At 33.5% G+C, this 72,089-nt stretch overlaps 2 protein-coding genes across 2 annotated transcripts; one reads left to right on the top strand and one right to left on the bottom strand.

The window, feature by feature from the left end:
- The first annotated feature begins 16,893 nt into the window (after nt 1-16,893).
- Nucleotides 16,894-19,932, top strand: LOC131159582 (ras-related protein Rab11D). The gene is made up of 2 exons (XM_058114605.1): nt 16,894-17,631; nt 19,235-19,932. The coding sequence occupies exons 1-2, from the start codon at nt 17,402-17,404 to the stop codon at nt 19,680-19,682; spliced, it is 678 nt and encodes a 225-aa protein (XP_057970588.1). The 5' UTR covers nt 16,894-17,401; the 3' UTR covers nt 19,683-19,932.
- A 2,825-nt stretch (nt 19,933-22,757) lies between these two features.
- Nucleotides 22,758-45,468, bottom strand: LOC131159581 (uncharacterized). The gene is made up of 15 exons (XM_058114604.1): nt 45,173-45,468; nt 44,992-45,080; nt 36,973-37,039; nt 36,719-36,834; nt 34,733-34,799; nt 34,553-34,601; nt 34,067-34,152; nt 33,643-33,908; nt 33,430-33,485; nt 31,104-31,189; nt 28,238-28,330; nt 25,033-25,369; nt 23,998-24,581; nt 23,344-23,578; nt 22,758-23,264 (listed from the first exon to the last, which is right to left on the bottom strand). Exons 1-15 carry the CDS (start codon nt 45,317-45,319, stop codon nt 23,047-23,049), a joined length of 2,496 nt encoding a protein of 831 aa, XP_057970587.1. The 5' UTR covers nt 45,320-45,468; the 3' UTR covers nt 22,758-23,046.
- Between the last annotated feature and the right edge of the window lie 26,621 nt (nt 45,469-72,089).

Raw genomic sequence — 72,089 nt, 5'->3', positions numbered from 1 at the left:
GCACCCAGGTAGTTGAAAAGGAACCCGACACAGGTTAGTGCCCGAGGGAGATACGCTCAAAATATGTTTGGTCGCCCGAAGCATGGTCAAACTGTTGACTTCTCAATAGTTCGGGCACCTTAGGTGATTTGTTCACCTAGGGTTCGGTCGCCTGAGCTCTCTCATACTTTCCCAATTTTTTCCAATTTTATTTCAATTATTTCCCTTGATAATGTAAGTGATTATGGGGACTTTGTGCACAATGTGTAGGAACCTAGGGTCTTTTCAAGTATGCCCAAAACCTGGCGTCGGTCGACTGAAGGGTGACCTAAAGTCATTCGGTCCCTATGGTCACTCTACAGTCATTTTGAGCTTACAAATCCTACATGCATGACATGCAGAGATTATTACAGACCTTTGAAATGAAATTTGTTAGCCCTATCAGCTACACTATCTTGGTTTATATGTTTTGATGATATTAACCTATTTGTTGTTTCTAGTATTTTCCATCCTTGCAGATCTTATCTAGTATAGGTACAAAGTGTCAGATACATAGAGGTACCAAATCAGAAGCAAAGATCGGACCTAGTAGACATCAAATAGAAAATATCGGAAGGACACTGACTCAGCAGCACCAAAGCACATCCCGGAGTTTTTATTGTGTATAAATTAATTGTAATAAGGGTTGTGTGAGTGAGTGCGTATTATAACTCTTGTGATGTGTATCTTGCATGATTTCTGAGTAAGAGTTGAGCCATTGCATAAGCATACTAGGACACATGAGTTTATAGGATTGCACTAAAGACATAAACACAAACTCACCTTTCATGGCTTTCTAAGTTAAAATAAGAGTTTGCCAAATGAATCCTAAAACTCAAATATGTTTTCAAAGGGACAAGTTTTTAACATCCTAGTTTTAAGAACATTTTTATACTTAGTCCCGATTGTGTTAAAACAAGTTTAATGTCCTAAAGGTTTAAAGAAAGTCAAGTATATTTACAAAAGGACATACTAAGCATATAAGATATCAAAATGGGTTTTCAAACGTATTTTATTAATTAAAATATCTTATATTCAAAAGTAAACTCATTTGGACAAATTTTAATCTTCATTAGACTTAATATATTTCATATAATTTTTTCCAAGAATGTTTTGAGTCATTAAAATACTTTTTGACAAGGAAAATCAAAGTAATCGTCACTGCCGTAGTGCAGTCTTGAGTCCTGAACACCTTATGGTATTTTGGGCATAACTTTTTTTAAAAAAGTTCAAATGGGACGATCTTGGTGTTCTTGGAAAGCTAAGAAAAAATTCCACAACTTCAATTTTGGTAACCTTTTCTGATTCAGGGACCTCATCAACGAAATTCAGAGAATTTCATCGACGAATTCAACGGGCGGAAAACTGCTAGTTTGCCAAATTAAATATTTTTTCTTCCCCCCAACGGCTAGTTAATGGCTCCTAAGGTTCTTGGGCTATAAATACAAGCTTTTAGACTTTATTAACATGGTTTGAGCATTGTTGATCATATTTGTGAAAAATATCATTTTATCCAAAACCTAAGCACTTTGCACTTTACATTTTAGTTATTCTTCACAAGTGCTCAATCCTCTCTTGCTCACTTATCTTGTAAGATTCATTCCTTGAGAGAATAGAGTGAGGATTTGGTCATGTTTCATATTGGCTTATTTAAGGAGCATTAAATTGTATTTCCAATCCCTTGTAAGGTTGTTTGTGAACCATTGTTATAAGGTTCTTTGTGAACTGAAGCGAAGGCTCTTGGTGAGCGCGGTAGGGGTTTGTTCCCAAGTGTAGGGATTTGTTCTCGAGTTGTAAGGCTTCTCCGCCGGTGAAGGAGTATCTTTAGTGGATTGTGGAATTCTTGGCTTGGTGCTAAGGCGTGGACGTAAGCTTGGTGCCAAACCACGTAAAAATACCGGTGTTGTTCTTTCTCTCCCTTATACTCTTTATTTTATATCTTGTGCATGATTTATATTTATATTGCGATATAATTTCTTGTATCTTGCCAAAAGTTTTTATTTTGTAGAAAAATACATATTCCGTGAAAAGATTCTATTCACCCCCCCTCTAGACTATATACTCCGGGTTGGGACTTCTAAAAAAATTATTTCAGACCCAAAATATAACATGAATTGCAATATAAAATAGATCTTCTAGGTCTTCAGTCTTCAAGTTTTCACGTGTCATCAAATGATCAAGTTAATATGAACCTGCATACAAACTTGAAAGCTATCAAATACAACAAGTATTTGTCATTATCAAAACCGGGTGTGACCTATCAGGTCAACATTGTCCCCCTTTTTTATAATGACAAATACTTTATACAAAAGTGGGTATAGCCAAGAAAGGCTCCCCCTAACTTCATGCATAAAGACAATTTAAGTTCAAATTAAATGATTTATTAGGGGATAATTAAATTTAGATTTTAGCAAAGTATCCAGTTTTGCCTTTTCTTCCCCTTTTGGTGACAGCAAAAAGGGCTATAAATATAAAACATGTAAGTAAGACATTTGAGTATGAATCATTTAAATACACAATAAGATTAAGAAAATTTTTAGAAATTTCGGCAGCATGCCGTTTGAAAATAGAGCATTTTCCCAAAAATACTTGTATAGAAATGACCTGATTGAGTTTTAAGTTTATAACATATCCACAATAATCAACTTAAACAGGTCAGTATTATTAAAACATAAATATAACTATCAACATGCAAAATATATTATAGTTATGCATCTCATATGACAAACAAATTCATAGAGTATAAAGCAAGGATAAGTTTAACAATTAAGCACACAAACTCTATAACTAGTCATTTGAAGATTTAAATGACACGAAAACTAAATTAAACCATAAATATGCACAAACCATGGAAATTGAAACATATCATAGGACCCATGAAAATTTTGAGTTTAAAACACACGGCATATGATATCAAATAGAAGGTTTGAACATAAAAACGATCTAACTAGTTTACATGCATTTCATGTATAGTTACTGAACCAGTTATGCGACTTAAAAAATATATATGTATATCCTTTCACGAGGTCAGGTATTCAAACCCTCCCGGACTCGTTTCCACCCCTGGACTCCTGAATTTACCCTCCCTTTGGAGTTGTGGGGTCAACTTCAAGGGGCGCAGGATTAGTCACGTAGACCGTAAAATGAACGCGTGGATACCCGGTGCGTATTCCAAAAATATATATATATCCCCCTTAGGATGTTGTCAAGAGATACTAGGGGTGATGCTTGCAAAACAAACTTCAAAGATCAAGTAAGCAAGCAACATTTTTCTGGTTTTAGCATTTAAGTACATTCATAACATAACCAGAAAACCAAAACCATAATGATCTTAAAAATTCAACAATCACATGCAAGATCATATGGCAAACACAAACAACATGTGGCAAGAAAATATATATCAACTTAAGATTTTTACAAAGATCATTTCGGTTAAGCACATGTCACGGTGAGTTCACAATAGATCTAAGTTAGAAATATTTGTGAGCAAAATAAGATAGGAATTTAATTTCAGATGTTCCCCCTATCAATTTGATTACGTGCTTAGATTCTTTAACCACTTATACTAACCAAATATTAATTTCATTTTGCTCAGTAGTATAAGCCATTCATTTTGACACTTTAAAATCAACTATACTGAATATTAATCAACTCTATTTACCCTTATCAGTATAGTTGTCCCTATAGATCATAGATGCATCAAAGAATATATATTAAGGCATGTTATGTAGTTCATGACCCAAGAACATTCCATATCAAATCATAGAACTTCAAGTGTAGGATATAATGATCAGGGATACTAGAAAAGCCTTAATATTTTAAAAGGTGAAGTGATGTCTATGAATCATTTATGCGCTTCCTATAGGAATGGAGCTGAGCTCCCCTAAGTATGTGATGATTATGCAAGGATGAAAGTGTGATATTTCTATTTAAATTTTCACTCATCCTTTCAAAAACATTTTAACATTTTTATTATTATAATCATTTTTAACACAAGGTTTTGGTTTGAGAAAAATCTTATCGAAGTTTTGGCAGCATGCCGTCTGTAAATCGAACATTTTCCAAATTTTCATGCACCAAAACGTGATAGATTCAAGCAATCAATTCAAATAGAATTCAATTTGAGCATGTGAGAACCTATAATCCACTACCAGCATGCAATTCTCATCAACTGCATCCGCCATGCAGGAGGCATTCTAAACTAAGCATGCATTCTAGTAGTATAATCAACACAAGATATTCAAAGAGTATTTATTTATCTTCCCTTCACAAGCTCTCAAATCATTAAGTCATATCCTTTAGAGCTTTATATCCTTTGAAATGAGTTAAATGGCTAAGTTGGTTGCACTAGGTCTTAATCTAGATGAATGCATAAACTTCAAGGAGACCTATGCACATGTGTTTGAAATTCATAACCATTCGAACTCATGCCTCTCACACATATTGAAATTCATATCAATAGAGGCAATATTGGCTTAGCTCACTTAAAGAAATATCTATTGTGACTTTTTGGTCCTCTAAGCCTATTCATCCAAAGTCAAGTATATATTATCAAAAATCTTAAAACACTTGGCTAAAGAACTAGAAAATGAAAGACATTCTTAATAAAATCTTAAAACACTTGGCTAAAAAACTATACTCAATATTGGTCGACCCATATTAATCTCACTGTCAACGTATAATAAAATCATAATTTTGTTAGCAAACGAACTTGATGTCATTCTTAATTTTCAATACAAATTAAGATATTTAAAATTTCCAACTTAACTAATTTTTTTTCTCAATTTGAAACAAATATGTGAATAAAAAAATTTCTCAACAAATATTAATTCCTATTCGCTTCAAATAAACATTATTTCAAAAAAAAATATCAACAAATAATTAGTTCCAAATCAGTAAGAACTATTATTTTCACAATAAGAATCCAGATTAAAAAAAAAACTTCATGTGTAATGATATTAAAAAATTCCAACACAGCAACAAATATTATGATTAAATTACAATAATATCAAATAAATCTTATTTCATATAAATAAATAAATATATATATATATTTATATAAACCATCATCTTACAAAAATATACTAATATAAATACACCATAATCATAAACGTACCTGAATATCGAATGAAAAGAATGTTTGAAATTAAAGCAAAAATTCTAAACTAGTGAAAACGTTTATTGACAGTGTATTCACTAACCCTTGAAAGATAGTAGTTGGAAGGGTAAAAGAGTGAAAGTGCTGAGGGAAGTTGGAGGAAAAAGGAAAAAGAAGGAAAATGAAGAAGAAAGGAGAAGATACGGATGGCAAGAGGGAGGGTGAAGGAAAGGAAAGAAGAAGAAGAAAAAGTTATAGGCTAGGGGGTGGGGGGCGAGAGGACAACCTCGGGGGGGGGGGGGGGAGGGCAAGAAACTGTTTATTGTTATTTTCCTATTTTCTATAAATATTGTAAATAGAAAAATTAATTCAACTTTTTTAATTTCCTTTCAACCTTTTTACAATATTTTTAAAATTTATTTATTAATAAATAACAACTACAACAAAATTTAAACCACATGTAAGTCACATGCATGAGGGAATAATCGACTTTCCATTTGTTGATTTTCTATATTCTACCTTCCAACAAAGAACCGACTTTTGGAAAGTTGGTTCTGAGTTTTGTTTGTTTTTTTGTTTTTTGTTTTTTTACTCCTTGGGAAGGGAATGCCGGGGGAGATGTGGCGTAAAATCACAAAAGTTAAAACTGCATGTCAGAACCAACTTTCCACAAGTTGGTTTTGACTTATTTTTTGTTTTTATTTGCCTTGAGAAGGGAGTGCGCTAGGGGGAGGGGTGCATATAAGAACTGACTTTCCAAAAGTCGATTTTGATTTTTTATTTTTTATTTTTGTTCACCTCCAGAAGGGAGTGTGTAGGGCAGGGGGGGTAGGCGAAGCATACAAGAATTGACTTTTGAATACTCAGTTCTTGTACATTTCAATTTTAAAAAAAAATATAAGAACCAACTTTTAGAAAGTCGTTTGTGTCGATTTTTTGAAAATATTATCCCACTTAGCCTACAATTGTGTTTATTTCATTTTAGACTAAATATTTTCATAAAAAAACTCAAAAAATATCTTGTAACCATGGTATTCCTCCGCCATAAATGAGGATTTATCAATAAATAAATGGAGGTCCCCCCCTTCTTAAAAAAATAAAAAATAAAAAAAAATAACAGAACTCAAAAATATTAGATACATCAGCTAAATACATTGGATCTAGAATGATTGTATTGCGCATAGAAAAAAAATTATTTAAATTAAGCCTTAAGGCTAGATATCCATTTTTTAAATCATGAATTTAAGGCTTTTGTTTTGTTTTGTTTTGTTTTTTTTTTTTTTTGAGGAAAAAAAAAGCCTTAAGTTTGTGTGGGGGCATTGGGCAAATTTAGAGGCACAAATTGTAAATTAAGAGTTGAGAGTGTGAGATTGGACTTTAACCAATTGAGCATGTGCTGGTTGAGTTAATGCTTGATAAACATGTGCATATGAAGTTGTTTATAAATTTGGGCATTAGTTGTTAATGAGTTGGCAGATATTTGTTCTCAAAAATCCAATATCTGCCATTAGACTTATTTAGGGGCAGATAAAAAAAAATTGGATAAAAGATATTGACCTCCTCTGAGGGTTGGCAAAAAGATACTAATCTCCTTTGAAGTTTAAAAACTCTAACGACCTCCACGAAGGTTTTAAAAATTCTACATACCTCTCTTAAAGCATGCCAAAAAAACACAAACATCTCTTTATATTTTACAACAACAACAACAACAAAAACAATAATAATAATAATAATAATAATAATAATAATAATAATAATAATAATAATAATAATAATAATATGTCTTTTAAGGATTGTAACTATCCCAAAAAATCAAATGTTAGGAAAGGTCTATGGTATTTTTAAAACTTCAAGAGAAGTTCATGAGAGTTTTAAAATTTCAAGGAAGGTCTTGTTTGTTTTATCAAATCTTAACACTTGGTTTCGTACTTGAAAAATATTAGGAAAATGAAAAGAAAATATTGAGGAATTCATGCTTTCATGTTTGGTTGTCAAGGTAAATAAGAGAGAAAATGAAAAATATATCAAATTCATGAACAAAAATTTGATTTTACACATTATTAATATTTATTTTTTCTCAATTTTAATCATATAAAATAATGTTTTATTTTTAATAAAATTTAATATAGAAGGAAAATATAATGGAAAATGAGTTTCCTCCTTACTTTCCTTTCCCTTCCTTTTCTCAAATAAAATCTTTGATCCAAAAAAACCATAAGAGAGGTTAGTGTTGTCTAATGTGCATAACTGTTAATTATAATTTAATTTAATTAATCAAATCGAATTTAGTTTGAATTAACGAATTTTTATCTATTCCATCAAATCTAATTTTGTGTGCTAGTCATTGATCCCTAATCAAGGAAAAATTATTTGATACATTGAATATAAATATATATATATATATATATATATATCAAATTTATTATAATTTCGTTGTGTGTATATATTGAATTAATTTAAATAATTTTCTTCTATACATAATACAATCATTTTAGATTAAATTTCATTTTAAATTTCAACGTAGTAACAAATATTATGATTAAATCACAATAATATCAAATAAATCTTATTTCATTATAAACCATAATCTTACAAAAATATACTAATATAAATAGGCCATAATCATATACCAAAAGTTGGTTTTGACTTTTATTTTTTATTTTTATTTGCCTTGGAAAGGGAGTGTGGGGGGAGGGGGTGCATATAAGAACCGACTTTCCAAAAGTCGATTTTGACTTTTTATTTTTTGTTTTTGTTCACCTCCAGAAGGGAGTGCGGAGCGCATGGAGGTAAGGGAAGCATATAAGATTTGACTTTTGGATAGTCAGTTCTTATACATTTCAATTTCTTTTTTAAATATAAGAACCAACTTTTAGAAAGTCGTTTGAGTCGATTTTTTGTAAATATTATTTCACTTAGCCTACAATTGTGTTTATTTCATTTTAGATTAAATATTTCCATAACAAAACTAAAAAATATTAAATACATCAGCTAAATACATTGGATCTAAAATGATTGTATTATGTATTGAAAAAAAAATTATTTAAATTAAGCCTTAAGGCTAGATATCCATTTGTTGGTTCTCTGTCCTTTAACGCCCCCACACAAATTTAAGGTTAGATATCCAATTCTCATGATTAAAACAAAAACCCTAAATTCATGATTTTAAAAATTAGAAAAAATTATAATTTTGTGATTGGTTAGTAAATGTTTAATAATTTGTCATAGTTATTTGGTAATATAAGTTTATATTTTGCAATTGGTTAAAAAAAATTAGCAATTTATTAAATTAAAAAATAAAAATTAATTTTCAGCTATTATTATCAAATAAATTGTTCATAACTAGGATAGTAAAAATAAAATTACACTTAGGGTGTGAATTAATGACAAGTTATTTGCCACCCGTCACAAATTATCTAATTTCGACTACTATAAATTCATCATTTAATTAAATAAGATATAAATTGTAATTTTCTCACAAGTTATTCAATGTAATTTACTTTCAATACAAATTAAGATACTTAAAATTTCAACTTAATTAATTTTTTTTTCTTAATTTGAAATAATTATCTGAATAAAAAATTTCTCAACAAATATTAATTCCTATTTGCTTCAAATAGACATTATTTCAAAAAAATATCAATAAATAATTATTTTCAAATCAGTAAGAACTATTATTTTTACAATAAGAATCAAGATTAAAAAAAATAATTCATGTGTAATAATATTTAAAAATTTTAGCACAATAACAAATATTATGATTAAATCACAGCAATATCAAATAATTCTTATTTCATATATATAAACCATCATCTCACAAAAATATACTAATATAAATACATCATAATCATAAACATACCTTAATATCAAATGAAATGAATGTACAAAATTAAAACAAAAATTGCAAATAAGTGAAAAACGATAGTGTATTTACTAACCATTGAAAAAGAGCAGTTGAAACGATAAAAGGGTGAAAGTGTCAAGGGAAGTTGGAGGAGAAAAGAAAAAGAAGGAAAAGGAAGAAGAAAAGAGAATGGACTAATGGCAAGAGGGAGGGTGAAGGAGAGGGAAGAAGAAGATATAGGCTAGGGAGTGGGGGGAAAGGGGACACGCGGGCCGGAGGGCAGAAAATTATTTTCCTATTTTTCTATAAATATTATAAATATAAAAATTTGATTCAATTTTGTAACTTCCTTTCAATCTTTTTACAATATTTTAAAATTTATTTATTTATTTATTAATAAATAACAACTAAAACAAAATTTAAACCACATATAAGTTACATGCATGGGGGAATAACTGACTTTCCATTTGTTGGTTTTCTATCCTTTAATTCCTAACAAAGAACTGACTTTTGGAAAGTTGGTTCTGATTTTTTTTTTTAAACACCTCGGGAAGGGAATGCCAGGTGGGGGGGGGGGCAGGTAAGGAGTGTGTAGGGAGGTTGGGGTGGGGGTAAGGGGGGGGAGGGAGGGGAATGTGTGGCATAAAACCACAAAATTAAAGTTACATGCCAAAATCGATTTTTAAAAGTTAATTTTGATTTTTATTTTGCCTAATGAAGGGAGTGCGGGGGTAGGGGTGCATACAGGAACTGACTTTTCAAAAGTTGGTTTTGACTTTTTATTTTTTGTTTTTATTAGATACCTTAATATCAAATGAAATGAATCTACAAAATTAAAACAAAAATTGCAAATAAATGAAAAACGATAGTGTATTCACTAACCATTGAAAGAGAGCAGTTGAAACGGTACAAGGGTGAAGGTGTCTAGGGAGTTTGGAGGAGAAAAGAAAAAGAAGGAAAAGGAAGAAGAAAGGAGAAATGACAAATGGCAAGAGGGAGGGTGAACAAGAGGGAAGAAGAAGATATAGGCTAGGGAGTGGGGGGGGAGAGGGGACACGCGGGGCGGAGGGCAGAAAATTATTTTCCTATTTTTTTTATAAATATTATAAATATAAAAATTTGATTCAATTTTGTAACTTCCTTTCAACCTTTTTACAATATTTTTAAATTTATTTATTTATTAATAAATAACAACTAAAACAAAATTTAAACCACATGTAAGTTGCATGCATGGGGGAATAACTGACTTTCCATTTGTTAGTTCTCTATCCTTTAACTCCTAACAAGGAACTGACTTTTGAAAAGTTGGTTCTGATTTTTTTTTTAAAAACACCTCGGGAAGGGAATACGGGGGGGTAGGTAAGGAGTGTGTGGGGTTGGGGTTGGGGTGGGGGTAAGGGGGGGGAGGGGGAGGGGAATTGGGGTTGGGGTGGGGGTAAGGGGGGGGAGGGAGGGGAATGTGTGGCATAAAGCCACGAAAATTGAAGTTACATGCCAAAATCGACTTTCCAAAAGTTAGCTTTGATTTTTATTTTGCCTAATGAAGGGAGTGCGGGGGTAGGGGTGCATACAGGAACTGACTTTCCAAAAGTTGGTTTTGACTTTTTATTTTTTATTTTTATTCATCTCGAGAAGGGAATGCGGGGGACAGGGGGTAAAGGGGGAGCATACAAGAACTGACTTTTGGACTCAATTTTTACACATTTCAATTTATTTTTTTTAATATAAGAACCAACTTTTAGAAAGTCGGTTGAGTCGATTTTTGTAAATATTAACCCAATTAGCCTACAATCGTGTTTATTCTATTTTAGATTAAATATTTCCATAAAAAAAACTAAAAAATATTATATGTATAAGCTAAATACATTGGATCTAAAATGATTTTATTATGTACATATATAAAAAAATATTTAAATTAATTAAATATATACACAAGATGAAAGTTGTAGACACCCCAATTTTACCCCAGACCATTCTGAGAAGAACCGACATGCTAAAAAGTTTACCTTGTATTCTCGAGAATGGAAAGATCCGATTGAGTTGCAGTTATTTTCAAAATTAAGGTCTTTTATTTTTAAAAGGTGTCCCAGTTATTTTAAATTGAGTCATTTTGATTTTTAAAATGAGTCTCAATTATTTTTATATAATTTTTTTTTAAAATTAAGTCTTTAATTTTTAAATTTTGAGTCTTTTACATTTTAAAATTGAGTTCTTTCAATTAAGTATATTATTGAGTCCCTAAAAATCGAGTTCTTTTTTTATTTTTTGAGTCGTTTTTATTTTAACTTAAGTTCGGGTCCTCTTTTCCGGGAATTTAAGTTCACTTTTTTACCGGTCTTTTCCTTTATTTTTGGAGGAATAAAATGATAAAAAAAATATTTTTTTTGCATGGGCCATGCAGCCCATGTAAGTTAAATATAAGGGTTGCCGCATACCCATGGGGATTAAGGTTTCTCTTAGGATTTTTGGATTTGTGACTTATAAAAACAAAGCCAAAGGAAGCAAAGAGAGGAGGTGGGAATACGGAGGCTGAACATAGCAAGGGGACACAGCCATAGGAAGAAGAAGAAGAAAAAGAAGAAGAAGAAGAAGAAGAAGAAGAAGAGGAGCAGCAGCAATACAACATCATCGGTGTCTGCGCGATCAATTTGATGAAGCCAATCAAACGGTAGTTTCTCATCCGATCAAATTGAAATTTTACAAGGTTGTTCCTGACTCACTAATTTTAATTTTCACCGATTGAATTTTAATTTAGAGCTTTGAAGCTTTGATTTTTATTTCTTGGACTGCCAACTTACTGCAGCAGCAACAGCAGGTTCGCCGATGCTGCGTGGTCGATTTAATGAAGTCAATCAACCAGTGGTTTCTCATTTGATCGAATTGAAATTTTATCAAGTTGTTCCTAAATAATTTTAATTTTAACCAATTGGATTTTTATTTAGAGTTCTGAAACTTCTATTTTTATTTCTTGGACAGCCAACTTACCACAGCAACAGCAGGTTCGCCGGTGCTGCATGGTTGACTTAATGAAGCCAATTGAACAATGATTCCTTATCCGATCCAATTGAATTTTTACCAGACTTTTTCTAACTCACTAATTTTAATTTTTCACCATTTGGATTTTTATTCAGTGCTTTGAAGCTTCTATTTTTATTTCTTGGACAGCCAACTTACCGCAACAGCAGCTATACGGTCAACTTGATGAAGCCAATTAAACAACGATTCCTTATCCAATCGAGCTAAAATTTTGTCAGGTTGTTTCTAACCCTTTTCTATTAATTTTTACTGGTCTGATTAACTTTTTGAGCTTTATAACTTTATTTGTATTTCTTGGACAGCCGACTCACTGTAGCAGTGGCAGGTTCATTAGCACCTACGTAGTCCACGTGATGTAGATGATCAGATGGCGATTACTCATCCGCTGAAAATGAAATTTTTGCAGGTATTATGTTCACATGTCTTTTATCAGGTATGTGTTGTTTGGACAGGTGAGTGCTTGGGTGTGTATTTTATTTTGCTTGTTCCTTTTTGTATTTCATGTTTATTGTAGTTGTATTATTTGAAGTTTTAAAGTTATTGTAGTATTATTTAGGTTGCATTTGTATTATTTAGTCTTTGTAGTCTCTATTTAGTTTTTTTTATATATTGTTCTTGTATTATTATCATTGTGATATTGTACATAATTAGGGTCTTGATCATTTAATGTTTACATTTAATATGGTTTAATTATTTCACTTTATTACGGTTTAGGTATTTTCAGGGTTTGGATTATGTCATGTTCACATTTATTAGGATTTTGATCACTTCATAGTATTTTTGTATACTTGTAGGGTTTAAATTGCTTCCATATAAATTATGTATTATATATAGGGTTTTTAATTGATTTCCATGTTTAGGATTCAATTACTTACATATAACTTGTATACTAATTTTAGGGATTTCATATCATTGTATAGTGATCTTAAGGGTTTCCATATGATGTATATTAATTTTTAGGCTTCTATATTATTTAATATTGTTAGGCAGAATTAAATTTATTTCCATATCTAGTTTTAAGGCTCCTATTGCATATTGGTTTCTCTTGAGATTATGTATATTTCATATTAGATTCATGACTTGAATTATTTCCATAATTTTTTTTTTCATGTTTATATATTGTATATAATTTCTTGGATTTAATTATTTTCATACTAGGGTATATCATTAGGGTTGGATGGATTGTTAATATCTGGGTTTTATGATTGAGATTTTGACTATTATGATATATAATATTTACGAGTTATGATTTATAGTATTAGTAATATATTATTTTCTTTACTAGCTATTTGAAATTTCGGTAAACTACAGAAAAATCATAAAAAATAGAAAATTAGGAGAAAATTCTAAAAATATTTTTGACTTGACTTCCACTGTTTTCTTTAATTATTTTTTTTTTTATTTCAAATTTCAGAAAAATGTGGAAAATATTTTATAAAATCATAAAAATAGAAAAAAATCAAGAAAAATATTTTTTTTGAGACTTGTAAATCATTTTTTTTACACCATTTGAAAAATCCTATATGATTTCCAAAATTTGGGAGTGTATTTTGTAAAGTATTTTCTCGATTTTCTTCCCAATGATTGCAACAAAAAAGGTATGAGCTTTTCAAACTTCACGTACCCTGATTCTTAGGGAATATATATATTTATATTATATATTATGTGTGGTCCATTTCTTTGCATTTTGTAAATTCATAAGGGGAGTAAAATAAAAGATTTTTCAAATTTATTTTGGGATAATTTCATAATTAATTAGGTACCGTTCATAAGAACGGGCGCGTGTGGGGTGCTAGTGCCTTCCCCTCGCGTAACCAAACTCTCAATCCCGGTTTTGGTAACGTAGACTGATTCTACCCTTAATTAGATAGTAATCAAGTGTTTTAATCATACTAAAAGATTAGTGGCGACTTCATTCCTACTATTTTCCCAAAAATTTAAATCACAATTTTTATTTCGCCACCTCGAGGCACCTGCACTCCGTGACGCCCCAAAAAAAGTATAATAAATTAGATATATATATTCAATGTATTAAATAATTTCTCCTTAATTAGGCATCAATGACTAGCACACAAAATTAGACTTGATGAAATAAATAAAAATTCATTAATTCAAACTGAATTCGATTTGATTAATTAAATTGAATTATAATTAAGAGTTTTACACATTAGATGACACCAACATTTCTTATAGCTCGTTTAGATCAAAAATTTTATTTGGGAAAATGAAGGAAAAGGAAAATGAGGAAACTCATTTTCCATTATATTTTCTTTCTATATTAAATTTTATTAAAAATTAAAGTTTGTTTTATATGATTAAAATTAAGAAAAATTAAATATTAATAATGTGTAAAATCAAAATTTTGTTCATGAATTTAGTATATTTTTCATTTTCTCTCTTATTTACCTTGACAACCAAACATGAAAGTATGAATTTCTTAATATTTTCCTTTCATTTTCCAAATATTTTCAAGTTCCAAACGAAGTCTTAAGGTTTGATAAAAAAACAAGGACCTCCCTTGAAATTTTAAAAATCTCATAAACTTTTCTTGAGGTTTTAAAAATACCATAAACCTTTCTTGACATTTAATTTTTTGGGACACTTACACTCCTTAAAAGACATATTATTGTTGTTGTTGTTGTTGCTATTGTTGTTGTTGTTGTTTTAAAATATAAGGAGATGTTTGTGTTTTTTAGGCATGCCTTAAGAAAGGTATGTGAAAATTTTAAAACCTTAGTGGAGGTCGTTAGAGTTTTTGAAACTTCAAAGGAGGTTAGTGTTTTTTTGCCAGCCCTTAAAAGAGGTCAATATCTTTTATCCAATTTTTTTTTTTTATTTGCCCCTAAATAAGTCCGATTGATGGATATTGGATTTTTGACAATAAATATCTGCCAACTCGCTAACAACTAATGCCCAAGTTTATAAACAATTTCATATGCACATGTTTATCAAGTACTAGCCAAACCAGCACATGCTTAATTGGTTAAGGGTCAGTCTCACACTCTCAACTCTTACATTACAATTTATGCCTCTAAGTTTGCCCAACACCCCTAAAGAAAAACTTAAACAAGAAGAACCAATGGTATTTTTATTGCAATAACTGAATCGTGAACATTAAGTACTTAAGGAGGATACAAGAAGAGGTATTTAAATAAGGTTTCCATGATATAGGAGATATCTTAAATTCCATGAAATATGAGATAATATGATTCCATAGAATCTGAAATATTCACATATTTTATTAGGAGTCCATAAAATATGTTTTGTTGACATATATGCTCCCTAGATATTGTTTGAATCAATAGACTATGATTTATTAACATATATGGTACTCGGGCTTTTATTGTGACAATTGACTTTGGGTCTTTGACAGTCCTTAGACTTTATTGTGATGATTTGCCTCGGAACTTTGATATTTAAATCTTCAGTAGACAAAATCATCGACAGTTTGGTGAAACCGTTGATGATTTGATGGAAATAGTCAACAATTTGATGGAAACAATCGATGATTTCCTTCTAAATTTGTTTCTGTCTGAAACCATCGATACAATCATCGACGACATCACTCTCATTTTTCTTTTTTTTGATTACATAGGAACTCCAGCCACCAACAAGCCCTTTGAACCCTGTAGTGCGGCACCAAACCTACAGATCAACGTCCTTTCCCTAGGTCTCGCTGATCATGTAAAGTCCGGAATGCGGACACGGCTTCCGTGCATTAGTTGGACGTTCGGCTAACCCAACCCTCGGGACACATTTCCATTACCATCCACGATCCCCGCTGGCTCACAGAACGAATTCTTACCATCCACGGTCTCCACTGGCTCATAAAGTAAATTCTCACCATCCACAGGTACCGCTAGCTCCGTGAGTGTATCTACTTGGAATTGAACCCCCGATGCTCCTTACGTGTTGATGCCTTTCCACCACTCCATGCCCGTGAGGGCAACATCACTCTCATTGAGTGTACCGAGCTGTGATGCATTGTCGACAACCTCCCATGCAAACTTAAGGCTAGATATCGAATTCTCACTATTAAAACAAAAGTCCTAAATTCATGATTTTAAAAAATAAAAAAATTATAATTTCATTATTGGTTAGTAAATGTTTAATAATTTGTTATAGTTATCTAGTAATATAAGTTTATATTTTTGCGATTGGTTAAAAATATTTAACAATTTATTAAATTAAAAATTAAAAATTAATTTTTAATTATTATATTATGAAATAAATTGTTCATAGTTAGGATAGTAAAAACAACATTACAATTGGCGTGTGAATTAATGACAAGTTATTTGCCACCCGTCACAAATTATTTCTCATACAATAATTTGCTTAATCCATCACAACTTATTAAATGTAATTTGCTTTGCAAGTCTAACCACTTATGACTGGGTTTGGCCATAGATTCATAAATCGGAAAATCATCTCCCTTGAAGTATGGGTAAGTACGAGCATGTCTGTATTTGCCACTATGCAAACAAAGGTTCGGGAAATAACTAAAAAATGCATTTGTCACATTTGGGTCGCCAACTTCTCAACACAGAAGCCCAAATAAAAGTATGGGCTTCAGTTGGAACCTTAGCATACCCGGCCCATTTGTTTGGCCCAGCCCAATTCAATATTAATGAGCCTTTTTCTATTTTGTTTTTTTGGCCATCCGAGCATGCATCCTGTCATTAACAATTTTTGGGCTGGCAGCGTCGCTTTCCTTTCGGGACAAGACACGGAGTACGGCACATCAATCTCCTTGTTTTAAATCATTATATTTTAATTTTCTAAAATTTTAAAATAATTATAATTTTATGTTTTGTCATCTGTTAAATTATGTGATAATGTATAATTATATATAAATATATATAATATATATATATATATATTATATCAGATTTCTCTCATCCTTATTACCACTTATCCGAACACACAACCTAACAGAATTGGCGAGAGAGACTAATCTCACGCCTGCATACACAGTGCCCTCCACCTGCATGCACAGTGCTCTCCACTCGTGCAAGAGTAAATCGCGGATGTGCAATCAGAGTGGTAGGATTCGAACTCTCAACCTCTTTGTCAACTAGTCTCGTAAGATTACGTGCTCCGAAGGAGAGTGTTCGTTGGGAGCGATAAAAATCAAAGGATTACGGTAAAAAAAGAAAAAACGCGGTAATAGACAAATTGTAAATTGTAATCATAATTACATGTAATGATTAATAATTGCGAAGGGTCTGGCACTTTACTTTTCCGGCAGTAGCTCTGAGATCTACCCACCAGCACCAGCAGCCCATCTCGGTCTCTCTCTCTGTCTTTGCTTCTGCTTCTTGGTTTCTCGGCGGAGGAGGTAGGGCAGAGATAGAGGCACAACGGTTTTGGTTCTGAAAGAGAGAGAGTGAGTGTCATTATATGATATGGGGAGCAGTGGAGGTGTGGATGGGAGCCAGAAGATAGATTATGTGTTCAAGATCGTGCTGATAGGGGACTCGGCGGTGGGCAAATCGCAGGTTCTGGCGAGGTTCGCGCGGAACGAGTTCAGCCTGGACTCCAAAGCCACCATCGGCGTCGAGTTCCAGACCCGAACCCTCATCATCCACCACAAGAGCGTCAAAGCCCAGATCTGGGACACCGCCGGCCAAGAACGGTACTGTGCTACTACCTTAACCATCCCCTCTATTATCATTCCTTAGCTTGCTTGTATAGTTTATTCTTCATTGCTCTAATTTACATGTGCTTGCTGCCTTGGATTTTGATGTGAATCTATTGTGACTCTGTTTCCCCTGAATTTGTTGTGCTACTTCTTCTCTAGCCTTGCTTGGGGGGATCTATGATTTAATTACTTATGTGTAGAAGTGGGTATATATAGATATAGTTGTTGCGTTAGTGCATCAATGGAATCGATCTGAGTATCTTAGCCACATGCATGTTTATTTCTCTATCCATACATATTGGTGTTTAATTACCTTTTTTGGTTATATTAGTTTGATAGTAAAGTTAATGGGTGTATAAAAACATTAGAAATCTTGCAACGAATCCATAATTACTTGGAAGACTCTATTCATCCAAGCAAAACTATCCCATGAGTTTTTCACTAGTAATTTGTTGGAATTAATTGAGTGTGAAAAATGAAAATGCCAACTAATCTCAGAGGTGCCATAATTTGAACTTCAATTAGAAAATTTATTATTGTTTGATCATATTTGCCTAATAACTTGAAGATAATTCAGAGTGGGCTGTTTGGTGTGCACGAATTCTTGTATTGGTGATATTTCACATTGATTACTGCTCATTCCAACCAGTAAATATTGGATCTTATTGAAATTATTTGCAAGGGATTTGGTATGTATATATATATGGCATTGGACGGTATTTCATTTTATTGGTTTGATCAATTTCATGACGGATCGACTTGGGTGAAGTTCTTTAATTCTTTTTTGCTCTGGTTGTGGATTAGAGGATGTCACTGGGACCAAAACTAATGGATCAATGAAGCCGTTCCATGTGACATTCACTTGTTTGGGAGAGATGAAATGGACCTAGAAGACTTTACCCAAGCCCTCTACCCACAACGGAAGATTCTTTGTTTGAGTATGGTCTTCTTGGCAATAATTGATTGTCAAAATCCTTTACTTTGACCTATCATACTCCCAAAGAGTTTTGGGGACTTGAGGCCAAGATCTTTCGATCTCCTCTAGAGCCATCCCTTTATTCTCCTTGAAAACAAATGGCCTATTGTTTGTTCCATAGCATGATCACCCAATTATTTGAAATTCGTTCGACCCATTAGGGATGGAAAGAGTTCAAAATTTTATTTTATATTTTTTGACAGCTCATTGTTTGGTATCAATTGACAAATAACTGAATTGAGTTATTTGATTTGGTATCCATGTTCAATAAAATGGATCCAGCTTCTCTGCTAGCATCCATGCTTTTTATAAGATTTTGACACGTGATATCTCAATACTAATATGAATTAAATGATATGTGCCATTTTAAATGACATTTTTATCGGTTGTGTCAAAATCTTAAGCCTGCAAACCATGGTAACCATGCGCCCCTGTATAGCAGGAGATCCATAGCCTAATCAAATCAAAAGTTCATAATGGCTGCCTTTACTTCTCATATGCTTCCTCTGCCTGTCAAATATTTCAAAATGTATTCACCATGCAAGCATGTATCGGGTGCTTTTATGTAGATAACATTCATAGCATTGAAAGATTCTTCTGGCTTTGTGGTATACTGAGCAGATACAGAGCTGTTACAAGCGCATATTACAGGGGCGCTGTTGGTGCAATGCTGGTTTACGACATAACCAAACGCCAAAGTTTCGATCACATACCCCGATGGCTGGAGGAGTTGCGCAGCCATGCTGACAAGAATATTGTGATTATGTTGATTGGGAACAAAACTGATCTCGAGAACCAGCGAGCAGTCCCCACTGAGGATGCTAAAGAATTTGCTCAGAAGGAAGGACTATTCTTCTTGGAGACCTCGGCATTGGAGGCAACTAATGTAGAGACCGCCTTCTCAACTGTGCTGACAGAGATCTTCAACATTGTGAATAAAAAAAACCTAGTTGCTGGGGAGGAGCAAGGCAACGGCAACCCCGCATCTCTGACTGGCAAGAAGATCATTATCCCCGGGCCTGCTCAGGAAATTCCACCTAAGAGCAGGATGTGCTGTAAATCATCCTGATTTGTTCGAAATATCGTATGCCGTATATGAATTACCAAATGTGGGGTTTTGATTTGCACTCCTAAAGAGTAATATTGGAGGGTTTGGTGTATTTTTTGTTGTAAAATATTTCATTGCTGTGGCCTCGTTTGCAGGAGCAGATTGATCTTATGTTTTTGAGACTTGAGATGGGGAAGGGGAATAGATGGGACATGGGTTGCAGATTGTTCCATGCAATTGGGAGAATAGAAGAATAGGCTACTTTTTATTCTGTATTGATTCATTTATTCATTGTTTGGTATAGGCTTCTTTATAACACTAGGCTAGAGCAGCCTTAGGCTTTACAAGGTTGGGTGTTGCCCTATTCATCATATAGGCACATGCCTGCCTTCACCCTTTTTCAATAATTGAGAGATTACAAGAGCAATAAAGTAAGCATAGGAAACAAGTAAAAAGAAACGATTCAAGATTTGAACAAATTAGATTGAAATGGCTTAGAAAGAGGGTAGAATAATTTTTTAAGAAAAACTACGATGAAATTGTAGAAATGAAGTAATGAATTTGATTTCATTTCGTTTGCTTGCGCTTAAATTATACCTTAACTTTATCATTAGATTTATTCTTGGATTTTATTTAAATTTAAGGGGTTAGGCGTTTTTAAATACTTGAAGAGCAAAACAATTCTCTTTACAATAAAATATTTTTATTTTTATCCATAATTTAAGTTCCTTAATCTCATTCTATTTTTACATACCAAATGTGTAATACTCTTAGAATTGTCCTCAAGTGACCTATTTTAAAACAATAAACCATTATTAACCTTAATTTATTTGAAAAGAACCTCTACCCTAACACCATTTAGCTCAGATTGATTTCTCTAAAATCAATTTTCAATATTAGAAGGATTCTTAACATACATATTTTTCAAAATTCATGTGTTTTTTTTTCTTTAAGAACAAAACATAAATAAAAAATAAAAACATTTACGATTTGTTTAGCTGCAAAAAGACATTTATATTTTTAATTTCTAAGAGTAATAAAATTTTTTGCCTAATTTTAAATTTCCAAGATTCATATTAAAAAAAAGTTAAAAAAAAATAAAGAGTTTGTTTAATTATGTAAAATAATATTTTATTTTTTATTTCTAGATTTTAAAATAATTGCAAAAAAAAGAGAGTTTGTTTTTAGTTTTTTTAAATATATATATATATAAGATAGTATTTAAAATTATGAATTTTGGAGCTTGAATTTAAATGTGTAGATTTGAAAAAAAAAATTCAATGTAATTTTATACTATGTTTTGTCAAAATCCATACAAATTAGAGTTTTAATTTGAATGCCATGCTCTCAAACAAAAAATTTAAAAAAAATCTAGAAAACAATAAACGATATATTTTCAACTTTTTCTACATAAATTAAAAATAATTAAAACAATCATATTTATAATTATTTAAAATAAAAAATAAAACTATTTGTGTAAGCAAATAATGTCAAAACTTATTGCTATTTTCACTTTTTATACAAATATTATAACTAAAAAATTATCTAGCTTTTTTTTCCTTTTATAATTCTTAAGAAAATAAAATGAAAAATTTATATTATATATGAATCCTAAAGTATAGGCCTAACTCAATGCTGACATGTGGCGATCGATTTTTTTTTTTTTTTACTTTTTTCTATTGTCTCATATCTCTCTCTCTAAGGGCAAATAAAGGGGCCCATGCAAGCCCCAATATTTTTTAAAAAATTCAATTTCTTTCCCTATCTCTGGTAGAGGCAGGAGCCCCACTAAAATTTTTAATCATTTTTAATTTATTTTCTAAACTCTTCTCACTTTCTACATCTGGTCTTATTAAATTTTTTAATTATTTTTTAAACTCTTTTTTCTCTTTTATGATACAAAATTTGAAAATCCCAAAATGAATGAATTTTATTTAAATATATTTTTTTAAATAGGCTCCAATTTAATAACTTCCCATCACTTTCTTTCTCAATAATTTTATATTATAAAATTAATTTAAAGTAGTAGTTCCTACTTTCTTTATCTTTGGTTTATATTTACATCCACTAAAATTATAAAATTAATTCAAATTTATATTATTAAGAAAATATAGAAATATATATATATATATATATATATATCGTATTACATTTCTGTTTACATACATTATATACAATAAAATTAAAAGAAATGATTAAAATTATTTTTTAAAATATTCAATGCAATATACAAAACACTTTTTATCCACTAAAATTATAAAATTAGTTTTAATTTATATTATTCAAAAATATAGAAATATATGTACCATATTACATTTATGTTTATATACTTTATATACATTATATACATTAAAATTAGAATAAGTGACTGAAATTATATTTAAAATATTCAATAAAATATATACAATACAATATAATTTTTCCCACTTACTTTCTACCAAAAGTTTTGATAGTAAAATATTATAATTATATATAAATACATATTTACATATACAAGTACATAAAGGCACGTAAATTTAATAAGTGTTCGACTTCTCATATCTTATCAAATAAATTATTTAAAATTTATTTAAATTTTACATTTTAAATACTCATTCAATATTATTATAGTCTGTATTTGTATTTTATTTTTTTTAATTAATTTTACATTTATACTGATCTACTGCAAATACATTTATATCATATGCATATGCACAACATTTTTATAATTTTATGTATCATTTAAATATTATATTATTTATATAAATTTATTAATACTTCACAATTCTGTTGAATGAATCATGTAAAATAATGTTAAATTTTAATATTATTATTAAAATTAATTATTAAAATACACACACACACACACACATATATATATACCTAGACTGAAGTGCAGATTTACCAGCTATATTTTGAGAACTGAAAAAATTACTTCAATACAGTAAGATGCAGATGATTCATCTGCTTCCGGGAGAAATCAAAGAATTTCTTGAGAATCCTACAAGATCAATTCGTTCTTTTTTTTTTTCCTTTTGACAAATGGTCAGAACTTCGATTTGAATCCTAATGAGAGGTCCACTAGAGATCAGAAATTGTTGAAGAGAAAACAAGATGTTTCAGCTACTAAGTTGCTCTTACTGCTCTTCTGGAGTTTTTCAATATTACAATCATGCTTCTTTCACTGCTTTTCCAGTAAAAACAAAAGGTATAAACTAATGAGAACGATGCAACTTCTTCATCAACCTCAACAGAACCAAGCAATTTAGAGCTTATAAAAATGTAAGAACAAGGGAAAGACCTACCACAACAGTTCACAAAATCTAAGATAAAAATACAACAAAATTTGGCATTTAACTCGACCAACAGCGCCAATTTTTATAGTCCCAGTGTCATCATCTTGGTACTATTTGTGCTTTTCCATTTCATCCACCTCGATGCTAGGCACCCCATTTTCCTGCACTACAGAACCATTCTCGGTTTCCATCCGCACCACGAGCCTCTCGAGCAGTTCTTGACAGTCAACCGCTGTGACCATTACACTTATGCTACCTCTGCCCTTCCAGCACCCAATGGCTATCGTTGATGCATCCACCTTTATTGGTTCTGTGGAGGCCTGGCTACCTGTAACAAAAGGATAACAAGGCCAAAATACATAGATAAACACCTTAATTTTACTTAACCCAAAACAAATGGTACACACCTTTACTCAAAACCACCACGCAACAACCCAACATTAGCTTTGACGCCTTCTCCCCAAACTCAGCATCAACGAAATCTGCAAATTTTATCGTTTTGTATTGCAACAGATGCTTGAAGTCCACCAAGGATACAAATAAGATCTGTTTGGTGATGAATGGTAGAATCAACGGCAGTCCTTCCGATGATATCCGGAATGCACATGGTGATGAGGTGCCTTCTTTTGATGTTTGGCGTTCCTTAAATGAAAACAGAGATTCAGCAGCTACGGTCACAGCAGAGCAGCAGTAGATTATAACAGTTATTGTTCCTTTAATAATAAAGAAAGCTATGTACTCCTTTAAAATCATTTGGGATTAGGATTTATGTCTACTTTTCCCATTATTGTTATTTATGGATACTAGGAAAATTAACGCCAACTAACACAGTTGGTGATGCATCAGTGAATGATGAGGAGAAAATATTTCCCATATAAAAAGTGGGGTTGCAGAAAACTTCATCAGTCCCTGTTTTCCTAAAACAGAAAGAGGACAGACAAAAATATGATTTTTTGGAAGGCGGGGGGTTCGAAGAGACGATGACCATGTCTCTTAACAAAATCAAATGAATCAGGAAAAATGGCTTACTCAAGCCAAAAAACAGGTAAAGGAACACTTACAAACATCTTCATGCCGATGGAAGTAATCTTAAGCTGCTGACCAACTGAGAAATTCAGTTCAAGGACATCCTTAACTGATTTTGAAATATAGTAAATTCTCTTCACATGGCTGGTATCGCTGTTTCTTGTGACAAGGTGGCCCTTGAAAGGAAAGGATTCATCAATACCATAGAAAGCCTTTATGCTATTTATAACAGTTTCATCCTCAAAGAATACAACAGGATCAATCCCTTTCCACTTGCCCTGATTCTGTAATTTTCTCTTTCCTCCAACTCTTTTGGGAGCAGGTTCCTCGTTACCAGGCACATGGGCTTCCTCTGGTTTATCATCATCAAATTCTAAAGAAGGATCATTTTCCAAAGCTGCTTCTTCTGGATCATTAGCAAGTAGATCGGCATCTGATGCTGCTACATATTTCTCTTCTGTGTCATTTTCTGTATTAGCTTCCAACTCAACCGCATCTTCTTCTGTATTAGTTTCCAACTCAACTGCATCTTCTACTATATCATAGGACAAATTTTCACATGGTTTATCATTTCTAGAAGACAAATGCTCCTGCCGACTCTGAGGTTTCTCTGGAATGCCTGTACAAGGAGAATAAAGACCCAATTGTGAGTCTCTTCAAGTCATAACAAATTATATGCTTCACAAAATATCATCATATATCAAAATTTGGGCAAGGATGAAGCATATTGAAATATTTCCCTGAGAAGCAGACTAGCCTAATGATAGCCCCATTCTCACCCCCACCACCACCACCCCGGCGCCCCAAAACCCACCAAAAACACCACATGCACACAAACCAACTGGACCTTGTTGTTCCCCAAGAGCCACCCCAAAGGCTCTGCCCTCCCCTGCAACCAAATAAAAAATTTATACTCATGGGTCTCTAAGATGGTATGAATCTTCTGCAAAGTATGACTTTCTGTGCACATTACTAATTTTAAGATAGGGAAAACTTTCCCTCCACAACCATCACCCCAACCCCTTTACACTCAAGAATAGCATGATATCCAAAATGGTGTTTGAGGTTACCAGGAACATCTGAAAGTTTGTGAAAAACAGCAATAAAAAAGGCCCCGCCATTCTGATCATGAGGAAGTATCCTGATGCAACGTTCTAAAGGGAAGCTAGAAACTTCCATATCTGAAACATCAGCTGAAGTTGCAGGGTCCTCCACTGGCTGGATATCATCATGAGATTTCAAATTTTCGTCACCATTCTCATGTGTTTCAGCCAAGTCTATACCATGCTCATTGTCAGCTTGTGCCATATAGCTCCTGCCAGAAGGAAACATGCTGGGAGCAATCACAGACCTACGGGATTTGGGGACATCTTTGTAAGAAGACAACCAACTGCCTTTGTCACATACCTACATGAACAAGTGAGTGAAAATGAATTATACTACAGAAGCAGCACAAATCAGTTGAAGACCAATATGTTTCAACTGTATTAATACATGCTAAATGAACTCACAATTGTACTTTCAGTTCTCCTTCTCATTAAGTTGAGGGAGGGAGATCCAGATATCAGACTCATAGCAAAAAGGTGCGGTTACAAATTGAGCTAAAACCCTAACTGCAACTATATTTTCAATTTGTGTGTTATAAAGCAAGTTTGAGTTTTGGCCAAGGTTTGATGACTGATTGGCAAATGACGATTTCCTCATAAAGTCCTAAGTTGAAACCAGGCTTCTAGATACATGAATCAAGTCTAACAGGATAGCTTTGCTACCTCAACAATAAAATGTTGGTCTAACAAGGCTTAATCTCGTTTTGATGATAACAAATCAAGGTTACTTAACATGTCTATGCAAGTTTGAGTTTCAAGACTTAAGTGATCTTAACGTTTCAAGTGGATATGCTTGAAGAGTTTGCATGGATAATCACACTTAAGGCTATGAGACATGATAAACATGAAAGTTCATGTCATGTAAGACATGAAGCTCGTCAAAGCAATGCACAAAGCTCACAAGACATATTGGAAGCTTCACAACATGAAGACTTAAGCACTTAGATAGAATAGTCAAATGGAAGTCTAATGTAAGTACTTCAAAACTCAATATTGGAAGCTCAGAAGACATATTGGAAGCTTCACAACATGAAAACTTAAGCACTTAGATAGAATAGTCAAATGGAAGTCTCATGTAAGTACTTCAAAACTCAATATTGATTGATTGAAGCTCCTAGGATATGTCATTGGACTTAGATACCTGATTTTATTCATGAAAAATGGTTTCACAATGTCCAAATTAAGTTTTCCAATATATGAATTAAGTTTGGAACCAAAAATATTGAAAAACAAATTTTGCTTAAAGGACAGGCGACTGTTGTTAAGTCATTAGGCGACTGTGATGCTTCTGTGTTTGAAAATAAACAAACAGAATAGGCACAAGCGACTGACCTCATTTTGATTTTCAGAATGCGCTAATTTTAAAAGAGCACGGGCGACTGACTCCTCGAGGACAGGCGACTGATACTTATGTTTAAACATTTGACAGCATTGATCTTGTTTCCAAATCTTGTGTGATTGGTTTCCAAATTGAGAGAAAATTCAAAGGAAAATTTTTAAAACCCTAGTGCACTATTTAAATGTATTATTCTCGCACATTAAAAAAAAGAGAATACATGAACGGCACGCTAAAACTCTGAAAATTCTTTTTGGTTATACTCTTCTGAAAAGTTGTTGTGTTCTTGCTGAGTTCTCTCCAAAAACTGATCTAATCTTTCAAATCTCACACGTTTGAATCGGTTCTGGTGATATACTTTCGACCTTCAACTTTCATATTGTTTATTTGAAGTATTATTTTTAGATCTAATGTGTACTAATCTGCTCATTTGAGGAGCTTTTCATTGTACAAGCAATTCTTTGCTGTTTGTTGTATTGTTTGACGGTTCAGGTTTTGAATCATTGCCTAGCGAGAGGGGATTTTCATTAGACAGGCAAACTCCACCTTTGAGGGAGAGAGGTTGTAACTTCACCTGGTAACGAAGTTGGTAAAGGAAATCCTCACAGCGGATTGCTTGGGGCAAGGACATAGGCTGCGGCCGAACCTTGTAAAAACAACGGTGTTTAGCTTCTTCTTCCTTACTCTCTTTACTTTCTGCAAGATATAATCTGCATGCTTGAATATATTTTTATTATCATCTTGCTGATTATTGAATAGTGCTGAATATCGAATCTTGGTAAATACTTGAGATTGTGTTGACTATTTAAGAACTTGTTGAAAAGAAGAACCTTGCTGAATATTTTGAACCAGTTGGACATATTCCGTTTGAGATCAAATATATATCAGTTGTATGATTAAAGCGTTGATTTGAACAATCAGAAAAACTTACAACTTTGAGTTTGAAAGTAAATGATCTGAGGATTAACATTTTGTAAACTTATTTTCTGAATAAAGTGTATTTGCTGAAGTTAAGCAAGTATTTTACAAAATCTGCTTTGAAAGAAAATATTGCAAGTTGCTGAAAATTCGATATTGACATTGATTATACCATTGAGGCATAAATTGAATCACTGAGTTTATTTTTGAATATATTATTGATTCTAGTTAAAAGTTATATCCTAAATAAAGGGCCTAATTGAGTCTGCTAATCATTTAGTACATATTGTAAATTCGGATTGTGTATTGATCCTCACATACATATTTATTAGGACTCCTTCCTTGCATACCTTGTATAGCTAAATAGAAATCTTGATTGAATTTGAAGATAACATTGTTAAGGGTTTAAGTATTTAAAATTCCGTGAATAAATTTTTAAATAACCCAATTCACCCCCCCTCTTGGAATACATCCTAATTTCATAAAATCTTCTATCTAGGTCAGAATGGTTGGACATAAATTGTCGCGCCCTACCTATTGATAAGAAGCTATGGGCCATACGAAGAATGCTGCACATAAGGAATAAAGAAAATTCCATCAAATAGGAATGTTAGCACCACACCAAGCATTCCCAAATGTGGGATATCACATAATTAATTCATCCTTTGGACACATAATGCTAACCAACCAATATATGATTCAACATAAAAAAATATACTTAAATCCCCATCAAGAAACTGCACATGGAAATGCTATATGCTGCACATGAATGGACTATGAAGATGCCTTTCACTGCCTTCCACTGTTATATAACATAGACAAAAGACTACACAAACCCAGATCATTCACACCTTTTTGCTGTTTAAATGCTTTAAGGAAGACTAAAACACAAACTCTGCGAGACTAATAACAAACCTTCCATTTGTTAAGGCCTGGACGGCGAATGAGTTGAATAAGTTCACTAGAGACATCAACAAGTTCAAGGGAATCTCCACACCTCCGCAGAACCTGAAGAAACAGAAGATGATCATGGCCCCGAAGAAAAGGAAGAATATAACACTTGGAAAAATATAAAATCAAGTAGCTATGATGTGCAGTCCAAAACCAAAGAAAATAATCAAGATCTGACATGATATGAAGGCACTAAAATTCTTTAAAAAAAAGTTTGAAGTGCCACATATCCACTGCTGGAAATTCAAACCAATAAACATAACTATTTTATTTTTTCGCAAGATATCCAAGTTCATATTAAGTTCATAAATGGATTTGAAGAAGTAACCAATTCATTAGGAGTGAACACTCAGAGGTGGCCATCACAGGCCCGTGACATGGCAGGCCTATCTGGCAAGAATGAGGGGAGGGTCTGTTCCACGTAGGCCCATGATGAATAGCATTGCTCATATTAAGAGAGGCATTATCTTATGCATGAAATATAAGCAGTACCTCCCTTAAGTACATCCACCAGCTACATTGCTAACGAAAGCAGGAATATAATGCCAGTTTTGACTGGTTTTGAGAAAGTCACCTATCCCCTCATTTTTTGTTTTTTCATCATGTTTATCTTTGGAAAAGAAATAATAACATATTGAAATGCCACCCATTCACATACATTGAGAGTGTCAGGAAATCTTGCTACTCCTAAGTCTTGTTATTTAGAATTTTTTACTCCTAATATCTCTTGTAAGCGTGACAACTACATTCTCCCTCTTTGGGAGCAGACAAAAAATAATGATCTAGTGTAAGCACTAAAATCATGTGGGGCTACAGCCTCATTCAACTTCCTTGAAGAAAAAAGCCCTTTATGGGAAGTGCCTATGGATGCTTAGTATGGTGAACAATACATTGTACGGGAAAAGTTGAAAGGAACAAATAACGATAGTGAGGATATTAAATCTGAGATGGGATTGTGGGAAACGGTCAAAAGTGCTTTTTCTTCTTTGATAACTGGTGGCCTATTTCCCCTCTTCAAAGCATCTTATCTCTTGGAAATGTCTGAGAAGAATGTCAAATGATGCAAATAAGCTTAAAGAAGTGTTGCAGATTTCTCTAAACCCAGCAAAGGAAGATTTTCTGACATTTGGGATCTGACACCTAATGGTAGGTTCACTTCGAAGTCAGCTTGGAATCATATCAGAGATAAAAATGAAGAGGTTTCGTGGCACTGAGCAATTTGGTTTAAGTGCAATATTCCAAAACATGCTTCTATATCGTGGCTGGCAATTTTAAATAGGCTCCCAACTCTTTCTAAAGTCTTTTCCTGGAGCAAAGATGTGAAAACTGACTGTATCTATCTTCTGTGGTAGAGATTACAAGGATAGAGATCATTTGTTTTTGAATGTGAATTCACAAGGAGGATTTAGGAAGATTCTCTCTCAATTAAACAGTCCCAGAACTTCCATTTCCTGGAATGAAGATGTGAGATGGATTTCTACTCTTCACAAGAGTAAGAATGATGGTTTGAAAAGGCTTATTTGGGCCGCTGCCATCTACTATATCTGGAAAGCAAGGAATTCAGCATTATTCTCTGGAGATTCCTATTCAGCTGAGGAGTTGATTCAAAGGATTACTTGAGATGTTAAAATCAAGCCGCATAAATAGAGTAGTGCTTTTCTGCTATGTCCTTATCCTTTTTACACTCATAGTTTGCTGTTGTTTGCTTGCTCCTATTAGGAGCCTTAATACTCTTATGTTTTCTCTGTGCTTCAATAGATGTATCACCTTTTTGTGGGAAAAAAAAAATAAAAAACAATGCTGAGGATATCTCTAATGGCAGAGACTTTGGGAAAAGTAGCTCAATTTTAAGCGTGATTGACATCAAAATACTGGTGGCTAAAGGGAAAAAGGGTTAAATTTTGGCTGGTGTGCTGGTGTGTGGGCAACCCCTCTAGGAGTTGCCAAGTGGACCTACATCAGAGAGCTTGCACAGCACAGCTTAGGCATCCAAGAAGCACAGAGAAACTGTAATGGTTTGGGGTCATTTTCAATCAAATCATCATTGCAAATCTTATCAAACCAATGATGAATGTTTCCCAGAAAATTTTGTTTGAAGGTTGCTAATCAAGTCAAGCCAATTTCTACCTTTATTATTATCTTCGCTGATCAACAAATTCTGTACGTAAAATTTGGCTTCAAAATTACCAAGAACTGGAAGACTGAAAACATTTGCCATTCCATGTCCCCTGCCATATTATGAAGTTGAGATTTATTTAACTATTTCCATGTCTTTGCAAGTTGGAGTATCACTAGTATTTCAAGGTCACATATCAAGATCACTAGTCTTGAATGGGATGGAAATTGGACATAGAGACCAAAAATAATCACATTGCTAGTTTGATATCTTCATGGAGCTCTGTTTCAAAGGGCATAATATTGGCCATCATCCTATATGTAGGAACTCAATCATAAAATTTTTATGGTTCTTTCATATGTCCTTTCCAAGCCATTTTTTTGCTTTTATGGATGCAACTTTAAAAGATGTGTTTTTATTTCTTAATGAGTTACATACACTACATAGTAAAGCAAACAAGGAAAGTAGCACATCAAACCCTGACATATGCCATTATTCATAATTTCATTACAAAGCTTATAATAACACACACATACTAAAGAATGCATAAAATTATATAAAAGAATAACATCAACAAATCAAAAATAAATCATAACATTAGGAGAAAGCTCTGAAAGTTAAAGAAGCTGTAGGAAGATTTTAATTAGATATTTTTGTTGACAAAATGGAAAGAAAGCTAAGTCAACTAAAAAGTACAAAAATCCAACGTATTACCTCAGCAACCACAGCCTCATCCTCAACCGGATTCATTGAGCAGGTTGAGTAAACCATTCTTCCACCGACTTTAAGCAAAGATACACCTGCATTACTTGATAAAATCACTAAAAACTGCTACACCTTGCTACATAAAAGCCTCACTAAAGTCCAACTATGCCAGTATGGAATGAAAACATTTTGGCCAGTTCATTTAAATTGAGTTCTGGCAACAGAACAGAATTAGTTCAGTACTGCTTATGGATCAACAGTTCATAAAAAATCTCTTGTTTTCAGCACTGAAGATTATTTTAACATAACTTACTTACTGCATTGCAACAAACTCTGATAATCATTTTTAATATATATTTTTTAGTTGAAGTGTGGTGAGATAAGTAAAGGCTTGGTGATATTGATGACATGCAGAACCCTTTTGACTGGCAACATTATATGATTAGCTCACAACCACTAATGAATCATTATAAAACTCCAGTTTTCAAAAACAAAAAACACTCTAATTTTCATGTTGCTTCCTAATAGTGCCAAGCAACAGAGACTGAAAATCATTCCCTACTTTTTACCAGTGAAAGCATTGGGTTAAAGGCTTTGTAGTATCAGCAAAATGCAGTGTTTTAACAAATTTTTTATTAAAAATTTAAAACACATTGATGCTATGCTATGAGATGAATCTAAAGACAATATCAGTTCCCTGTTCTGACATCAAAATTTTCAAGGAAAGCTAAACAGAAACATGGGTGGAAACTGAAAATATAAGTGGCTGTTTGGTATCATTTCTGTTAGCTGTTTTTTGCTTCTGTTGCAATATAGAGAAGAATAGGTGGAAACAACACATTCTTTCCCAATGCTAGTTTTCAGTCGGTTTCTAGCAGTTGTGGTTTCTAGTATTTAGTTGTTGTCACTGTTTCCACCATATCTCAATATTCAGAATCCACTTTTTCTATATTAAGTCATTGTCTGCACAATTTTATAATGAAAAAATTAATCTAAAATTGCACAATTTTCTAATGAAAAAATTAATCTAAATTTCCATGTGAATTTAAAATATAAATTCCTAAATATTGTTTTCTTTTGCATTTTCGTTATTCTAATCATATTTATTGTTATTTGATTCAAGGAAATGAACATGTGTCAACTATGTTTTAATTTGTTTCAATTTAGGAATATTAACCAAACAAGTGGCTAGGACTGCTAATGAACTAAGCCATTGACGAGCGGCTCAGGAGCTGGGTTTAATAACAGCATGTTCAGGCTCATTTATTATATAAATCAGCCATTCTTAAGCACAATTTTGAGGCTTGTTTAATATATGAGCAGAACATTAAGATGTACATATTCAGCTCGTTACGCCTTGTGGGCGGCTCGGTTACAAGCTTGATTGTGCTCATTTAATAAGCTTAGATTAGGTTCATTTATGGGCTTGCTAAATAAGGTCAAATTGACCATGATATATCATAGAGGGCCTAAATGCCTGAGTATTTGAACTTGTTTAGTTCAAGCTGCATAACCTGAATTTAGTGACAATGCCAATGCCCATGGCCAATAGGCTGGTTTGGTGGGGGTGAAAAAAAAACCCCTAAAACAGTAGTAATAAGAGCCTCTTTTCACCTTTTTGCCTAACGACCATGTAAGAATGTCTCACCTCTCACAAAGAGAGGCTCCAAAGAACCAAACTATTCGTGAGCATCATGGTAGCAAAGCTCAATAAGGCTTTGAGCAACTATATTCAAGCTCAGTTTGAGCTCAACTTGATCTTGAACTTGGTTAAAAATTAATTAAACAAGCTCAAGCATAGTAAAGCTTGGCTCAGCTTGAATTGGATCATGCACAACCTACTTGAGATGTAGCCAGTTTTCAGTTTTAGATTTTTGTTCAATTTTTAGGTTTCGAATCTAATTTTTTGTTTTCATGATTTTGATACTCATACCAAAGCGCTGCCACCCCGCCCGCGGGGGGAAATTCTAATTTGTTTCATCAAAATACATTTGAGTCACCAAGTAAATTTCAGTTCAAATGGCTTCAAAGGTCAAGAAATATCATTTTCTTAGTTCCAATGAGCGATGATCAAACAGGCACCAGGCACCCATAAAATTTTTCTGTATTACAAGCAGATTAAAAGGAGCTCTTACACATTATTTCTTTTAAAGAAATCAACTTGTAAAACATCTCATGCATATGGTAGGCAAGAGATTGTTTGCTCACTACTAAAAAACTACAAGCAGTGCATGTGAGTAACTAACAAGGAACTTCCAAACAACAAAAGCCTAAATGTAAGGCCACAAAATCATTCCATAGAACACTCCTATTAAAGGCTTTCCATAATATGTACCTCGCATGGCAACCAACACTTGTAGGTTATGCAGCCCATTGCCCATTCCTACATTCCTGCACAAGTGTATGAACACATAAGAAAAAAGAGAAGAAAATTTAGAAGGAAAAGAAGAAGAAAGAAAAAACAGAAATGCATGCACTCACAAATTTCATCTAAGCAGAGTAAAAGAGAAAAAGTAATTAAAGAAGAAAATAACTAACAGACAAATACCATTTTCTCCAAATATCTGGAGCCTTGCGAAGTGTACCATCTCCACTGCAAGGAACATCACATAGGACACGGTCAAAGAGAAGCTGACTTATGCCTGGCCCCTTTTCACTTCCCATAACAGAAGCATCAGAGCAGCATTTGTTTGAACGGCAGCCAGGGAAGTGTTGGGCTTCATTATTTGTGACCATTAAGTTAGCAGTACACATTCTTTTTGTTTGATGGATGAGAAGATTACACCGTTGGATGTCAACATCGTTTGCTACAACCTAAATCAACCAGAATAATAATAAATTAAATTCAAAAGCAAGTTATTGAAATTGGTAGAAATCTATTTCTTAATATACAAAATTTTCTTGCAATTAAAGTGTGAAGTTGCAATGAGAGAGGAACGGTGAGAACAAGAGCAAGGAGAAAGAAATAGAACCATTCCACACGGTAATGTTCCAGGTGTGCTAGATTGGTGCATAATCTCAAGTAATTGGAATGTTTTCGAACCTGGGGCAGCACACACTGCATAAAAGCAATGCAAATCATATTAAAAAAATTATCGTTGTAACAACGAAAGAGCAAAAAACATAACAGTGATGCAGAAAATTGACATTTTCTCTGGAGAAACATCAAAACCAGCTTGCAGCATAGAAATTTTCCAAAAGAAACTACAAGGTCAAGGTCTTGTTCTATTGCTTAACTTCAAATTCTAGACATTTCAGAGTATCGATATCTACAAGTCCAAGACTTAAAAATTATACCTGGTCTGGATGTGGGCCTCAATTGAGCCCATTAAAACATTGTCAAGGAGTAATTGAAGAAAAATAAAAGACTTAAAAGCTGAAAAGTAGAATAAGTAAATAAATAAATAAATCATACCACTACTGAGTAGAAATATACTTAAAAACAATAAATTGCTTACTATCAAGTACGAAATGATCAGGATGAACATCCAAGAATAATGGAGGTACCTGTAAAAAAGCACCCATTTAAAAGAAGGAAATAATTGACTAATACAGGAAAGAAAAAAAATGAAGCCAAAAATTCCACTGTTACAACTAGACATCATAAAACCCAAAAGAGAGATAGATAGCTGACACACCATGCTAACAGCCTCCTGTCTTGTGATATTGCCTATTTCATTTTCCAGTTTTAAGAATTCATGGAACCTGAAATTCATTAATACAAACCATGACACAATAAACAAATAAATGAATCCACATTTAGCTGAGAGTGATAAATAGCTTGCACAGTTTGTCAAGATTTCTGACCATTTCTTGTGATAGAGGGATCTTCCAACAGTCATAACGACATATATTTAAGTTTCACAAATCAAGAGTGAAATTTGATAAGTCATATTTGAAAAAAAAAAATGCATAACAATAAATAAATATGATAATTCCCAACAACTTGACTGGACGTGCTTTCAAAAAATAATCCTGCACAGCTTAATAATTAAGAAAAAGTTATCATAATAAACAGCAGATAAGCATGTGAACATGTTGTGGAAAAAATGCCATAGCCTAGTACTAGTCCCACCAAGTAGAGTCTCAATAGGATGGGCTGAAACAGTTTCATCGTTCAGTAATTTTGCATTAACTATCTGCTGCTCTATTTACTTAAACTTGTGTGTTCATGTTTTGTAACCTTACACATGTTCTATTACATCAGGCAGTATACATAATGGCATTTGAAAATTTGAAGACCTCATCCCATGTCCAACCCATGTCAATACAACTTCAATGTTGGTTTTCACACTTTTCACTGTGTAACAAAAGGAATCTTAAAAGTAAATATGCTGTCCTAACTTGATCATCCCTCTGAAAATCCAAATTAAATGGCTCATTGGTTTGACAAACACTCATAGAATAAATATGATTTATAAGTCACTTTTTGTTGACAATTCTGTCTCACAAATTTTACCATCATTGCATTCATTTCCTGGAAATTCAGTCAGGCCACCATCAAATTAAAGTAAATAATCAAGGCAAAAGGCATAGCTCTTGAAAAAAGCTTTCTTTGGACAGCAAGTAGGGGCAACTTTATTGATATTTGGATTCCATGGCTCCTGTGCCCACCTCAACATCAGGTTTCCTATAACCCAGAATTTACACAAAATTTCAGGAGCCCTCACATTTTACCAGATGAAGGCTCTAATGAATTAGGTTATTACAAAACAACATTTTGAAACACACAAGAGTGGAGGCAGCGAAAACTTTATAAGAACTCGTCCAGAAAATGAAATACATAGCTAACACCCAGCCATTTGCCTGTGTTATTAGACAATTTATCCATACTGGGTCTCTTTGCCAACTAGAGGTCAGCCATGGCCCAATGGTAAGGGTGTTACACTCGGGCTAGAAAGTCACGTGTTCAGGTCACAGAAACAGTCTCTCCAATTGTAGAGGCAAGGTTTCATAAATCGTACCTCTCTAGACCCTCAATAAGGCATGGGAGCTTTGTGTACTGGGAGTTATATTTTTTGTTTGTCTTTGTTACAGAAATAACAAGAAATATAAAACTGCACAGCTTGCATAAGAGACTCCAGCCTGTCACTCTTTCTTAAATGTCATTCTGATGGCTGTACCATAAGGAACTTCACTTCCATAAAAGCGGGAATTTCCTTCTTCTTGCTCCTACATGTGATCCTGGATTCAAACTCATCTCCCTTCAGTCAGCTTTCCTCAAAAATTTTGGAAAAAAAGAAAATCTTGAAAAATATAAAGGCTCCTGAAGTAATCCTTCAGCAGTATTGAATATTTTACTTGGGAGGTGGTAACCCTCATTGGCAAACTTTATGAGCAAATCACCAAAGCACGGTCAATATAGGAGTATTTGTTTTTTCATATAGGTCATATTGTACTACAGATTTTTGCTAGCAATACCAAAAATTTGAAACATATTCTCATGATACATAAGCATTGAGCATAATACAAATGACAGCCAAATTACTCACCACCAAAATAATTAAAAATCTAGATTGTATATCCTTAACAACACAGGCAACCCCCACAAACAAATGTGCCTCTTTATGCCCTTATTTTATAATCCAACCAAGTGTACAATTCACCACATCACTATCATTTACCTCTCCAAGGTTTGGTTCTTCCTCAACTGCATGCGGGAAAAATTAGAATGCCAAGCAATATTATCAGGGTACCAAGGCAATGGTCTAATAGGCTCCACTTCACCCCCTTCATTGACCTAGAAAGAATATAGAACGAAAGGTTAAAATACAAGAATGAAAACGATGTCCAACATCAAACATAGAAAAAATTGGGAAGCAGCAGCATAAAACAGACACATTTATATTCGTAGAAACAAAATTTAAGATCAATCAACCTCGGCCTGAAGAGACTTCATAAAGTCATTCTCTAACTGCAATCTAATATCAGCACAAAACTGGCTGCTGCAAAATCAAATTTGAAAGGAAAAAAATACTCAAATTAGCAATAAAAGTAATGAAAAGACCAGCAGACAGAAAAAAGAAAAATATTTCCATACTAAAACTATATCATAAATCATTGTCACAAATCTAGGTCATAGGATTCTTAATTCTAGCTCATGGTACTAATGAAAATTCTTCGGTTGTGCCCCTTGGTGCTTCTAACTATAGTTTCTCTTTACTTATTTATAAAATAATAAAAAACTAATGACAATTCAGTCTATCTTTTACACTGCTACCACTTGGAATTTGAGAGCAAAAGATAAAGTGATAAACAGAAAAACTAGTCAATCCATAAGCTACTCAGATTCCTTTATTATAATTAATTACTACTTTTTTTTAGGATCTCGGAGAACTATTACATCCAGGACCTAAGCCCGCCCAACCAAATTATTCAAATGGATGCTTTTAGCTGCATGCATTACGTATAGCAAGTGCATTCAACTAAAAAACATCATATATCCCCTCAACTTCTAGGGGTTAATTACACTACATTTTCAGTATTCAGTTCTAACCAAGGAAACAACTTCTATCAAATCACTAGCCATTGCTTGTAGCAACATCATCGCCTTCCTTGCAGCCAGTGGAAGATCCATGGGGGTCCCTGTAGGCTGGAGCAGAGAAAAGTATATCCTAGTATATGCAATTTCCCCAAGAAAATCTTTCTTCATATATTTGCGGTATATATCAGCAAGTTCCATAAATTTTCAAATTTGCACAATCAAAGTGAAGATTTTAAGTCAAATTCAAATATTCGAGGACAATAGTTAGATATTTCTAGTTTTTTTAGCATAGTTTTAAAAATGGGCGGCAGTCGACATTAAGGTAACAGTAGCAATCGTTTCTAATTTTATGTATCGCACAACAGATACCACATCCATGAACTGTGATGCATTAGGAAACTTATTAAGCCTTATAGATTCACATGTTTTGCCTCCAAAAACTTACATACTAATGTCTTAAATGATTTTATGCAAAAAAAGTCAAGTTATTACTATCACTATTTTTACTGAATATAAAGCTAATCTAAACTAAGAATCACAAAATAATGAAAAATAAATGATGGAATATATAAATGAAACATAAATGATGGAACAAATTTATATTTTGTATCATAACAAAATCACATAAAAACATAAACATGTAATCAAAATATATGCAGCATGAAGCAAATATTGGAGACTAACTACCTTCAAATCTAAGTTTTAGTACAATTTTTTAGCAGTTGAGGCATGGAGATGCATGTTACAAATATAATTTCTAACTAGTAGAAGAAAAACTTCTAAAAAACATTTTGCTCCCTCAAGCGATAGCTGGTTTGTTCTCTTCAATTAATTTGAGTTTAATTCTTGACTATTTGATATTAAATAAGTTGAATACAGTTTATTAATGCTGTTTCAAGCTTTAAAAGCATGTCTTCTTTATAGAAAAAGAATATCATTTAGTAAAAAGTCCGAGAACCACAAATATTAGAAAATAAGACATCCTACTAAAAACACAACCAGACATGAAATTACAATAAAGCCCCCTCCATTCTCTCTTAAAAGTCAATCAACAAAACTCCACAAAGAAACCCTAAAGAATGTGCCCAAAAAGAAGCAAGGAATCAAACCCAAAATAAATTGCAAGGTGATGATTTGCCATTAAATATCTTAGTATTCTTCCTGAGCTACAAAGTCCAAAAATGCGCAATTATTGAAAACTACCATAACATAATCCCTTTCTTACTCCTCCCAATATCCCAAAACCTCACCTTAAAAAAGCTTCAATAATACATGGTAATACCATCGCCTTATCAAAAACAAAAAAAAAGGTTGTCCCGGTGCTGCGTAGTGTCACGAGCTAAGCTTGTTCAGGGCATTATGCTTACCTATGACCACTTGTCTCATGTGCTTGGGATGGGTTTCCATCATGTGAATACTAGTGTAGGGTTAATTTCTGCTAGTAGTGTCTTTGTATGCCAAATAAGGCAGTATGACTCATCGGTCACTTTGATGTTTCCTAATGTCAGGATGATAATTACATAAAAACCTCTTTAGGGAAGGGTGAGTGTTCATCTGTCATTGTAAAACTCACTAGCTATTGTCAACGTGTTTAGCCTACTTGCCTCCCTCACTAAACGCATGATGTCAACGGAGGTATTGTTAATGAATTATGTTTGCTTCAATGCTTACTGCTTGCTTGCCACGACTTTCATGAATTGATTACTGTTTTCGCTGCTATTTGAATGAATGTTAATGAAGTGTTTCGTGGATGAATGTTGGTAAACGATAGGCTGGCTAGTTAAGCAAGAATGCTTTAGCTAGCGCCGTACGAACCTTCACAAAGGTGTGAAAATAGTTAGCCCGTGACAATTGGTATCAGAGCCAAGGCTCAGCTGCTACGAGAATTCAGTTACCTTCGTTGTGGGATTTGGAAAGCTTTGGTAAGTGAATATGGGCACCAAACAATGCTAAGAGGATCAGCGTGCTGGAAGCACAAGTTGAGGCAACAGCCAACACTGTGGCTACGGAGGGCCCAAATGAGGGAACTTGTTGATGAAGTGATGGGATCACAAAAACATCAAACAAGTTTGATAGGCAACATGTTAGAGGACTTTCGCCATACAGTGGAAACTTTGCAAGCCCAAATGGTTGATATGGATGCAAAGGTGAATCTGATGGTTCTTGTTATGGGAAACTCCAACACTGCGGGAGTTAGCAAGACCAAGGTACCAGAACCCAGGATGTATGGGGGTGCCCGTGATGCCAAGGAGTTAGAGAACTTCTTGTTTGATATGGAGCAGTACTTTTGCGCTGTGAGGATGGCCACAGAACAGGCAAAGGTGGATACTACAACCATGTACTTGGTTGGTGATGCCAAATTGTGGTGGCATACCAAGTACAATGAAATTAAAACTGGACGCTGTTTAGTGGATAATTGGGCAGACTTGAAGAGAGAGCTCAAGGCCCAATTCTTTCCTAAGAACAAAACAACAACAACAACAAAACCAAGCCTTAATCCCACTAAGTGGGGTCGGCTATATGAATCTTTTTCCGCCAATTTATGCGATCATGGACCATTTCTTTTGATAGATTCAAGAATGGAATATCCGCACGACAGAGAAGGTAAGGATAATTCAAGAATGGAATATCCGCATGACAGAGAAGGAGTTGCGTTCCTTTCTTGGCCTTGCCAGCTATCATAGTAAGTTCGTTGAGGGGTATTCGCAGAGGATGACTCCAATAACAGAACTACTAAGAAAGAAGTATTGTTGGCCGCACATGTGGGATGATGTGGTTTATTATGCCTGGACTTGTCTCATTTGCGAACAAGACAAGGGGGAGCAGAGGAAGTTTGGTACGTTCATGGCCGCACCAAGGTAATGTTCGGCAAAGGAGACGACACAATTGTTCTTTGTGACTGTTGTGAAACATTGGGGTGTTCCCCAAGCTATTATTTGTGACCGAGACTTAATGTTCACTGACAACTTCTTGACAAAATTTTTCAGCATATTCAGGTCACATATTGACATCTCTTCGTATTATCACCGACAAATAGACGGACAGATAAAGAGATTTAGAGAGCTACTAGAAGAGTGCTTGCGCCATTTTGTCAACGACAACCAGAATTGGGTACAACTACTTGATGTGGCTCTGTTCTGTGGCAATGCCCAAAGGAGCTCAACAACCAACAAGAGCCCTTTTGAGCTTGTTATAGGCCAGCAGCCGCTGTTACCTCACACAGTGGACGAGCCATACAGACGAAAGAGTCCCAGGGCATACATCCTCACCAAAAAATGGAGACAGAATGCAGAGTTTGCCCGAGCCTATCTAAAGAAAGCTTCTAAGCTGATGAAGAAGTGGGCAGATCAGGGGAGAAGACCGCAATTTCATGTCAGCTGCCTTTAGCCTTTCAACGCCGACACCGATGACCTGAGCAAAAGTCAGTCCAACAGAGCAGAGTTGAACAAAGTGCAACCTAATAGATGTGAAGTTGAAGAGATCCTTGAAGACAGAAAGTTCGTATCCTCTAGGAAGAAGCAACAAAAGTTCCTAGTGAAGTGAAAATACCTTGATGACAAAGAAATCAGCCAGATTTTTGCGAAAGATATTCAACCGTTCGTGGACAAACTTGAATGTACCTACTGCCAAAGTCTACAAGGACGTCGACTGCATAAGTGGGGGAGAGTGTCACGAGCTAAGTTGGTTCAGGGCATTATGCTTCCCTGTGACCACTTGTCTCGTGTGCTTGGGATGAGTTTCCATCATGTAAATACTAGTGTTGGGTTATTTTCTGCTAGTAGTGTCTTTGTGTGCCAAATAAGGCAGTATGACTCCTTTGTCACTTTGATGTTTCCTAGTGTCAGGATGATAATTACATAAAAACCTCTTTAGGGAAGGGTGAGTGTTCATTTGTCATTGTAAAACTCACTAGCTATTGTCAACGTGTTTAGCCTACTTGCCTCTCTCGCTAAACACACGATGTCAATGGAGGTGTTGTTAATGAATTACGTTTGCTTCACGGTTTACTACTTGCTTGCCACAACTTTCATGAATTAATTACTGTTTCTGCTGCTATTTGAATGAATGTTAATGAAAGTGTTTTGTGGATGAATGTTGGTAAACGATAGACTGGCTAGTTAAGCAAGAGTGCTTTAGCTAGCGCCGCACAGACCTTCACAAAGGTGTGAAAACAATCGGTCCGTGACACATAGCCACCAACATATAATGCAAATATTCGGGCTCATAGCCTTATAAGATCTCCTTAGCTGCAACAAGTAATTATTGTTAATATTGTAGAGAGCCGAAGTTCACACTCTGATCTTAAAAGGAATCTTAGCCTTCCAAATAACATTATTCAAAGGGAAAGAATCAAGACTAGAAGATTTCAACATATGATGGAAGAAAGATTAATAGTAAAAGAATAAGCATCCCCAACACAAATCCTTGAATCGTTCCTCATTCAAGAAACAAAAGAATCCAAAGCTCCAAACAAAACAGTAAGCTCATCAACCTCTATCCCATGGAGATTAAGATTTTTGAAAAAATGAAAATCTCAACAAAGAGAGCCCTCTCTAAAGAATAAAGGAATTAATTGAAGCATTGAGCATGAAAGATGATATAAAGAAACGAAGAACCAACAACTCCAACAAAATCTCATCCACCTAAATAAACCCCAAACCCAAATGAGATTCCCACCGCTAACCTTGAACCGAGAGGATAGAAAAAATGAGCAACCTAAGAATAAATTTCAGCTGGCTCACATAATAAGCAATGGCACTTCCTCCAGTATCCCAACCATTCCAATGCATATCATACTTATTTCTAATAACCTTACACGCTACGGAGTTAGCCTCCATAACCATTTTTTTTAATGAACAAAAGAATTCTATTATATAATAAAATAATGATTCCAACAAAAAAGGAAACTAAAAACAAGGAGAACAAGATATTCTCCTTTCACAAAAGAAAACAAGTATATGACATCTCATTCTGGTAGCATCCAAAGAATCCAACACAAAACCTTGAACCGTTCCTCATTCTAGAAACAAAGAAATCCAAAGCTCCAAACAAAATAGTAAGCTCATCAACCTCTCTTCTGTGGAGATTTTTGAAAAAATGAAAATCTCAACAAAGAGAGCCCTCTCTAAAGAACAAAAGAATTAATTGGAGCATTGAGCATGAAAGATGATCTAAAGAAACGAAGAACCAACAACTCGAACAAAATCTCATCCAACTAAATACCCCCCAAACCCAAATGAGATTCCCACCGCCAACCTTGAACCAAGAGGATAGAAAAAATGAGCAACCTAAGAATAAATTTCAGTTGGCTCACATAATAAGCAATGGCACTTCCTCCAGTATCCCAACCATTCCAATGCATATCATACTTATTTCTAATAACCTTACACACTATGGAGTTAACCTCCATAACCATTTTTTTTAATGAACAAAAGAATTCTATTATAAAATAAAATAATGATTACAACAAAAAAGGAAACTAAAAACAAGGAGAACAAGATATTCTCCTTTCACAAAAGAAAACAAGTATATGACATCTCATTCTAGAAGCATCCAAAGAATACAACACAAATCCTTGAATTGTTCCTCATTCTAAAAACAAAAGAATCCAAAGCTCCAAACAAAATCGTAAGCTCATCAACCTCACTTCCGTGGATACTTTTGAAAAAATGAAAATCTCAACAAAGAGAGCCCTCTCTAAAGAATAAAGGAAATAATTGAAGCATTGAGCATGAAAGATGATCTAAAGAAACAAAGAACCAACAACTCCAACAAAATCTCATCCAACTAAATGCCCCCCAAACCCAAATGAGATTCCCACTACCAACCTTGAACCGAGAGGATAGAAAAAAGGAGCAACCTAAGAATAAATTTCAGTTGGCTCACATAATAAGCAATGGCACTCCCTCCAGTGTCCCAACCATTCCAATGCATATCATACTTATTTCTAATAACCTTACACGCTACGGAACCCTAAACATGATAGCGCAAAAAGCCACCAAAGAGCCTCTTCAAAAATACCAAACTTATTGCAAAGAGCCATGTGAAGGGGCAGGATAAAAACAAATGTGAATAGGACTCCTCACTCCTAAAGCAAAGGAAACAAACCATCAAGTGGTGAGGCCTTACGAGGTCTTTGCTTTTGAAGCAATTGGTATTTATTTTCTCAAGGATTACAGTCAAAGTAAAAGCTTTTATTTTGAAGGACCCTTAGCTTTCCAACTTAAAGAATAAATGAAAAAAGTAATAACAATAGGATCACGAATCAAATGACAATATAAACAACTTGTGAAAATATCCCCCAGAAGAATCTAAGTCACAATCTTTTATCACTCCCCAAATGGACATGGAAAAAGAAAATCAAGCACATTAATCAAAAGGGCAAGCTCGTTAGTCTCTCTCTCATTAAGGTTCCTCACAAAATGAAAATCTCAAGAACGCCCACCCTCTTGCAGAAGGAGGAAAGCAAAAATTGGAGTTTCACGAAAAAGACATATTACAATAAAAATCTTAAAGTAATCTAGCTTACTGATGAAAAGGTGATGTCTCTGCTCTTGATAATAAGTAGTATAGTTAATTGCAGTACTTGGGCCAAAAAGCCATGCGTATACATAGTGTAAATTATTACTACTATTCCTCAAATTGCTTAGAGATCCACTTTAATGTTTGAGATTAATAATATACAACCTCGTGCATTTTGAAACTAATATTTTAGAGTCAACCCTAACAAGTTGCATATAAAATTTTAAGCAACATGTGAACTACTTTATGATTCAAAATTGAAAATCTTTTACCCCATGTTTGGGAGAGACTTTGGATTTGAGTTGTGTGGATTTGGACAAAATGTAACACAAAATTGTATTGAATTTTGTTCAAATCCACCTAAATCCAAATCCAAGGCCCAAAACGCATGCTCCCAAATGTAGCTTTAATGTTGTGTAGATCTCATTGTCATAAGCTCCACAATTATCTCTAGCAACCCTTCAATGTGGGAAAAAAATACTGACATTTTGTTCAGATCTAAAATTAGAATTCTACAACTATCACATGATATGTATCTTAGATTAATTTATGCATCAATAGATTAAGAAATTAAACTAGATTAAGTTGGTCTAAATAAAGACTCAAAGAATGTTGAGAGCTTGCCAGAATCTTAGGTTTCATTCACCCAAAAACATCTGGGTTTTCCCCTTACATCACAAAGTTTCTATTCCATATTTTCCTTTGGTCTTTAAATTGATTTCCTATCACCTGAATTTACACGATTTATATTCCTTCTAACCGTCATAACTACCAATTCATGCTCAAAGTTTCTTTTTTCCATAAGATATATTTGGCACATTCTCACTCCACGCACACGGAGATTAAGTTAAGACAAACAGAAAAGAAAAGAGAAAGCATTATGGAAAAAACCTGGAATTGATTCTGAAAGCAGCAGGCAATGGTTTGCGAAGAACATGCATGAAAGTGTCCCATTCTTCTGTTGACACTATTCCTTGTTCCTGCGCATTCAACGAAGAAACAGATCACTTCCCTATTCATAGAAGCAGAGAGAGAGAGAGAGAGAGAGAGAGAGAGAGAGAGAGAGAGAGACTTTGTAATAATTATCAAAGGCTGGGTTTTGAGTGGCGAAGGGCTCCCAAGCGGAGTCACCATCGGCCTTGCTACGCTTCCAAACGTTCTCTCTGCTCTGCCGAAAATGCTTTCGCTGAGTTCGCCCCCGCCGCTTCCCGCCGCCCATTTTTGCCGGGTTTCGCCTCCGCAGCCTCTTCTATCACTTCTCAAGCTCTGCTTTAGGCCCTGGTGACTGTCTCGCGGTCGGGAAGGGAGGGGAAGACGAGGAAGAAGGGTTTTTACCTCGGACGGAGTTCGGCTTCTGACGCATCTGAGACGACGTCGTTTAATGTTCAACTATCACCAGCTTACCAAACAGTGACCACTTTTGATTTGTGAAATAAAATTAAAATAGAAAAAGAAAAAGAATGAAAGGAGGAACGAAATTGCTTTTATAATATAATTATTGCAGTTAATTACTAATATGGAATAATTATAAGAATTAAAAATTAAATTTTTTTAACATTTAATATTTTTAGTGGCTTCTAAATAATGGAATGAAAAATAAATTATTTTTACAAATACTCTTATTCATAATTATTTAAGTTTGTAATTATAATTTCTTATTTTATAATAGTGATTATTATTAATTTTAGTATTATTTTTTTAGTTTATAATAATTATTATCCTTAAAACAATTATCATTTTTACCTTTATTACTTATTATTGTTATTCTAATTATTATTAGTTATTGTTATTTTAAAACTATTTTTGTAACAATAATTATTTTAAATTAGTTTTATTATAATTATTATCTTTAAAATAATAACTAATTTTTTTTTTTTTACTTTGTATTACATGTTTTCCAAGGTAATTTTTAGTAAAATATGTTGTTTTGTAGGAAGTTTTTATAGTAAAAATATTGTTATTTTTTTTTTCCAAAAAATAACAACAAAAAATACTTGCCTTTGAACACAATTTAAAAGAAAATAAGTAATTGAAATAAAAATAATAATAAAAAATCAAGAAAATAATAGGGTATAGAAAACCTATTTTTCATTGATAGGACAAGACACACTTAAATCATAAAAACTTGTGCTAAAAAATAAAAATACATTCAAGTATGAGCTTTTGTCGATTGAAAAAATCAAACAAATTCAAGTAGAGTTTTCCGAAACACATCAATAAATAACTAAATAAATAACTCATGAAAGTATAAAATGAGGTCATAGTGAATAGAAAACAATGATGGAGCCGTGGGATGGAAGGGTAAGACAAAGTTAAGGCAGTAACCTAGTTAGAAAATTATCTAAAAAATCATCCTACTAAATATGAAATTTATATGAGATGTGCTAATGTTGTACATTAGGTAGGAAGAGAATACATCACTACTGATTTTGAAATTGATAGGCAAAGCGACGGCTTGGTGGCAAAGCAAATAAATTGCTCTAACTATATGGCTATTAAAATCGCACTTTTTGTGAAAGTTTTTATTAAACTTTTTGTACAAGCATTTGACATGAATTAGTATGGTGGATGATTGTAAAAAAAGAAAAAGAAATAAAGAATCAATACAAAAATAGATGTATGGAAGAAGGAGAGAACTTGCTTATGGTCGCGTGGGTGACTATTCAAATTCTTGGGATACCTTGAGAATTAGTTTTTGAACCAATATATTTTTAAAGGTATTATGGACATTGTAAAATTTCTCACATGAGGACTACCGTGAAAATAACTTTCGATTTTTAAGAGTAGTTTAATAACAATAATTTGTAGATTGTCACATTTGCAATGTTACAACCGCTTGGGACAATGTGTGGCTAGCAGAGGAGCAGAGGGAAGATGAATAATCGGGATGTAGCAAAGGAAGGAGAAAAACTGAAAGTGATCTTTTGAATGTTGATCAGTTCGGAAGTATTTGGAAGACACACATAATTTAGAGAGAAGATAAGGAATGGAAGACACACTAAGGCAGGATAATGAAATATTTCCCTTTCCAAACCAATGTATTAGGGAGTTAATATTTCAAAACAAAACTCACTTCCAGGAACAAACTTTTCCTTTAAATTTACAATGAGATTCTATTCACAACCCTTTGCCAACAAAACTCGGAACTAAAAATATATACATGTAAGCTGAGAAGTGGAAGAGGAAAAGTTTTGAAGGAAAAATTGAAGATCATGGAGAAAACAAAAAGGCTAATATAAAAGAAGGGAAGGATTTGAAAGAGAGCTATAGATTTATTTGGGAATTGCAAAAGGTTACGAAAATATTGTACATTGATAAGTGAAATGTGAAGGGGTAGGATTCAATTTTAATTTTTGGGACAGATATGAAATTATTAATTTCATGAATTTATGATGAAGGGTAGAATTGAAATATTAATTTTTGTCACTTTGTAGACTACCATGATTTTTCCTTTAGCTTTGTATAAGTAGTTTAATTATTATTATTATTATTATTATTATTATTATTATTATTATTATTATAGTAATAAATCTTATTGCTATCGTAATTATTAGTTGTTATTATTTTTATAATAATAATGATTAGTATTAATGTTATTTTTTGTTGTTCTTGTTTGTTTGTTATTTATTATTATTTTAATGTAAGTATTATTTATTATTTTTAAATATTTTAATTATTTTTATAATAATTATTATCCTTAGAATAATAATAATTATTTTTAAATTTTTATATATTATTATTGTTGTTCTTGTGGTTACTAGTATTTTTTGATAACTAATATTATTGTTCTTATAATTATCATTAGATGCTATTATTTTTTATTTTTATAATTCATATTGTTTGTAAAATAATAATAATTAATATTTTGGAATTTCTTATTATCAATATTATTCTTGTTATTAATATTTGTTGTAATAAAAAATGTTATAATTGTTGCAATAATAATTAGCATTATTACAATTTATTATTATTTTATGATATTTTTATTATAAAATGAGTTTGATTCCATAAAATGAAGATGGATTTTAGTCCCATCTGAGTTGGGAATTGCGATTCCACCATTTGTAGGAATCATATTCTGAGCATAATAAGATTTCACACTTGATTTCGTAAACAAAACATAAGCATATGATTCCATTAGTGAAATTTGATTCTATTTTAAGTTTGATAACGCAAACCAAAATGGGGGTGAGTGATTTATCCAAGCGAGTTGCAGTCCGAGCAATTTCATTCAATAGAATTATTATCTCAAATGTTATATATGTTTGGGAGCATGTATTTCAAGTTTTAAATTTAAACTTAGACAATAATTTTTTATTACCTTTTATTCAAATTCAAAGTCTCTCTCAAACATAGGGAGAGAGTAAAATTATAACAATAATTGAGAGTTTAGGTAGCAAATAACAATTATAGAATTTGTAATACAGTTATTGATATTTTCATTTGAAGAAGTCATATGTTTAGATTTTTATAAAATAAAAGAATAATAAAAAATCTATTTACTAATTTTTTTTATTAATAATGTCCGGTAAGTGTTAAATTCAATATTTTTCATAATTTCAATTAAAATATTCATGTCATATTATTATATTTTTAAGATTTTTTATATCCTTATATTGTCACAACGGTATCTCACATTGATGTCTATTTAAATAAAGTGTTCACACTTTAATCTTTGTTAACTAAATCATGCAACAACAACAAATATTCGGTAAGGATTCATATCATAGTGATCTGACAAATTTTACGCTGGCTATCAGCAATCTAATGCAACCCTCCTTCTTTACCCGGGCTTGGGACCAGCCGTGTGTGAAAAAATTTGGACATTAAGTGCATCATAGACAGAGTTTAACTAAATCATGATAATATATTATTAATTTATTTTTAAAAAAATATATTTAAAATTTATTTAAAAATATAAAAAATATTTTACACTATTATTCACTTACAATCACTTGCATTGCACGTGACCGATTTGCTAGTATGTATGTATATATATATATATATATGTGTGTGTGTGTGTGTGTGTGTGTGTGTGTGTGTGTGTGTGTTTCATAAGAACTAATTTGAATGGACACATTGGAAAGGATATTATTGGTTTTAAGAGGATGACACATTGAAAACATAGATATGAAAATAAAAATGAGACCGATGATAAAATTTTAGATTTTGCCACTTTTTACGATTTAGTTAAATTGAATTCTTGCTTTATAAAAAAGAAGAACACTTAATAACTTTCAAGAGTAGACAAAATAAAAGTCAAATAGCTAGATTTTTTAAACTAGGAAAGGAGGTCTTTTATCTTGTAAGGATTGTAAAGTTATTTCAGATAAAAGTTTAACTACACAACATAAAGTTCTAATATTAGATATACATACTAAAAAATGAAAGAGAAAAAGTAAAGTAAATCAACACAAGAGGACTAGGTGGTGGATCTTGAAGGGAGTAAATATAGTAAAATTCAAAGATAAAATGATCAAAGAGTGTAATTCAACAATAGGAGGTATGGTAGATTTGAATAATGTTTAGAATAAGATGGCTAACTCTAGCATAAAAATAACAAAAGAGATTTTAGGTGAGTTCAAAGGAAGATACTTGGGTAGTAAAAAAGGTTGGTGGTGGGATCAAGAAGTCTAAAAACTATTCAAACAAAAAGAAATTGGTATTAAAAATGTAGAAATATAAAAAAAAAAAACCTTGAAAAGTATAAAGAGGCCAGAAAAATTCCAAAAAAGGTCATTAGTAAAGTTAAACATAATGCTTATGATACTTCATATAAGATACGAAAGAAGGAGAAAGAGACATTTATAAATTTAAACATAGTGCTTATCATACTTCATATAATAGACTAGATACAAAAGAAGGAGAAAGAGACATTTATAAACTTATTAGAGCTACAAAAAAAAAATGTAAAGATTTAGGCAATGCAAAATGTATAAAGGATAAGAATGAAAATGTCTTAATTAGAGAAGAAGACATAAAAGAAAGATGAGAAAGATATTTAAGTTGTTTAATGAAAACCAAAATGAAAGATTGAACAGAGTGACAAATGAGGAGAAGTTTAGAAATAAGAGATTTATTCGCAAAATCAAAGTCATTGAAGTTAATATGACTTTGACAAAGATGAAAAGTGGAAAAGCAATTGGAACACATAACATGTCAATTGAAGTTAATAAATATTTAAAGGATAAAGGAAGTATTGTCACGTCCCGAAAATTCTGCTATATTTTCCTTCTCTTTTTTTTTTTTTTGAATTCACATAATAAACTCTGATATCACAAAAAATATCAACAAAGTCAACCCAAACCCAAAGTGGGGTACTAGGAATATACCTGTCCATAAATACATACTCTCCATGCAACGGAAAATGCAAAGTACCTGAAACTCATATACAATACCAGAGTTCTACTATCTCCATAATTATACATTTACATCCCCAAAATCCATAAAACATCCACAGGATTACACAAAAACATATCTCCCAACTCAAATACTTACCCTGAAACTAGGGCAGTACCACGACCTCATCTACCTCGGAGCTCACTCTGCCTATCTGTCTGGATCTCCTGAAATATTTGAACTCTTGAGGCTAGACACCCCTCAGTAAATGGAAATAAGTTATTATCAGTATGTGGCAATATGAGTTTTAGTGTTCCAAATATACAATCATTATTTACTTTTTCTTTCACTATGAAATCATATAAAACTGTATCAACATATATATATATATATATATATATATATATAACTATATTTCAAAATACATTCTTTCATTTCACATCATACTTTTTATAAGATAATAACTCTGTATCAGTAAATGCGCATATATGCATAGAAGAACTATCCTGGATGGATAAATAATAACTTCATGTATTAACCCCGCATGATCCAGGTTGTACGGCCCATAGGCTGGACCTAGCCATGGTTGGCCTAACTAGGTTAAGTTAACTAAATATGTCACGCTCCGAACCCAGTGATGGGACCCAGGGGTAAATTAGTAACCTAACCTATTCATGTATCATACAAAACACCAATGATACACCATAATGAATGAGGGTCTGGCCCCGTGGGGTTCCTATACACCCTATACACATTCACATATATGACAAATAGGTAGCGGAAACTATTTTTTCTATACATACATTATATCATACCAGAGTCTATACAAAAGGAGTCTAAGTTCCATAATACAAAACATAAACCCAGGTGTCAACTAAAATCCAAAATGACAACCCGACAAAGTCCTAGTACTTACACAAGTACTTCCCGTAATACACCGACCACTACGCTCCCAACACAAGGACGCTAGTTCTGGTTACTCGAAGGACCTGAAAAATATGTACGGATGATAGGGGTGAGAAACCTTTCAGTAAGGCAGATGCAGGTTATATCGGTGTGTGGCATATAAGTGTTATCATGACATAAAACATACGCAGTTCAATACAATTCCAGTATTTTCAACAAATAGTTCTAGTATAGTGTTCATCACACACACACACACACATGATCAAGTAACCTGGTGTCGTCACACCCTTCGGCCTGAAGCCGGCCCGCATTACATGGTGTCCCCGGTACATGGCATAGCCCCAGGCTCCCATGGCATCGTACCGGTACAACTGGTGGATCCACACCCTTTGAAGATCAGCCGGAAAGGCAGTATTGCACGCCCTCGGATATAGAGCCGGATACTCTTGCCAGTCACTGGCAGGTGATATTTCATACCCTCAGATATAGAGTCAAACACTCTTTCACAACCTGGAACAATTCAGAACCCCGTTCCTATATCTCATTTCATAAAATCACAACTCATGCATGTTCATATACCAATTCAATCCACACCCATTTAGTAATCTCAACAATCATGATAATCAAAATACAATTTAAAACAAGTCAAAGCACGGCCATCTGCATAACATAATATATATATATATATATATATATATATATATATCACAATATATTCACGGTTTTCCAATGAAACCAGAGATGCAACCCAATGCCCCCTTTTTCCTAAAAATGTAACATAAAAATCTCATAATTTCCACCTGTTAGATTTTCCCAAATGAGTAACCAAAACATACACAAGACCGCGCACCATAGTTCTATCGAGTCTGATTTAGAAAATAACCGATATAAACAAAATTTTCTTACCTTTCCCCAAAAATCCAAACCCGAACTCTACAGATCCTAAACAACGAACCAAGTTCCCAAAACCTATAAACCACAGTACAAAACATACTTACAATTCCATTCTCTACAAAACTACTATAACGGAATTGAAAATCGAGCCTTACCTCGATTTTGAGTCAAAACCCGAAAACGCTCTAAACGAAGATCCGTTCCATAAATCTCGAAGAGAATCCTTCCCTGATCCTCGTAGTAATGTCGGATCATTGATTCTACCAACATACGGTGAAGAAATCTAGAGAGAGAGAGTGGAGTTCGAGTTCTTAAAGAGGGAGAGAGAGAGAGAGAGAGAGAGAGAGAGAGAGAGAGAGAGAGAGAGAGAGAGAGAGAGAGAGAGAATTTTTATTTCTTAGCCAAGAAGTAACCCAAATGGATATTTATAGCACCTTTGACTCATCCAACCTCGTTGACGAGGCAACGTCTTCGTCAATGAGTCAACAAAAGGAGTTCGTCGACGAAGCGGTAGCCTCGTCGACGAGCCTGAGATTTTCGAGTTTCCCGAAACCCCTCGGCTTCTCCTCATCAACGAACACCTGCATTTCGTCGCTGAACAATAGAAGGGCCCTCGTTGATGAATTCTAGCTTCATCGACGAAGCCTGCTCAACTACCGTTTTACCCTTCTCTTATTTATTTATTCCATATATCACCGTTCGGGTTCTTACAAAATTTGTATCTGTATCTGTAACTATGAGTACGATTGGCCTACCCAGTTGGTCTGGACTCTAGGGGGTAACTCTACTCTTCTATGGCACAATTGACTGTATACCACCAACACTCTATCTGAGAAGTGTGGTTGCACTGGTATTTGTGAAGCTACAGTACCGTGCTTAGCTATGGTTCATCAGGGTTCCTAAATCATATAATGCGATTTCCAAAACAACATGATTTCATTTCACAAATCAGTATAATCTGTCATACTATAAATCTGTATAAAATAATTGAATACTATAACTCTGTTGGCCTCACAAGGTTTAGAATCTTATTTTGATAATAACAAATCAAAGGGACTTAACATATTTGGTTAAGTGAAGTTTCGGGACTCAAGTATCAAGATCATGTAACTCATGTGAAAGCTTGTACTTCAAAGACAATCAAATGAAAGTTTAATGTATATTAAAGCTTGAAGTCAATAAAGACTCGAGAAAAAGACAAATCATGAAGGAAGGCAAAGCAAATGCATGAAGATATTGAGAAGCAAAGCAAATACATGAACACTTAGTGCTTATAAGTTTATAAATTTTAAAGAGTCTCATGTAAGTACTTCAAATGATTTCAATATAAATGCATGAAGCTCTTAGGTTAATTACTTGGACCTAGATACCTTTTAAAATACTTGGAAAATATTGTTATATGGTCAAAAGTTATTGTTGGTCTTACAAGGCTTAAAATCTTATTTTGATGATAACAAATTAGAGGAACTTAACATATTTAGTTAAGTGATGATATTTCAAGATTCAAGTATGTGTATACAAGGTCAAGTGCTCACAAGGATTATTGAAAGCTTATACTTCAAAGAAAGATGATCAAATGAGGCTTAAAGAATATTAAGGCATGGATTCAAAGATGATCTAATAAAGTTTGAAGATCATGAGAGCATGAATATTAAAGAGAATTTTCTAAAAACTTAAAGTACATTGAAGCATGAAGACAAGATGGAGTCAAAGAAAGACAAGCATGAAGACTTAAGTGCTTAGAATGTCAAAGTCTTAAGAAGTCTTTATGTAAGTAGTTCAAATAATTTCAATATGGATAGATGAAACTCTTTAGGGGTAATTATGACTTAGAGACTTTATTTTACAAAACCCTGGATAAAGTTTTTTTAAATCAAAGTAAGAGAATAAAGAGTTTTTGAAAACTAAAACTGAAAAACCAGAATTTTAATTATCCAGACGACTGAAGTTTATCCTCAGAAGATTGAAGAATTTCTTCTGAAGACTGAAGATTAAGTTCAGTCTACTGAAGAATTTCCTAACAAAATCCTAAAGAGGCAGTATAGCCTCAGAAGACTGAGCCATGTCAGCCCAGTCGACCAACCCTGTTTCTAATTAGTTTTTTAGTGTTTTAAAGAACTTCAGAAGACTAAACCTGATACTTCAGTCTACTGAACACTGTTAACAACTAAAATTTTTAAATGTTTTAAAATTCAAACTTAAGTTTCTTGTGCCCCAAATTTCATAAAAACTTGGGAAATACTCCAAATAATCTTGGGTAACAGGAAAATACCTTTGTGAGCCTATAAATACATGTTTTAGCAAATTAAAATACACCAAGCATTACAATCAGCATTCAAGCATTGAAATTCTAAACTCTTCTAAAGCTCTCTCTTGCTCAAACTTTTGCTGAAGAATACTACTGATATTCTGCTGATCAAAAGCCTACGGTTCTTAATTTTCTATTGAGTTTCTCAAATTCTTGAAAGAACTTCCGGTGATATTCATTCTTGAGCTTCATATTGTATATTTCATACTTGATTCGAAGTATATTAGTGCTCTAACTTGTACTAATCAGCTCTGTTGTGAGAGTGTCTTTGTACACCAGTATTTGTTCTTGTCTTATAGTTTCTTTTACGGTCCAGGTTGTTGGATCGTTTTACCAAACATGGGGTATCACTTGGAGAGGCGTTGCTCTAGCCTATTGAAGGAGGGACCAAGTGTAGGGTATAGCTTAGAGAGGGGGCTCTACCCTTAAGGAGGGATTTGTAAAGGTTTGCTCCGCCCGGAAATGAGTGCTATAATGGAATCCTTAGGTGGTATTGGCCTAAGGTGAGGACGTAGGTTGGGTATAAGCTGAACCTCATAAAAAATCTCGGTCTCACTCGTACCCTTCTCTTTACTTTTAGTATTTATATATATATTGTGTGGTGTGTATGCAAAGCGCAGGTTGCTAAAATTAAAAACCGAGATTAAGAAGACTCTTAAATTAAGAAAGTACGTTTTAATTAAACTTTTTCGAAAACCCAAAAAAGGGAGTACGTTGTTTAATCATTTTCGGAAATCCTAATTAAGAGAGAGCAAGCAAGAAATTTACTACACTTTTCATCAAATCTAATGATTTCTCCTAGTAGTTTTCTCTTAGTAGTTTTCTCGTAGCTAATGATTTTACTAGGGGTAAAATTGATACTACACTTTTCATCAAATCTAAAACTGATCATATACTCCTTGTGCAAATTTATGTAGATGATATTATATTTGGAACTACTAACGATGAGTTGTGTAATGAGTTTGCCAAATGCATGCAAAGTGAATTAGAAATGAGCATGATGGGTGAACTGAGTTTCTTCTTAGGACTGCAAATTAAACAAGCTAAATATGAGACTTTCATATGTCAATCTAAATATGTTAGGAACTTGCTCAAGAAATTTAATATGGAAGATGGTAAAATTCTTGGCACTCCTATGAGTTCTTCCACTAAACTTGATAAAGATGAGCAAAGAATCCTTATTGATGTGAAACTTTATCATGGCATGATTGGTAGTCTCCTATATCTTACAGCTAGCCGGCCTAATATTATGTTTAGTGTGTACATGTGTGTTAGGTTTCAGACTACTCCTAAGGAGTATCATTTGTTAGCGGTTAAAATAATACTTAGGTACCTTGTTGGGACTATAGAATTAGGCTTATGTTACCCTAAGCATACGACATTTGAGATTGTTAGCTACACCTATGCTGACTTTGCTGGTAGCAAGGTAGATAGAAAGAGTACTAACAACACTTGTCACTATTTAGGACAATCTTTGGTTTCTTGGTTCTCTAGAAAACATAACTCAGTTGCCTTATCCACAGCCGAAGCAGGATATATTGCGGTTAGAAGCTGTTGTGCTCAAACACTTTACATGAAGCAACAACTTATGGATTTTGGATTGCACTACCATACAGTTCCAATTAAAATGTGATAATACTAGTGTAATCAACATTTCAAAGATTCCTATCTCACATTCACAAACCAAACATATTGAGATTAGACATCATTTCATTTGTGATCATGTGTAGAAAGGGGATGTGGCACTTGAGTTTGTGTGCACTAATGAATAGTGGGCTGATATTTTCACCAAACCTCTTTAGGAGGATAGGTTTATACAGATTAGACAAGAGCTAGGTCTACTGCATAGTAGAGAGGTCACATGGAAAATTGATATAGTGCACAAACTTAGGGGGGGCTACTCAATATAGAAATATATGGCTCTGAAAACTTTAATAAATCTATCATTGCCTTTAGAACTTGTGGATTTGTTTGTGGTTTGCAATGCATGGCTATCGTATCTCTTACATGTTAAGATCTATACTTATGTTTTTTGTTTTGATCCATACTGGATTGTTTGAGTTGTTTATAGTGAATAATTGTAAATTTGAACTCAATCAGGTCATTTCTATACAGATATTTTTGGGAAATGCTCCATTTTCAAACGGCATGCTGCCGAATTTTCTAAAAATCTTCCCAAACCATATCTTGTATTTAAATGATTTTTACTCAATGCCTTGCCTATATGCTTAAAATTTATCATGGCCATTTTTGTTGTTGCCAAAAGAGGGAGAAGAGGCAAAATTGGGTACTTGGGATAAATGTCTAGACTTTTAAATTTTCAAAATTCTCATTATGCATATTGTTAGGGGGAGCCCTTCTTGGTTGTACCCACTTTTGCATGATGTATTTGTCATCATCAAAAAGGGGGAGAATGTTGACCTTATTGGTCATACCCTATTTTGATTATGACAAATACTCTGGTATTTAATGTCTATCAAGTTTGTGTGCAAGATCATATTGGCAAGATCATGTGATGGCATGAGGTGACTTAAAGAAGATAAAAACTCAGAATATTCATTTTCTTTGTAATTTATATTCTCTTCAATTTGGGTCTATAATATTTAATTTAGAAAGGTTTGTAATAATTGATGCATATCATGCATGTAGGAATTGATAAGCTCAAAGACCTTAGAAAGACCCTAGGACCTTGCACATACACTTAGAATAAGTCCCCACTTTCAAATATGCAATTAGGAGAACATATTTTACTTAGGTCCTAAAATTGTGAGGTTTCGAGCAACTGAAACTTGGTGTTTAAAACACCTCGATCGACCAAACATAGGAAAAGTCAGAGAGTTAACCTGACTTCGGACTACCGAACCAAAAAGACCTTAGTGTCTTCGGTCAACCGAACATTTACCCTAACCTTTTCCAACAACTCGGGTGCTTGAACGCTTACGTTCAAAATACCCTTGAGCAACCAAGCATGCAAGTTCAGCAGACCTAACTTAAGGATGGGCGACTGAACGTTGGACTATTTGGAAAATCACCTTGTTCAGCCGCCCGAACCATTTTTCAAGCATTCGAAATTCAAAATTACCTTTTTCTCATGTGTCTGCTTGGGCGACCAAACCTAGGGCTCAGTTGACCGAAACTCTTGGGTTGGCCCAATTTTTATCGCGGTTAATTGGGGTTAAATAAGATTAATTTTTTTAAAACTCAATTAAAACAATTTTAATAATTCCCTTGGTATCCCCAACAGTTAAAATTTTTGCCAGTTCTATAAATATGAGTTCATTTGCTCAGATTAAGGATGTTTAGCATTGTGATTAGCATTGAAACTCTCAAAAAAAATTTTAAAGCTCAAAAAGCCTATACCCTCACATACTACTACTCATTTGAAAAATCAAGCCTTGTGAGAATATCCTTGAGTGATTCTAGTTGCTAAAAACTCTCATTGAGTGATTGTTTGGTTATTTTTTGAGAGTTATAGCTAAAATTTTTCCCTCGGTTTAACTCAATAAATCCATTGTGTGGGGAAACTTAAAGCTTGTGGATCTTGGCGTTTGAATTGCAAGACACCTTAGTTTGTGTTTTTGAGTGTGCAAAAATCTTTTCACAGACCCATTTTTTGAATATCTCTTGTGCTTAAATATTGAGAAAATATTTTTTAGAGATATTTTGATTACTCTTGGTGAAAATCTTTGAAACCCTAAATTGTTATTGAGATTTATATCTATACATCGTTTCAAAGATTAGTTTGTTAATACACTCTTGTGCTTGATTGAATATAGACATTATATTGAGTGTTGATTGCACACACATAGCACTAAGCTTATAGTTCTTATATTATTGAAGTGCATTGATTGATACTGGTACAAATATGCTTGTTAGAGAAGCATATATTTTGTATACATCTTGTATTGTGATTTGGTTGTATTCCAAGCATAGCCTGAGGGGCCTTAATCCAGTACGGAAGGATTGATTGTAAAGGTTGAAGCCAATCCTGTGTTAATTTGACCTGGTTGTATTTTGGTGCCGCTCCACCCATGAAGTGAGCTTTAGTGAAAACCTTGTGCTTGTGAGCCAAGGTGGGCACGTAGGCACATTTGTCGAACCTCGATAACATATCTGGTGTTATCTTTCTTTACTTACTTTTTCTGTGCATGCGTAATTAGTTTACTTGCATAATTTAATTTCAGATGAATATATTGATTTATTTTATATCTGCACTAGATTGACCGTAGGGTTGTATAATACTGCTGCTGGATAATTGACCTAGGGGGTTCAAAATACCAATTCACCCCCTCTAGGGATTACAATAAAGCTAACAAGCTATGGTATCATAGTTTTTTTTTTATTTAAAAATTGTAGAATTTTCGGGTCCTTACAGTTCTAGCTCGGGAGACTAGCAGAATCATAATATAGCTATACACAGACCTAGACGCACTATCAAGCCACTACCTAGGTATGGATTTAATGATATGGTGTCTTATGCACTCATTACCAGTTGCAAGGATCCTACTACTTTTCAACAGGCAGTGCACATCCAAGAGAAAAGTAGATGGATGGGTGCTATAGTGGAGGAGATAGAGTTATTGCATAAGAACCAGATGTAGGAGTTGGTGGAGCTTCCAGAAGGGAAGAGAGTGATAGGATGCAAGTGGGTTTATAGGAAGAAAGAAGCAGTATCAGAAAAGGAAGGAGAAAAGTTCCAGGCTCGTCTAGTAGCAAAGGGATACTCACAAAAGAAAGAGGTTGACTATAATGAAATCTTCTCCCATGTGGTCAAGCACACTTCTATCAGGGTAGTGTTAGGATTGGTGGCACATTATGATATGCATTTCTCTATGTTTATTTGGAAGAGCTGATTTACATAGTACATCAAAAAGGGTTTAGTCAGCCTAGACAGGAACATTTGGTTTGTAAACTGAGGAAGTCACTTTATGGGTTGAAGCAATCTCTGAGACAATGGTACAAACATTTTGACTCCTACATGATTCGGATTGGCTACAAGAGGTGTGAGTATGATTGTTGCATGTATGTGAAGAGTCTTGATGATGGTTTTATCATTTTTTCTATTGCTTTAAGTTGATGACATGCCGATTGCTGCGAAGGATATGATTGAGGTAAATTAGTTAAAGATTCTATTGAATAAAGAGTTTGACATGAAAGATTTGGGTGCGGCCAAGAAGATTCTTGGGATGGAAATCCGCAGGGAAAGAGCTGCAAGGAGATTATGGTTGTCTTAGGGCAGCTATGTGGAGAAGGTGTTGGAGAGGTTTGTCATGATTAATGCAAAATCAGAAGTACACCATTGGAGAATCATTTTAAATTGTCTACCGCCTAGTGCCCAAAGATGGATGATTATATTCGTGACATGCCAAAGGTCCCTAATACTAGTATAGTGGGGTGTTTAATGTATGCTATGGTATGTACAAGACCAGACCTGACACAAGCTGTCAGTGTGGTGAGTAATTTTCTTTCAAATTCGAGTAGACAACATTGACATGCAGTCAAGTAGATTTTCAGATACTTGCGGGGTACTTTTCACTATGGCATCATGTTTGGCAGACAACAGAGTCATTCGTCAGTTGTGGGATATGTGGATGTAGATTATGTAGTGGACTTGGATGATAGGAGGTCTACAACAAGGTATGTGTTTACCCTTGTGGGAGGACCTAACTGTTGGAGGTCCATGGTATAGTATCTAGTTGCACTATCAACAACTGAGTTGGAGTATATATAGTAGTCGCCGAAGCTGCCAAGGGAGTGTTGTGGCTTATAGGTTTAGTCAAGGAGCTGGGTATACAGCGAGGTGGAGTTAGTTGCATTATGATAGTCAGAGTGTCATTTATTTGATGAAGAACCAAGTGTATCATATGAGAACCAAGCACATAAATGTGAGGTTTCACAAGATCCGAAAGTTGGTCTCTTTTGGTGAACTCTTGTTTGAGAAAGTTCACACTTCTGGAATGCAGCAGATATATTAACAAAGCCTGTTACCACAGATAAGTTCAAGCATTGCTTGGACTTACTTAATGTCTCCAGTTTCTAGACAGGAGGTGGTCCCAACCTATTGTCCCAGGTGGAGCAGCAGGTTATTTTTTTGATTTTCTCCTAAAAGGTGTATACTTGCTAAGGTGGAGATATTTGTAATATGTGGTTCATATGTTGAGAAAAATGCATGTACAAAGAGAAAACATGGTGGAAAAGAGAGATGCTGACTCACAAGAAGAAACCAATGACGGTTTTGTCAAGGTGCAGAAGAAATAGTCGACGAATTGTAGTGGTATATCAATTGTTTGGTCTCAGCATTAAACCATCGACAGTATGTCTGAAACCGTCGACTGTTTTGCTCTGTTACTCAATGCCGATTTTCAAATTTTGAATTGAGAAGTTGTATAGGTTGGATTTGGGGGAGGGGGGGGGGGACCTCCAAGAGGGTTATATATACATGTTGTATGTTGTAACTCTATGTCTTTTGGACAGAAGATAGTGAAAATTCACAGCCATTTGCTCCTGTGGATGTAGGCATTGTCAAACCACATAATTCTTTGTGTCATTATTTTTATTTCTTTCAAATAACCTGTGTGATTGTATTTTCTGTATATTTTATCATTGATTGCTGCATTGTGTGATTCAAGTTTTCCACTACGCATTCATTTGCACAGCACATGAAAATCAAAATAAAAATAATCATTAATGATTTATGTTAAAAATATCATTAATGATTTTTTGCAAGGAAGGCAAACAATTTTTATAACAATTTTAATGAGTTCCTTTTCTTCAGTTACTTTTAAAAATTCCTTTTCAAAAGTCGAGGGCACCAAATTAAGCATAGTGGGAAGGTGTGCGTGCCATTCACTAGTGATAAATAACCATCCTTCGATCAATTCATAAGCACATGAACATGCGACTAAATAAAGGGTTTTGTTGTTGTAAGTTATGCATTCGATTTCATGGAACAAATTTTGTATCATGCGTGTGTTTGAAGAGTGAATCACAATTACTTTAGGGTGATGATAGAGACCTGTTTCTACATTTATATATAATTCCAAGTAAACCCTACTTATCATGGAGTGTTTGTACACATAAGTTCCACATTGACATAATCCAAAATTTGATTACGAATTATAATGATCATTTGCCATAATGGATTTCATTTTAATGCCGGTGATGCTACATTTGGTTCAAGATTGTCTATTCATAGGAATAGATTAGTTGTTATAAGTTAGTTACACTTAGTTACATAAAAAATTAAGTTACTACAAAGCAAATAATAATATAAAACTTTTTATAAATCTATAATAAGAAATAGATTAGCAATACCTATTCTCAGATTTTATCTATGGGTATATCTATTCATTTCTTATTACAATTCGAATGAATTAACTATAAATTTATAAGAAACATCTACTCTTTCTACTCTCACCTTTGACATTATCGTTATGTTAAGTTTACGGAACGGAATGAGACAGGAAAGAAATATAATGAAAATTTAAATATAAAAAATAAAATAATAAATTTTATTTTATTTATGTCTCTTAATTTCATGTGCCATCATCAGAGAAAAAAATAATATTTTATTTAGTTCAAATTTTATAAAATGATTTAATGCCAGTAAAAGGCTCCATTTGGGGAATAAAGAATATCCATTCTTCATCAAAAGTCCATCCACCATCCAAAATATTTTAATGAAATCAATTGACTTTAATGATAACATGAATTGATCTTTTGAGCTTATGGGTGCATTAAGAGAGCCCACTATGGCAGTGGTTTCATTATTAGTTGCCTTATTGCTTTAAAAAAGACTATAATGGCAATGGTTGGTTGCTTGTTCTTGAAGAGGATTAGTTTACTATTAACCTTTTTTGGGATTAGAGTTGGCCTCTTGTTCTTATTCGCATTTGATTGTAACTTTGATGGTCCACAAATATGATACATTTGAATGGGAATAAAGTCTTACCTCAATTTTTGATTTTTTTTCTCACCTTTTTTGGATTGGTTTGTAGGTCAATGTAGGAATTTAACTATTATTTTTTTTGAAGACAAATAACTTTGCAACATGTTGCAGCTAAGTCAATAAAGTTAAGAAGTTGAAATAATTTAAGAGATGCAAATAGTCTAAAACCAAAATCATATCAAGTCGATTGCGAAGATATTTTTCCATGGGTGATTAGGTAGAAAGAAAAGAAGAGAACATGCATTCTAGTAAATAAAGGGACAAAAAGAGTGTAATTGATGAAAGATGAGTGTATAAAACGAGCTCAACTTTGAAGTAGGAGGAGATAAATTATGATACATCGAAATAGGTGTACTCTGAGTAGGGGGAATCTTTTTAAATAAAATATTATTGAAATAGAATAAAAATTTAAATAAAAATATCATAATTTTTTATTAAAAAATTCATTCAAGTAAAAGTTTGTATAATTTCATTCATCATGGAACAAATAGGAATTAGTACTCACATAGTGAAATTTTAGAATGCTCCTCATTTATCACTTTATGTTAAACTTAAGGGCATATAGAAAGTTATTGTTTGGTCATTTAATTGATACACTACAAAAAAAAACTTATTTTAAGTGACAAAACAATTAGTGACGGATTAACTTTCGTCACTAAAAGTATGGTATTAGTGATACAGCACTATTAGTGACGGATATGAAACCATCACTAATAGTTCGTTATTAAAAACCTAAAATATAGCGGGAAAACATTTTTCCCGCAAAATTTATCTCAGGAAATATTAGCGACGATTTGTGCGGTATTAGTGACGAATTATATCCGTCACTAAAAGGAACTTATTAGTGACGGTTAGATAACCGTCACTACTATTATTTTAAAAAATAAAAAAAATTAGTTCAGAGTATTAGTGACGAATTCTTAAATTCGTCACTATTAGCCCTTTATTAGTGACGGATTTGGTAACCGTCACTAATGCTTCCTTTATTTAAAAATAAATAAATAAAAAATTTAGTTCAAAGTATTAATAATGAATCTTGAAATTCGTCACTATTAGCGCTTTATTAGTGACGAATTTGAGAACCGTCACTAATGCTTCCTTTATTTAAAAAAAAAAAAATTTAGTTCAGAGTATTAGTGACGAATCTTGAAATTCGTCACTATTAGCCATTTATTAGTGACGGATTTAGGAACCATCACTAATGCTTCTTTTATTTTAAAAAAATAATTAAAAAAAATTTAATTAAGAGTATTAGTGACGAATCTTGAAATTCGTCACTATTAGCCTTTTATTAGTGACGGATTTAGGAACCGTTACTAATACTTCCTTTATTTAAAAAAAAAAATTTAGTTCAGAATATTAGTGACGAATCTTGAAATTCGTTATTATTAGCCCTTTATTAGTGACGGATTTGGGAATCGTCACTAATGTTTCCTTTATTTAAAAAAAAATAAAAAAAAATTAGTTCAGAGTATTAGTGATGAATATGAAGATTCGTCACTATTAACCATTTATTAGTGACAAAAAAATAATAATAAAAAATTTAGTTCAGAGTATTAATGACGAATTTCAAGATTCGTCACTAATAGTCCATTATTAGTGACAAATTTAGATTCGTCACTAATACTTTTTTTATAGCTTTTGTCTCAATCTTCCTTCTCTTCCTTCCTTTCTTGATATTTTCCCGCTCATTGCTCTGCGCTCGTCCCTATTGATCTCCCGAACCTCCCTCCCCGATCCCCCTCCTTCCCCTCCTCCCTTCTTTCCTCCTTTCCCTCCTTCCTTCTTCACCACCTACACCTTCCTTCTTCCCACTCGTGCGCTCATCTCCCTGCCCTTGGGCCCGAAGTTGCAGCCGCCGCAAGCGAAGCTGAAGCCACCGCAGCCGCAACTGGGGCTGCCGCTGCCGCCACTACCCACTTCTGCCTCCCAACCCCCGCTATGCTCTCCTAGTCAGGTATGGTTTTTTTTAATTTAATTTACTATTCTATATGTTTTTTTTTTTTATAAGTTGCTATTCAGTCCTCTTTTTTCTTTTTTCTAGGTCAAGTTCTAATTATTATTTTTACCTAATTTTATTGTGAGATTTTAAATCCAATGCTTCCATTCTTTTGTCCAAAGTTTTTTTTTTTTTAGAAAATGGATAATGTGGACGGCAATTGTGGTTCAGTTATTCCTACTCTTACTAATGAATTAATATTTAGATTGCAAGCTTTTATATATATATATTCAAACTACAAGTAATTAATTTTGGTATTACCAAGAGAACAACAATGGTAGCAAAAATGGGAATCCTTATGTGAGAGTGAAATTTGGGTTGATCAAGAGAGCAAGAGTAGCCAAATCAATGGCTTAATCTAGATAATATAGTTCAAAACACACGCTATGTACGAAAAATATATTCACAATTTCACACAACACAATAATTTTTCAAGCAAAACATTGTGCAAAAGTGGCGCTATTGCTATTCGTATGATAAAAATGCTACGGATCATTTTCTTAACTGTTGTAAGAAATTTAGGCTTTTTGTAAGAAATTATTAATTGTATAAAAAAAAGTACATGATGTCGTCAGCTTCATCTTTTGATGTTTGCTTCGTAACTACTTGATCATCTAGTCTTTTGATGTTTGCTTCGTAACTCCTTGATCAGCTCATGAGTTATTCAGGTTCGACTCAAAGTACAACTCAACATTGCTTGACTTATTATTATTATTTTTTTAACTTGACTTAGTTTTAATACATATGTTTAATACATATTATATACATGTGTTGACACGTCTCAGAAGGATCTCGGCACTGAGGGATGACAATCCCGAAAATGAAAATAGGCCAAAGTATGTGTCAAAATGTGAGAGAAACAATAGTGACTGTGAGAAATGAGGTTAATAAAATACAAGGAGTCGCCACTAACTATTAATTTGCCTTGGTATGGTTAGATAACCTAATTACTATTTATTAATTGATCTCTAAGTCAAACGTTTGTCAAGAAAAACAATAGTCAAAGTGAAGTTAACGTCACCATAATCGAGGTCAAGAATACATGTATGCAAGAGAAATAGATTATCATCCTCTACACACCCATTTATCGAACAATACCTAATTAACTTAGTAATACTATCAAATTTAATTGATCTAAACTTTTTATTCAAAATATTTACACATAAAAATCAACGATCCAAAAAGCCATTACATGGTACTCATAATTTGTAATTTTTAATTAAAAAATCACCGCAAATCGGATCATCCCCACACCAGACACACACACATTCTTTTGACGACAATGGCACGAGGGTCGTTCACCTCCATCAAACCTACCCATATACCTTCGACACCTACCGTATATCAATCAAATTTTCATTAAAGTACTTTTGTTCCTTTCTTCTTCTCTTTCTTTTTTTTTTTTATCCTTTGAACTTCATTAACTAGAGCTGATCAGTGGATAGGGCGTGGGTGGGGGAGGAAGTGTTGAGGGACAGACTAAATATATTCATCAACTTTTTATCTGTGGTGTGTGTGTGTGTGTGATATATGCTTATAATTATGCCTGCGGCTAATTAATGAACTGACCTTTTCAAACATGTTTAATGGGCCTAAGATGAACTAGAAATTTTGTAAGGGACCTTCCTTTCTATTTCCTAAATTTTACACTTATTGAAAATAGGTCACCCTCTAATATTAACGAATTAGGATCAATTTATCATATGTAACATTTGAAAGAAAAACACATAGATATGTGAAAGCGGAGGCTTCAAGCTACTTAGAAGGAGGCATTTATTTACAATAGGTATAATCTTTTGCCCAAAGTAGAGACGATTTAAGGTGCTGCTAGAATTAACAATTCAACCACATCAAATTAAGTATTCAAAACCAAGAGTCTATAGAAAAATATAAAAATTACAAAAGGAAAGAAGAATCGGATAAGAACCCTAAAAAGCAAATGAAATCAAAAAGAAAGAAAACTACAAAGAATACCACCATAAAGAAGGGTAGATGCTACATTTGTTGAAGCAAAGATCATTAGTCCTCCAATAAAAATATTTAGCCCATCATTTACTCCATTAGTGGCTAAGACTACATAGCATTCTCCAATATTAAAGAGTGTTTAGAAAAGGAATTATGACCAATGACATGAATCATGATGCCTTCACTTTGTGCACAAGGGGAATCATTGACTTCCTATTAATCACCTCTTTCATTTAATTCAATCTCCATTGTAAATTGAAGTACTAAAATACATGCTTGTGTTAAATGCCAACTGCATGACTAATGCAGTACATTGTGAATTGCATGCTGGTAGTGGATTTAGGTTCTCGCATGCTCAAACTGACAGGTATTTGCATGACGCGTATTATCGTGATTTGTTTGCTTGAATCTATCAAGTTTTAGTGCAGAAATTTTTTGGGATATGTTCAATTTACAGACGGCATGCTACCGAATTTTCGTTAAAGATTGTCCATAATAAAACTATGTACAAAGAAATGTATGCATGATCAGTTAAAACTTAAAGTCATTCTAACTCGCGCCTCTCACATATTGAAATTCATAAGAAAAGAGACGATCTTAGGCTTATAATTGAAAATCAAAAAGACTTGGCTAAGAACAAAAATCTTAAGTGTACAGTGAAAGGTTAAGAACTAAATGTCATATGAAGTAAAACGCCAAATTAATTATTGTCATTTCATGTATTCATTAAAGCTTAGACCCGTCCAAGAACGGTTACTATACATTCATACCTAATCGTACATGTGAGACAAATCAATTGTTATATTTCAATTAATTATTAGTCATACTATGTTGACTAATAATCACTTGAACATGTTAATTATTTGTTTCACTTACGATTAGTAATGTTTGTATTTCAACAATCTTGGATTGTCCAATGTGGACAGTTCAAGAAGTTGTATTTACATTGTTGTCATCATTCGCGCTTTGTTAATTGTCATTATATATTTCGAGCGCGTCTCTTCTTGTGTTCTCTAGGTGCATAGTGGGGTGTCGTGACAATTTGTTAGTGATAGAAAACTAGCAACATGTTCACTTCCCCTATCTTGTGTACTTGGAGAAACATGGGGAGATGCTGCCGAAATTTATAACAACTACAACGAAGGCATTTGAGTGATTGATCACAATGTAAATGCAACATTCTTGAATGGGATAAGATCTGTACCATTTAGAGTATGATGGTTGATTATAGGATTCACGATGCATGCGTTATAAACATTATGAGAATGTAATGAACACCATTTACTTGAACATGTTATAGGGTAATTAATGAACATGGATAAGAGTTGGATGAACGCTCGGGGTAGGTTTTTTATAGAATACGTGAAAGGGGTACATGATTTCATAGAGTTCGTGCATCCTCATGCAAACAAAGCCAGTAGAATAAGGTATCCTTGCAAGAAATGCCAAAACATAACATTCAAACACATTGATTTGATCCATTCGCATTTATTAGACTTTGGAATGGAGAAAAGGTACACAACATGGGTGTTCCATGGTAAAGATTACGCAGTTCAGAGCAATAATGATAACGATGAAGATGAGGGGGCAAATATAGTAGGTGGTGATACTTGTTCGAAAGGGGTAATTGAAATATTAGGTGACTTGTAAAGGGGAATTGCAATGGACACGGGCAATGCGCCTGTGTCGCATACTAGTGATGAATCTACTTCAGTAGGTATCGTACCTTGCGATGCTAGTACGTTGAATCGACTCAGTAAACCATTTGCTAATCTCATGAGGGATGCACGGGTGCCCCTATGTCCAAACGGTAAAAAGTTCTCAAAATTAGAGTTTCTGATAAAGTTGCTTCATGCAAAGACAATGCATGGGTTATCTCAAAGTGTATTCAACATGCATTTAAGCCTCATTAAGGCAGCACTGCCTAATGGTGAAACACTTTGCAAGTCTTTTTATGAGGCGAAGACATACATGGTCTCAGTTACACTCTAATACATGCATGTAGGTATGATTATGCACTCTTTTATAGTGAACATGAAAATGCGAACGAGTGCCCAAAATGTGGTGAACTGAGGTATACAACTAATCAGAAGAAGGGTAAAAAGATCCCCAAAAAAGTTTTGCGATATTGTTCGTTAATCCCGCGGCTGTAATGATTGTATATGTGCAAAAATACTACTACAGATATAAGATGACATCAATAGAAATGTATTTAAGATGGAAACACCTTTAGCCATCTAGCGGACTTCAAAGCTTAGGCCGATTTTGATAAAATGCATCCGTGGTTTGCTAGTAATCCTTGCAACATCAGACTTGGCCTTGCTTCAGATGGGTTCAATCCTTTCGATAACATGAACAATCCGTATAGCATGTGGCCAGTTATGATGATGACATACAATCCGATAACATATTATACGTGTTCTTTATATGTCTATAATTTATTTACTGCACATGTATGTCACATTGTGAATGTTGTGCATGATTTAACTTCTGCACATTTTGCATTTGGAATTGTATAGACAAACCCTAGGTTGCGAATATATTGTTATTAGATTAGTTAAACCTAGGAATAAATTTTAAAATTCCAATTCACCCCCCTTTTGGGAATACACTATAATAACCTAAGAAAAAAAAAAGAATAATAATAATAATAGTTAGTATTAAAAAAGAAAGTGTTTCTCTGTTAGGATCCTTGATTCCATGTTTGATGCCTAAGAAAGACCTTGTCTAAGCGAGTGCTCAGAGACCATTGCGGCTCAGTCGCTCCCTAGAGGTCGGCCTGGTCAAAATGGAATTTCATAGGATAAACAGGGTAGACACTGTTTATATACGTAAATAAGTACATAAAATAATGTTTTGACTAACATAATTTGTAGAAATATATGATAAAATAATAATAATGTAAGTATCATATGCGGGGACCACAAGACTGTGTGGGGCCCACATGAGTCCCGAAGCCGTATGGAGGTTTACACGAGTCTCAAAGCTATTTAGGATGCATAAAATCGTATAAGAATTATTCAAATTACGTAGGATCCATTCGGGTCTCGAAGTTGTGTAGGGCCCACAAGGCCGTGTGGGGCCCACATGAGTTTTCAAAATTCAAATTTAATTCTTGTTCAAAAATAAATAATAAAATAAATAAATACTAAAAATAGTTTAAAAGTAATAACAATGATAATAATAATGATAATAATGATTAAGAAAAATAATAAAATAATAAAATAATTAATTAACTAATTGATTAATTAATTAGGTAAGAAGTTAATTAAGAATTTATTTTATGGGAATGGTGGTAAGCACTCCCACATGGCCTCCATCCCCATCCCATACTCAACCCATACCTTGACCATCCTTTGCCCATTCTTTAATTTTTAAAAAATTATAATTTCACTCATCTCCCCACACTTTTATAAATTCTATTTCTTCCCCAAAATTTTTCTATAAATAGGGAGCTCTCAACCTTCATTTTTCACAACAATTTTTCAAGGAAGAGAAGGATTAGTGAGTGAAAGAATTTGTGGTGGAGAGAGAATTTTTGAATAAATTCTCAATCACCCACTTTTTCCGATCTCATTTCTTAAAGATAATTATTGTGTTCGTAGCACACGGTAAAAGAAGAAGGTAAGTAAATTTTGATTATGTTAGTTTCTTTTTATTTTAAATTCATACCCGAGTTTATTTTGTACGTAAATTTTAATTATGTTAATTAGTTCCACAAAATTTTCATGAGTTTATTTTTACGCATATTTAATTATACCAGTTCTATCTTTAATATACTTGCATCTATTTTTGGGTTAAGAAATGTTCCAATCCCCTCGGGTAAATTTTCAGCGTTTCTTTCTATTCAAAAACAAAATTATATATATTTTTAACACAAAAATTGTGTGGCATGAGTTTATTTCTACGTTGCATTTTTTTTTTTTGAAAATATGAGTAAAGATGAGATTTTTATGATATTATTTTAAATTACATAAATTATAATAAGATGATTTTAAAACCCCTTATGGCAACGAAAGTTTAAAGTTACAGATGCTCGGTACCGCAGTTTAAAGTTTATATGGATCAGAGTGCACCCACACAGTTTACAGAGTGGTTATTTATGTTAGTGGATTTCTCCTGAGTGTACACTTGGTTCCGGACCAGGACTTAATAAGAAAAATCTCACTTAAAGTTTACGTACGTTGATTTAGTTTGGTCGGCCAGCCAACTAAGTCTAGTCTTCGGACCGCACAACCCAGTCATAGGGGTAAACATGACTTACGGCAAACAAGCCTAAGAGTAGTTTTTATAATATATGTTTATACATATTTAATTACGTGTACAAAGTTACTGATGATTTGAAGGAAAAGTATAAGTTTACATGAAAATGATCATTTTAGTGCTTAAATGACGATCTAAAGAAAACGTATAAGGAAAAGTATATGTATATTTAACATTAAATATTTATACAGTTTTAAAGTTAAAAGTTTAATTTAACAGTTGTAGTATATGATTATAAAATTTTACTGTTGAAATTGATGACAAAAGTTTTATGTAGAAATTTTTAAACTTATGTTTATTCTAAAAGCAGTCTTGAAGTTATAGTATTAAATATTGTTTTACGAAATTCTTTAAAAGCTCATTTTTGCCACACACTAATAATAATCTTATTTACTTACTGAGCGTCGTCTCACTCCAATCATATTTTTATTTCAGATAACTCTGAAGAGCATGTTCGAAATCAGGCTTAGCAAGCATGCGGGTGGGGATAGAAAAATAAAGATTTATTAGAAATATTAGTATGATGTCAGATATTTATATTTGTGTAATTTTTCTTCTTTGAAATAAATGATTGTACTATGGACAATTAGTGCTCTGATTTAATAATAATTGAGTTTATTTTGCTTCCGCTGTAAATTAGTAGTAAAAAGTTAATATCCCAGGCCCCTCGGGGTCGGGGTGTTACATACACTAATTCCAACATAATGGCAAAATAGTGGTGATTAGTAGAGACGTGGTTTTTGATGAGAAAACCATGTTGTAGCGTACTTAAGAGAAAGAAGAAGAGAAACAAGCGCCATAAAACTGGAGCAAAAATGAGCATGTAATGCAAGTGGAGTAAGAGACTCAGAGCAAAGATGTCAATGTTCAAAATGTAGGGAATTCTAGCTCAGAAGACTAGCAGGGTCACAGTATATCTATACATAGACTCAGACGCACTATCAGGCCACTGCCCAGGTATGGATTTGATGATCTGGTGTCTTATACACTCATTACCAGTTGCAAGAATCCTACTAATTTTCAAGAGGTGGTGCACAACCAAGAGAAAATTAGATGGATGGGTGTTATGGTGGAGGAGATGGAGTTATTACATAAGAACAAGACTTGGGAGTTGGTGGAGCTTCCAGAAGGGAAGAGAGCGATAGGATTCAAGTGGGTGTATAGGAAGAAAGAAGCGGTATTAGAAAAAGAAGGAGATAAGTTCAAGGCTTGGTTAGTAACAAAGGGTTACTTAAAGAGGAAATGAGTTTATTATGATGAGGTCTTATCCCCTGTGGTCAAACACACTTCCATCAGGGTAGTGTTGGAATTAGTGGTGCTTTTCGATATGCAGTTGGAGCAAATGGTCGCAAAGTTTGGAGGAGCTA

Source organism: Malania oleifera, chromosome 7 (assembly GCF_029873635.1).
Source record: "Malania oleifera isolate guangnan ecotype guangnan chromosome 7, ASM2987363v1, whole genome shotgun sequence".
NCBI lineage: Eukaryota > Viridiplantae > Streptophyta > Magnoliopsida > Santalales > Ximeniaceae > Malania > Malania oleifera.
Note: the sequence above shows the minus strand (reverse complement) of the source record. Positions and strands in the feature narration are given on the sequence as shown.

Excerpts from the sequence above, each read along its gene's own strand:
- LOC131159582 (XM_058114605.1), top strand. The coding sequence starts at position 17,402 with ATGGGGAGCAGTGGAGGTGTGGATGGGAGCCAGAAGATAGATTATGTG. Across the intron at positions 17,632-19,234 it reads GACACCGCCGGCCAAGAACG|ATACAGAGCTGTTACAAGCG; the intron begins GTACTGTGCTAC and ends TATACTGAGCAG.
- LOC131159581 (XM_058114604.1), bottom strand. The coding sequence starts at position 45,319 with ATGGGCGGCGGGAAGCGGCGGGGGCGAACTCAGCGAAAGCATTTTCGG. Across the intron at positions 34,153-34,552 it reads TGATCATTTCGTACTTGATA|TGTGTGCTGCCCCAGGTTCG; the intron begins GTAAGCAATTTA and ends GCTTTTATGCAG. Across the intron at positions 33,909-34,066 it reads GAACATTACCGTGTGGAATG|GTTGTAGCAAACGATGTTGA; the intron begins GTTCTATTTCTT and ends TGGTTGATTTAG.